Source organism: Ursus arctos, unplaced genomic scaffold, assembly GCF_023065955.2.
Source record: "Ursus arctos isolate Adak ecotype North America unplaced genomic scaffold, UrsArc2.0 scaffold_13, whole genome shotgun sequence".
In the NCBI taxonomy this organism is placed as follows: domain Eukaryota; kingdom Metazoa; phylum Chordata; class Mammalia; order Carnivora; family Ursidae; genus Ursus; species Ursus arctos.
The window spans coordinates 45,132,012-45,204,100 of record NW_026622797.1 but is presented as its reverse complement, the minus strand read 5'-3'; the positions used below and the strand labels follow the sequence as shown (position 1 = coordinate 45,204,100).

The 72,089-nt window shown below is 34.5% G+C and overlaps 1 pseudogene; it reads right to left on the bottom strand.

Moving 5' to 3' along the window:
- Window positions 1–21,493: 21,493 nt before the first annotated feature.
- Window positions 21,494–43,640, bottom strand: LOC113249043 (tyrosine-protein phosphatase non-receptor type 11-like; annotated as a pseudogene).
- Window positions 43,641–72,089: the final 28,449 nt, after the last annotated feature.

The following is a 72,089-nucleotide window of genomic DNA, read 5'->3' as shown; positions in this document are numbered from 1 at the left end:
ACGCCAGCTCATTGCAGTTTTCTTAGTTATTCTTGATGTTGGAATTTCCCATACAGTAAAGCCCACATCTACTCCATTTTCTGCATAGCAGTGATTGAGGAAAAATGTTGTTATTATTAACTGATCACAGGTGGGGGGTGTGCTTCATTTTCCCTGGTCTTGTTTTTCAGATCTTTATCATTTCTTCTTAAGTGTTTTTTGAGTGTTTGTTTTGTTTTGTTTTGTTTTGTTTTGTTTCAGAAAGTAGGTAAAGTGTGGTTTGGTGAGTTTCTTCCTATAAGTCAACATTATTACTAAACTCAGTTGAATTTATTCTAAGCAAGTCTGGTCTGAAAAGCTCAGAGACTCAGGTGGGTGGGCTGCATAAACTTCCGTACACTAGCAAAAACTCCTGTCTCCGTGAGTCTGGATCCAAACTTGTCTAACCTCCATTCTCAGACGTCATCTGGCCTGACCTGTCTCCGATCTGTAAGAAACATTTTTTTTCCCCCCTGGAATTGCTGGACTTTAGGCCTAATACTGCTAGCTTTGTGGACCCCTGGGGCTTTGCTGACCATATAGGTGCTGTTTTGTGCAAAATACTTGCTCTATTGTGAAACTCCTCCAGGGCCTGAAGCTCTGATAAACTCCATGGTTGATGGATCAGGGCGGTGAAATATATCTAAATCTCTCTGTTAGGCCAACTCAGTTGCAATTTGAACATATGTTAAAATTCAGAGTGTTCGTTTATGGATGAGTGAAGAAAAGTTAAAACATAGGTAGTCTTATAGTCAAGAATTTTATATCATAGACTTGGATTTACATTTTAATGATTTTTATTTTTGCCTCCCTTGTGGCTTTGTTCAAATAATGTAGATAATGTATGACTTCAATTCTTTATCAAAGCCTTGATCATTTGAATTTCTTAAGAGCTCTGCAGAGACTTTCAAAGTCCTCTGTGCAAAACTTGCAGTGAATGCCCTTCTATTCTCGTTTGCACATTCCGGGCATAAAGAGAACAAGCATTGCAGTGTTGGCTGTGTAAAGTGCAAACAAACAACTCCCCACCGCTCGATGACATAATTAGTAGAAACAGTGAAAGGGCAATATTCATTTTTCAAGCCTGAGTGGTTATTTCCTCGTGTTAATACAACCTTAATCCACATTTAATATTCTTCAAATGCATGCTAGGTCTTCCCTCCCCTCTTCCTTTCCTTAATAGGTAGTTCATTTCGCCAGCTTGTCATCATCACCACGGTTTTCAAATTCCTGTCTTCCTCCCAGTTTCAGGATAACTTCCCGAGCTTATTACAGACGTTTCTCCATTTTATATACAAAATTATAAGTTTACACAATTTTTTTAAACACTGTTTTTCTTGCAGCCTGCATTTCGTGCCTCTGTTAATCTTCATCTCTAGAATGCTCCACATTATTTCCTAATTGTGATATTGGAATGTGCTGAGCCGACCATACTTGCTTCAGAGCTACATTCTGAAGAAATGCAGGTGCTGCAAAATGGCTAGAAACTGTCACTTTTTATCCAGCTAATCACGGTCACAGTTTGATTAACTGTTTGCCTTTGTCTGCTGCCTACAGCGATGTGACTTCAGCTCTCGCATCTTGATGGCATCTGGAAATTTCTCATAGGAATGAAACTGCAACATAATTACTTTTATACAGAACAGAGAAATGAGACCATCCATTGAAATGCCGTGTAGGTGTAAACAGGGTCCTGTACCTATGTGAAAAAATGACTGAAGAGTCTTTATTCACTAAATAGCTCTCGTTTTCTTTCACACCATAGCAGTATATGAAAACAGAATTGATAAAGTGCCTTTTATCGAAGTTTCTTAGTGTACTTAGAAATTATTCTGTGCGGTATTAAGCGAACACATTACCAGGATGAAGCTTGCCTAATTATGCACATTTAAACAAACAAACAAATAAAAGTAATCATGAGGATATTACATTTCAGAATGAACATCCCTAACAATTAAGAGCTAAAGGCAACTTAGGCCAATTAAGATCATGTGGTAGGTCCAAGAATGACAGTGTCTTATTAAAAAAAAAAAATCTTTGTTTATCCCAAAAGCTCTATCTCTGAAACCACCTTACATAGGGTGTATCCTCCAGAGAAGTATCTGGCTTGTTCCCAAATAATTTATTAATGGATTGTTGATCAGCTGTGAATGTTTTAGCCAAAAATGGTATTTAGTTTGGGATATTTGTATCTGTGATACACTCTGCCAAGTTTGCTTAATTATGTGACCATTCTAAAAAAAAAAAAAAAAAAAAGGATGTGAAGCCATGGAATCCCAGTGGCCACTGGCAAATACGGAATAATTGTTCTATGCCACAAATTGGATTTTTCAGTATAAAATGTGCAGAAGGTGTGTAACATATGTATTCTACAATAAGGTGTATAGGGAAAGAATTTGAAATCTCAATGGGAGAAATATTATTTTTTTAAAGATTTTATTTATTTATTTGACAGAGAGAGCGAGCATAAGCAGGGCAAGGGGAGCGGTGGGCAGAGGGAGAGGAGAAGCAGACTCCCTGCTGAGAAAGGGAGCCCGATGTGGAGCTCGATCTCAGGACCCTGGGATCATGACTTGAGCAAAAGGCAAACACTTAACTGACTGAACGACCCAGGTGACCGGGAGAAATATTACTTTGTTTTCAAAACTTTTTTCTTGAGGAAAGTCATCTTGGGAAAGACGAGCTTCAAAAATAGCAGTCTATATCGCTCATAACTCAGAAGGCCCTGGTTAAAATGAGTTGATGGTCTTTGAAACTAGTTTGCTTTGTATTCCAACTCAGTTCAGAGTATGAGTATCCACTTCACAAGAACAAAAAAGGTATTTGCAACATGTCTGTGAGCCTCAAAGCATTTGATGTAACTAATGTAAACAATTTGATAAACCTATTTTTACTACGTAAGACACACAACAAATTCTCTGCTCGTTCATTTGCAATCATATCTCCCCCCACAGACCAAGACTACTGAAAATGAGTAAGATGATTTCTAGAGCACAGTTGAGTGTAATCTGCAAGTATTATCAGTAACAGTTTATTCAAAAATTTGAATCTGAACAGAGATTTTAGAATAGAAAAGATAAGAGAAAAACACAAAGACAAGACATCGGTGGGCATATGAATGTTTAGATATGGATTTATACTCAGATTTTTTTGTCTTTTAATTTCTGCCTCATCTCTATTTTACAATATCTACAATTCTCTCATTTTCTCTGAAGTGTAAGGATACCAAATGACTCAACAAAGCACTATGATTTATTTTGAGTCCAGTTATCCTGGATTTTAAATTCTAAATCCTGTGATCATATTTCTTCCTCCTCTAAAGCTTTGAATAATCTCAAAGGAAAACACCTCCCAAATAATTGGGTTACCTCTGTAAATCTTGAAAATCCTACAGCCAGGATTGTTTCATCTGGCACAAGGTTTGCGGGTTTGCATAGGTGAGTAACCAACCATGCCCTAATATAGCCAGTCATATAATTTGAAATGGAATTTGATTCCTCCAGTTTGGGAAGGAACAATCTTGTTTGAAAATGAAAATCACTGTCCATTTGTGTGACTGTTTCACCATAACATAAAACTGTCACCGTTTTTTTCCCCAGCAAGGCTAGGAAACATGAGAAAGAGTTGTTGTTCCGTGGAAGAATATCCTTTGCTTACTGTGTATGAAAATAGTAACTAGTTTTGTTAACTAATACTAGCAGGCAAATGGAGCTCAGAAAATTGCTCTCTTGATATAAATAAAATTCAATTGTTATATATTTTAAAGTGATAATCCTATTAAGTAAGGGGTGAATATGCATTTAACATTTCATCTAAAGTTAGAAATATACTCTCTGTATATACTATTATTCTTGCTCCGATTATTTAATCCTTAAAAAGTCATAAAAAGCACTTATTGTGACTTATCCATTATATAAAGTTTCTAGCTATACTGTTTTTGAAAGAAAATAAAGCATTTGCTTTTTATGCTAATTCTATGTATATCAAAGTGATAATAACTGATCGATAATTGGGCCTGTGCAGAAAGTTGTCATCTACAGATTAAGGACACATTGACAAGTTTGTCCACTGACTCTCGCCTGGTCCCCACATTGAGTAGCCAGCATTTCTCAGGACTGTCTTAGACATTGAGTTTGTGATGTGGAACCGACTTAAGTTAACTAGACCACAGACATTTTGGATCTCTAACTTTGCTCTTGTCAACGACAGGCTAAGACTGAAATAACAGACCACACACATCGAAGCAGCAGGACAAGCAGTTGGGGTAGGTTTGACCAAATATGCTATAAGAACTCCAGACAAAACTGCAGTCAATGAATTTTAATTATATTTGTAATAGAAGAAGAAATGCATTGTCCAAAAGTGATATTATAGTGCTTATCACTATTTGAGAGGAAGCTGAGTATTCAACTACTCTTTTGCTTTTACCATCTTTATTAAGGAAAATGATAATCTGCAGACAAGGAGTAGAGAAAGCATGGCTCAGAGGAAATTTACTAGGTGTGGTGATTGTACATAAGTCACTAAACCAGGGTCAGTGTGAGTAGGCGATGATGCTCTTTGACCTTGGGGACTCCCTGGCAGTCCTTTGTGCTCAACGGGCTAGGCCCCACGTTAATTTGGTCAGTCATTCTTTCACTCATCCATTCAACAAATACTTATGGAGCTTACCTTCTGAAGGGTGATGGCAACTGTATTAATGAGCATGTAAGACTGATTTGGAAAGTGACAAATGCTTCAGAAGGATCCAGGGGGAAAGGAATAATGAGTGCAAAGACCTGCAGAGGTCGCTTTCTTCTGTTTGATCGCTTTCCACTGCCAAAGAGCCCTCTCTTTTCTACCCTCATGCCTTCTTCACAGGACATTTTCTCGGGCTCAGATCCCTTTTCTGTCCTCCGCTTAGAAAGCCCATAATTAGGTTTCAAGATCCAACAGAAATAACACATGCCCTGTGAAGCTCTCTCATCACTCAGCTGCTTGAAAAGGAAGAAATTTGAGGATGAGTGTGCTCTTTCTAGTTATTCTTGTCACATTTTGTGAGTTTCCTTTTAACAACATTTTTCATATTACTAGTTTTTTCTCTCACCCTGTTAGCTTTTGGGCTATTTGAAAAAAAGAATCATGTCTATGTGTTTGTTACTACAGATCAAGGGTTGGCAAAACTTGTGATATTCACAAATACTGCCAGATTGTGAGTAGTTTAGGCTTTGTGGGCCTTACAATTTTTGCCACTGCTCAACTCTGTCCTTGAAGCATGAAAACAGCCATAGGTACTATGTAAATGGCTGGGGTGAGTGTATTTCAATAGCAATTTATTTACAAACAGCAAGCAGTGGGCCAGATTTGGCCCGCCGGAAGCAGCTTGTTAATTCATTTATATGTTCTTTGTCTTTTCCTGTCTCTCATTTGGAATAAGTTCCTTTGATTTCCACATTTTGTTACATGAAAACATGTAACATCAAAACATTTTTTTCCTGCTCTTTGGAAGATATATATCATGCATTAAATCCTATTATTGGATAAATTTGAGGGTTCTTTTAAATGTATACTTGAAGATACACTCTATAAATAACGAGTGTATGTATTGAGTGCCCTCAGGTAAAATGAGAAAAATAACACAAAACATTTTCCCCCATCATCTTCCTTTTTCATTTCTAATTTCTACTGTTGAATCATAATTTCTCAACAAGTTCATTATTTTTTAATTAGTTTTGATATTAGGCATATTTTCTTTCATGGTTTATTATGACATTTGAATTGTTTTATAATCATATATCCAAAATTACATGGAGTTAATCATATTTAAAAGCATTCAGTGAACATTATACTAATAGTTTATGCCAGCTTTCTCCCATTATTAGGTTCCTTCTTTTTATTCATTTCCCAGTTGGTTAAATCACATTCTCAAGCAATTGGGGTGAGGGGGGCGAGAAAGCTTATGTGGACGGTATACATTCTGAACCCTTGACTGCTTGTGAACCTTTTTCTAATGCCTTAAACACATGGAAATAATTATCTTAATAATCAAATTTCTCTTCTATGGTGTGTGATTCCCTATTCTGCACTCTCTTGACTTCTGTTTAAAGATAATTATTGAAAAAGGAAAATGAGCATTGCGTTTTATTAAGTTCTTTGAAATACTTGTCTCCTGCTTTTGAAGATTTAAAACATCTCCATCTGCTTCTCCTAGCAATCAATCCCTATAACAAGTACTCATCACTGCCTTCTGAAATATGGTAACTTCTAGGACACTAAACAGCAATTGATATGGTTCTGCGACGAGCAGATTGTAGTGGACTACTAGAGAGAACAGCTAGGCAGAAGTGGGGAAAAGAACTTAGATTTGACACAGCTGTATTACAACAAGACCATTTGATTTGACCTGAGAATTTCACCAAATTTGTAGGAAAGATTGATTTTGAGCACATTTATTTTAAGTGTTATTATTTAACAAATTACTTAAAGATCTAATTTAAGGGAGAAGCTGTTATGATGGCATGAAAAGAATATGGATTTGAGAATAGAGAGATAAGATTGTTTTTTTTGTTTTGTTTTATTTTGTTTTTTACTACATTATATTGCTGCTGCAGACCTTGGGCAAATTTTCCCTTTAGTTTACTAATATATAAAAGAGATATAATACCTATTCTTAATTATCTATGAAACTGAAAATCAGTAGAAAATGTAAATATAAGTGTTTTTATGGCTAAGAATCTGTAGTATTATTATATTGTCTTTTATTAAAACAATTCATGAAATCTGGTAAGTCAAGTAAAAGTATAGCCATTATATTTTAAGAATATCTATATAATTAATTTTTCCGCATGACATAGGGTATGATATATATCAAAAATTATTCTTCCTTAATATTGAATAATATTTTATTTAATAATTTCATGTATTTGAATAGAATACTTCTCTTATCTGCTAGGCAACATGATAGACACTAAGAATGCAGACATAAAATAATACAAAATAATATAGAATTCTCTGTAGTCCCCCCAACTTGCTTGCAAAGATTGATGTGCAAAACTTAGTGTCAAAGTTAATCACTAAACAACTGGGTAGCAACATGGCAAAAGAAGGAAGATGGATTTTTACACCATTTATAAAAATTAACTCAAAACGAATCAAAAACTCAAGTGAAAGAGCTTACACTATAAAAATTATAATAATTAAAACCTTTTGTCTCTCAAAGGACACAGTAAAGAAAGTGAAAAGACAACCCACAAGAGTGGGAGAAAATATTTACAAATCATACATATCTGACAAGGGTCTAGTAACCGGACCATATAAAGTATTCTTTTAAAACTCAAAAGCAAAGAACACAGAACTGACCTAAAAATGGATAAGACATTTTAATAAACATTTTTCAAAAAAAGTTGCCAACAAAAATGTTCAACATCATTAGTCATTAGAGAATTGCAAATCAAAGCCACAACAAGATAACTCTTCACATCTGCTGGAATGGCTAGGATTATATATATATATATATATATATATATATATATATATATATATATTAATTTTCAAGGGAGTGAAGAAATTAGAACCATTGTATGTTGCTGGTGAGGATGTGAGATGATATAGCAGCTATGAAAAACAGTTTCATGATTCCTTGAAAAGTTAAACATAGAATTAACAATGACCCAGAATTCCATTCTTAGATACGTAGCCAAAATAATTGGAAACAGATATTCAGACAAAATTTGTACCAGAATCTTCATAGCAGTAATAATAACAATAGTCAAAATGTCCATCAACAGATGAATGGATAAACAAAATATAGTATATGCATATAATGGAATATTATTCAGCCATTCAAGGGAATTAAGTACTGATTCATGCTATAATATAGATGAACCTTAAAAACATTATGCTATTGAAATAATCCAGAGACAAAAGACCATATATTGTATAATTCCATTTATATGCAATGTCCAGAGAATTAAATTTATAGAGATAGAAAGCAGATGAGTGCTTTTTTTAGGACTAGGGAGAATAAGGGGTTAGGGGGAGGGTAGCTTAAGGATGTGGGATTTCTTTTCTTTCTTTTTTTTTTTTTTTTGGTCATGAAAATGATCTAAAATTGACTATTGTGATGCTTGCCCTTTTCTTTGAATATACTAAAAAACATTGAATTACACACTTTAAATATGTGAATTATATGGTATGTGAACTATATCTCAATAAAGCTGTTTTTAAAAAAGTTAATGACTATTTCTTATAGTTATTTTATCCATATATACTCAAGATTTCCCCATGCTAATGCTGATGTCTTTTTTATCCTTCTTTATACTATGACATGAATATGAGAAGTTTGTACATGTCATTGTGGTAACTTAGTAGGATTGTGAACTTAGTCAAGGTTTCAATGCTATCATTTACCAACTATGTGATCTTAGGTAAGCAATGCAATCTCATCTAATACAACAGGGTTCTTGTGATCAGTTAAGTAATATATGCAAAGGCCATAAATAGCAGAGAACCTAGAACTGTATATCTGTTATCTATTGCAAAGTAACAAAGTAACCAACAACTTAGTGACTTAAAAAAACAACCTTTCATTTAGCTCACTATTCTGATGAGTGGTTCTGGAAGAAACACCAAGATACCTCAGCCATCTCAGAAGACCCCACCAATGAAAGTATATAAGCTTTAGAATAGGGTTGGAGTTAAAATAATGTTTCCTGAAATTTAAAACCATGATTTCCTGAGGACTGGAATTTGTTACTATGAAAAACCTGCTATTTTCTCTTCCTGGGAAAGAAAAAGAAAAGAATGTGTATTCTATTCTAGAAGAGTGTGGAAGTTGTAAGAAATCTCAAAGACATGTATGTACAAAGCATTCAAAATTAATAAATGTGTGGCAGGAATGAAAGTAAAATTGCACCTGATTTTATGAGGGGGAGAGGTCACGACGCTCTGCTGTCTTCACAGCTTTCCCTGTCACACTAGTTTTCCAGTTCAAGGAGCACCACACACTTGAGATTATTAGTACAAATTGGAAGAATGCTTCCCTGCTATAGATGATAAGAATCCTATATTATCCTTAAGATATTTGTATTGTTTCCTAAAGTGTTAGACAACTAATTCTCCAGCTTTATTCACTACCCGTAATTACAAGTTGGTATAACATGGGTACTGTTGCTATATCTGGACCTCTATAAACACATTTTTTTAGTCCTTCCCTTGTAAAATTGATATTCTTTAAAAATGTTTAAAATTGTTACTGAATATCAGGAGTGATTTTTTTTAAAGTTTGTTTTCTGGTTAGTTTGAACCAGAAACAGGAATGCTAGCTGTTTCTCCTTCGTCTTCTTCCCTTCTTCTTCCCCTTCTTCTTCCCCTTCTTCTTCCCCTTCTCCTTCCCTTTCCCCTTCTTCTTCTTCTTCTTCTCCTTCTTCTTCTCCTTCCCCTTCTTCTTCTTCTTCTCCTTCCCCTTCTTCTCCTTCTTCTTCTTCTTCTTCTTCTTCTTCTTCTTCTTCTTCTTCTTCTTCTTCTTCTTCTTTCTCCTCCTCCTCCTCCTCCTTCTCCTTCTCCCTCCTCCTCTCTCTCTCTCTCTCTCTTTCTTCTTCTTCTTCTTCTTCTTCTTCTTCTTCTTCTTCTTCTTCTCCTTCTCCTTCTCCTTCTCCTTCTCCTTCTCCTTCTCCTTCTTCTTCTTCTATCATTTCAAGGAGGAAGCATGCTCTAAAGTATTTAATTGACTAGTTGACAAAGTTGTTACTTGCGGGTAGTTTGATACTTTTGACACAACACTTTCCTAATGTGTGCCAATGCTGTATGAAAAGATACCCTGACTTCTAGTGCCAAAGTTTAACTAAATGTATATACAACTGGAAACTCATACATTTGTGATCATTTTAAAAAATGATGCTTTAAGGTAATTGTCTATTATCTATGCGGTTCCTCCATAATTTTACTCTACTTAGTAGTTGGAAAGCCACGTTTTCTACAGTTTTATACTAGAGTCTAATATACATTCTAACATAACAGAAGCAATGTATTCAAATCTCCATATATGTATTTAACTTATAATATAGTACATGTGATATTTACTAAATTAAAACACCTCACATGATATTTTACAGAGTTTTACCTACAAATTAAAATTTCTCAATTATTTTTCTTAATGCAGAAAGCTGGAGCTCCAGAGTTTTCAAGAGTTAATGGAATTTAAATTTATTTTCTGTATTCTGATTCACTGTTTTAGCAGTCTGACTTTGTCACTTGAAATTTTATAGGAAATTGCTATGAGATTACACAATATTCAGTTAACAGTAAAAAATGGCCTTAGGCACTTTTTCAGATAAGCAAGGTAATAACAAAGAGCAGTAAACATACTGTGAGATTCTAATTACATAAACAACTGGCTGGCTTTTCTTCAGTGTAGATATGGAAGAATTATTAATATTCATTACATTTGCACAAGTGTACTCAGGGAGTGTTTAGACAACCTAAATGCAATACACACTAGATCTCAAAAGAATTCGAATAAACTTGTGCCTCTAAAGGAAGCACTTACAGGGAATGATGTTATTTGCACTTGTCACAGTAATTCTATCTTTGTATTTATACTCCGGAACAACAACAACAAAAAATCCTGTTTGCTTCTTTCATTAACTGTTTAAAATTTATAATAAGATAAAGGAAATTAATAATAAAAATATGATCCTTTTTATATGTTAGCTCTAATACAATTATTTATCTCAGAAAGAAACTTTTTTCCTTATTTTATTCTGGAGTTCATGCTAAAATGTACTCTTTTGGGAGGATATATAAAAATAGAAATAGTAATGCAAAAGGAATTCCAATAGCTCTCAAGATAATATTGTAGAAGGAAAGAAAAATCCTGACACTCTGAGAGCTTATTTATATTCAAGTTTGCAGGCCCTTCAAGTTGCTCAGGTAACAAATCTGTTCCTGTGTTGAGATCTAATATCCTAGAATTTCATAAAGGTCTACACAGAATAAGTTCTAGAGATGAAAGTCGACCACCAAAAGGTTCTTGCTGCTAATTTCCAATCTGACACAAACACATAAAATTAATCTCAAACTTTGCCCAAAATATTTCATAGCCCAATTCAGAGCCAAAAATCTACTGATAGCTATTCAGAAAACTCATATGCATAATGAAGGAAAGAAAGGAGTGGTAGTCATTATGCTTTTGTTAATTTCCCTGGCAGTATTATTTCACTGGTAAATTAAAATTATTTCTGAGATCAGAAAGTGACATTTCATAATAGCATCAAGAAAAAAAATGACATAACTCCAGTCAGAATCTATGAATGATATTTTGCCAAATGCTGGGAATGTTGCCCAAAGGAAGTTGCAAGGTGATCAACAACCCTATCTCACCCCAGCTGGAAGCAGTTTTCTCTAATATTAAGATTGGCATTCAGGGAAAAATAGCTCTATTTTTTTCTTTGATTAAAATGCAGAGCAAAGGTTGGGTGGACCGGGACAAAGTGGGAGTTTCCCTCTAGTGATCCTCTGTGACAATTCAGAACAGCCATGGGATTGAAGTTGAAAAATTACATTGTGCTGTCAAGCCATTTTTTTCCTATAATCTAACCCCTCAGCCAAAGCAAGTTACCAGGAATAAATGTCATAGATGAAGGCCAGGCAGGTAATGAACATGATGAAGAGAAACTTTGAACTAAAGCACTTTGCTGTGAGCCATGCTGACACCCTGACTGCCATAAGCTTTGGAAGAGACTTTCTCCCTGAGCGAAGAAATGATAGATTAGGTAAAATGCACTGAGCCGAAGTCAACAGTGTAAATTAATAGATCTTTACTTCCCTCTCTTCCCCACCCCTGTTTATCTCAAACATATACCTAACAGCAGTCAAAGATGAAAGATAATCTGAAAGAAATCAAGAGAGAAGCTATGCATAGAGGTTGGCTTTTCTTCTGCAAAAAAGAAGAAGAGACAGATGAATAAAGGTACATGAAGTACATACATCATAAGAGGAATTATCTAAGAGTACCATGGAAGAATATAGATAATTATCTTATCACAGAATCAGAGAAGTTGGCAACAATAACATACTTTCAGAAACAGGTCCAAAGAAGAAGTTATAAGTTGTAGGAGATGAACAGCACAATGGCAGAAATTAGGAAAGAGATAAAGAAAAAATATTAAGATCACTGTCAAAATGAAAGGTACATTAAAAGAAAAAAAATATCAGGGCACAGGTGACAAGTGAGATGAAATATAAATGTGTTAATTCCTAATTTTATCAAATAAGTAGTCAATAATATGATATGAAGTGGGTCTATGTGATATAAAATAATCACTCTTAAATTAAAATGTATTTCACAATATTTTCCTACCTTAATAAAACTAATGGATTTCTTACTTCAACTTCTATTTTTATATTGTTAAATTTAAGTAAATTAATATTAATGATTTTGGTTAAAAATAGTATGTGCGTGCTTCAAATTTCTTACGTGTGACGATCTTGGAAATCGTCACTCCTCTCCCTACAATAAAAAACAGCTGGATAAATTAAACCATAACGGCTTTCCTTGGACCCTTTGTGAACCAGTCCTATAGTTTTCTCCTTCTTCCAAAGGACCTCTTGCCAGAGTGCTTTTCAGAAACCTTTTCTAGCGGGGAGAATATAATTCCTTCCCTCCAGCTCCTCCAGTCTTCCGTTCTCATCTAAGAGGGGAGAAATAATCAACAGGGGACAGGGCTTTGAGGAAATTGATTGAGAAGGCTGCAACTAGTGTAGGAAGCAGAGAGAAAAATGTTATACCAAAGACAGAGAGTCTGAAAACACAGACCATCTTACAGATTTAATTGCAAGATCACCAAATACCTTTTGCATCCACCACTACACTAAGAAAGCTCCGGGATAACAACCGTGGACTACAGTTGCAAGACTGTGAGAGCTGTAAGGAGTAGGCCCTCTCTAAGCAGCAGGGCCAGAGGAAGGGAGCCCTAAAGGCAAGATGGCAGAAAAAAATAAGAACACTAGAAGAATTTTAAGCCTCTACCTATAGCTACAATAAACATTAAAATACAGCCCAGCTCAACAACATAAATTGTCATACTAAAGGCCTATTTTCCTCAGTTCTATTCCCCAATATGCCTTTTCACTTCCAACAAATGTTACAAAACTTGCCAAAAGGCAAGAAGAAGCACAATAGGAAGGATAGGCTTAACATACAGCACAAAACAGGAAGGAAATTTTAATAAATGTCTTTAAAAGGAAAGAACATTTTAATAGATGTTGGACTAGCACTATTTCCAACTTACAGGAAAGTCCTTGTTCTCCATGCAAGGGAAAGAAAGGAGGATTTGGTGGTGAAAGGTGGGCATGTGTTCCTTTCCCAGCACTCCAGTGAGAAATTTCCAGACACGTTGTAAGGGATTTCTATGTGGAGTCCAAGGAAGAAACACGTAGAGATGAAGAGAGAATGTGAAACCCATCTTCTTCCCTGTGGTTATCTTCAACTTAAAAATTCTTCTTATCTATTTTAATTGCTGTTCTGTTTTAAAAATCTGGTTTATGGACTGACAGACCCTAGAACAATAAGGTTGTCTTTTTTAAAATTGCATTAGAATTTTTTAAATTGCATAGAATATTACCATCTGGGGGGAGGGGTGGTTGTCTCACCCAAGACATAATAGCTAGAAGGGCAAAATTTTAAGAATATATAAAAGGATTCACTTGAGCACTAGCCATCTCTTTAAATGGCATATACTCTATTCAAATACTGTTTACTAATTTCAAAAATTCTATGCTTTTTTTAATCCATCACATATTTATATTTTTTTAAAAACAAATTTATGTCACAGTCTTATTTCATTAGGACTGAAAAAAACAGGTAGTTATTATTATCTGTGCCTTTCATTTTTATTTTAGTTATACATTTAAGGGTTTCTAAAAATTGAAACAATAATTATAAATAATATCGATGTATATATTTTAAAACTCACACAGAATCCCGTATTCCACATACAAAAACTTTTAACTTTGCAGATGTCTTCTAGCCTTTGTTTATAAGTATAAATAGTTTATGGAATTGAAATTACAGGTTCCATTCTCTTGGTTAACTTCTATTTTAATTAATATATTATTTTCAATATGTACAGTTTTCTTCATTATTTTAATTTTTGAATAGACTTTATTAATTGGAGGAAGAATTTAAACAAGGAACTCAATTGCTCAGAAGGAGGAACAAGGATTAAGTTTAGATGGTACTTATAAATGGAATTAACACAGTGAATTCAGAACAAACTATTCCAGATCAGTCAAACATAGAGAGAGAGAAAGAGAACAAGACCAGAATACACACAGAAGTGTGAAATGGTTGTCATGCTTTCAACTTCAAAAGTGAAGGAAGCCAAGAACACTCAGACCCAACAGATTAGAAAATCAGAATTAAGGCAGAAGTAGGCCCACTTCATCCTGAATTATCTTGCTAAAAAGAATGCCATCTTCTAGTTATGGTATTTTTATGATGAAGAGAAAAAAACACGGTCAAATGAAGTAAGTAATAATTAGAGGGGGAGTTTAATAAAAAAGGACTGGGAAGTAATCTGGGGGGAGGGGTGGTTGTCTCACCCAAGATATAATAGCTAGAAGGGCAAAATTTTAAGAATATATAAAAGGATTCACTTGAGCACTAGCCATCTCTAGGGCATCTCTTGGTCCTTCTGACTTGTATTTCCTTCTCATTCTGGAAAAATCAGCGTAGGCAGTAATACATGTCATTTTATTTCACAATTTTCCCCCTCTGCCCATCATCATCACTACTAAAAAGAAGAGGAAAAGTCTGGAATGTCTATATCAAGCATTACACTGTTCTTAGAAGGCTCTCTCTGGTGGGGAGTGGGGGTGGTCCATGAAAAAAACAGGTAATCATTATCTGTGGATATTACATCATGTTGGTATGTAATAATAAACTATCTTGAATGACACTTAGGCTTTTTTCCATTTGTGTTGCTGTTATCATCATAGGCACAGAAGTAAGTCAGAAATATTACCATGAGTTTTAATTTTTATTTCTGTTAATTTTTTTCCAATATTAATTCCGCAAAGTGGGATGTAATGAAATGGAATCACCGTTATGTTAACTATACTGGAATTAAAATTAAAAAAACATTTTTTTATTTAAATCAAATAAATGAATAATAGATGTGGAAATGTTTTGGCTATTACAAAGTGCTTTACACATACGATATTTTATTTATCGTACAGAGAAATCCTTTTTATTTTCATCCTCTCTCCCTCTTAGTTATCTTTCTCATGTGGGGAGCAACAGTAGCTCACCAAAGTGAAAATATAGAATCAACATAATCATTGAGTCCTTGAGTTTTCCCAACACATAAATCATCTATTACCTAAAATGATTACAAATGAATCAGCAAGTATCCAAGATCAATAATATAAAAAGTTGTGATAGGTGTATGAGGATAAATGCTCATATAATCTTCATTTACATTATAAATTTCATCAGTTATAAGCATACCACACAGGGATGTATAGTAGGTCCCCTATATAGCTACTTGATTTAACTGACACTCTTGCCATTTTAAGAGATAGTAAAATAAAGGAAATAAGTAATAAAAGTGATCAGAAAAATATAAAAAGATGCATGTACAAGCTATTCATTGTAGCAGCACCGTTATAATAACTAAAGACAGAAATCACCCACATTCCTGTCCACAAATGACTAGTTTAAGGATAAACAACAGGATACTATGCTGTCAAGCAGCTGTAAAAAGGATGAAAGACTCTGTCCATAAATTAAAATAGAATGTTCTCCAGGGTGAATTTTTAAGTGAAAAAGCAAGGTGGAAAAAATTGTATAGTATTACTTATAAAGAATTAATGCAAATAAGTCTCTGTATTTATATGTCTCTCCAAAGATACACACACACATGTGCGCACACACATGCACACACACACACACACGCCTCCACATGTATTTACTTATAGCAATTGAAACCATAAATCATAAAATTTTTTAAAGGTTGTTGTTAGGAATTGAGGAAACTAGTTGGAAGAAACAAGGATAGAAGATAGATTTCTCAGAATGCAACTTGCTTCAAAGATTTAACATTGGAATTATGAAAATTTTATACAAAATTTTAAAATAGAATTATGTCAAATTTAAAATAAAGTTTTTTTAAAATCAAAAGCAAATCAAATCTGGTATACAGTTGGAAGCAAATATCACACAAGAAAATTATTTCCAATTTAATCAAATTGGAAATGGGGAGTGCATATACCTTCAAAAGTTGTCCCCCCAACTCTATTACCTCCTAAGACTCCAATTACGCATATATTAGTTCACTTGATATAGTTTCAAAATTCACTGATGCTCTGTGTTTTTTTCTTTTCTTTTTTTTCAGTCTTTTTCTTGTTTTATTTTGGGTCATTTCTATTGCGTGTATTTAGTTTACTAATCTTTTATGCATTGTCTATTCTGCTGTTAATCCTAGCTAGACTATTTTTACCCTCAGACATTTTAGGTTTTACCTCTGGAAGTTCCACTGAGTGTTTTTTATATATTCCAACTCTCTTTATCATGATCCTACTCTCCTCTACTTTCTGAAACACAGAGTATATTTATAATAGCTGTATAAATATTCTTTTCTAGTAATGTGATTATTTGTGCCAATTCTGGCACGAATTGATTGATTTTTTTTTCTCTTTGTTCTGGATCATACATTCCTATATGCTGGTAATTTTTTATTGGATTCCAGACATTGTGAACTTTAGATTATTAGATCTGCTACTTACTATTATTGTTACTATTCTTTTCTTTTCTTTTTGGCTTATTCCTGAGAGGTAATAAAGTTATTTGGAAAAAATATATAATCCTCCTGATTCTTGCTTTTCAGCTATTTTATCAAATCAAAACCAGCTTTTATTGTAGAATAAACTCCCCCTCTCCTAAGGCAATATCATTTGAAGACTCTGCTCATGGCTTAGGAGTTCTTTGCACTCTGGCTAATGAGAGCCTGTTGCTTACTGGTCATTTTTTTCTTTGGCTTTGATAGGTTCTTTAAACACATACGTGGATCAACACTAGACTTGAGAATAACCCTCTTCAGTTCTTTGGTATTACTCTTCTCTCTGGCGTCCTGCCGTTCTAGCCATCTTTGTTCATCAAATTCTGCATGCTACTTCCTCTTCTCAGCAACACTGCCAGGCTTTTTAGGTTCCCTCTCTCTGCTCTGCAGTCCATGGGGTAAACTAGGAAAATCATTTGACTTACTTAGTTTTTGTGTGTTCCTTCTCCTAAGGATTACTGCCCTGTACCACCTGATAGTTACATATTTTATCTGATTTTTTAAAAATTGTTTCAGATATATTACCTTATTTTTTTTAAGTTGTTTAAGGGAGGAGGATAAAACAAGTCCCAGTTATCTCCTCATGGTAATCGTATTTTATTGGTTATATATTTTGTATATACTTATATAGACATATACATGTGGTAGTGTATGTTTACAACAGACCATAATGGAATTAAGATCCAAGATTTTCCGTGCTAGAGGGAAAAGATATGACTAGAAAATTTAAAAAGCTAAGCAAAACTGTATACTTCTAACATATTGGCCTTTCCTCTTAAAAATAAGCCTATTTCCCAGCTCTATAAATGTAAACACCTGAAAACAATGACTGACTCAGTAGCAACATATAATCATGCAGCCCAAAGTATAGCCTCTGAACATCATTTTCCATAAAGAGAATTAAGATAACTTGGAAAGGTGACTGATTCTTGATCTGCAGGAGGTGGTACAGATGAACCTAGTCTCTGCTATCAAGCCAGAAAGCAAAAACAAACAAACAAACAAACGAAAGCATGAAGTAATGTCAAAAGGAATCAGGGACCAAACTGAAAAGATTGCCACTAACAAAATAGGACAATTTGAGCATTAACATGAATAATAATCACAATGAATCAAAACACATTAAAGATATTAATATCCAGGTCTCCCCAATAATCTGCAAGAAGAAAAAGAAACACCTTCAAAGATTGCTAGGCAACAAACACATCACTTTCAAATTGTTAAATAAAGAGAAATAGTTCATCTATTTCCCATACTAACATTAGGATAAACATATCTCTGTGTTTCTTTTCATAGAATAATTTTAGCTAATAAATGGAGAAAGAGTGGTAGAATTAAAATATTGACATTCTGTACATCCCTAATGGAATGGATCTAGGCAATAACTAACATTGTAAGACAGCAGTTATCACACACACACACACACACACACACACACAAACAAAAAGAAGACGCATTTTACTTTGCTTGATAAAAGTACACAGAGCAAACTGTGATGTATTTTTCTGCTGAAAAGTCAAGCCTGAACCAAATCCAGCCTCTAGATGTTCCCCCCATTTAAAAGAAATACAAGATGAGAGAGAAACACATTTAAACAAGACCCTACAGATACAAGCAGGAAAATCCAGACTATGGGACAACCAGATCTCCCAAGAAAAAAGAAGGGGAAGAAGAAAAAAAAAAAAATATATATATATATAGTAAAGGAAGAATTCTAAAACATATCAATAAAACTCTAAATAAAATGGACTAAGTTTGGATATTGCACAAGCAATATGGTTCAAACAAACCAACTTTAAAAGTACAATTTTGAAGTAACTGAGGGAATTCTGATTTCATCTTGATAACTGGTTGTATTAAAACTACTAAAGTCATTTTATGCCTTAATGTTTAAAGATGACTTTTGTGTTTAGATGTGGAAAAAATAATCCTTTTACTGATAGACAGTACATACTGAAATCTTTAAGGATATGGAATCAAGGATTGACTTCAGAATTGTATAGTGGAGGGAGGGGAAATGCACTGAGTTGTAGATGTCATAAGTCTGCCAACTGCTGAAGCTGGGTCACAGGCACACGCGAGTTCATTATACTTTTTTCCCTAATGTTTTAATTATTTAACATTTCTTAACTCCCTCTCTATTTTTTTTTTAAATGTGTCAAATAAATTAGAAGCTCTTCACAAGTAAGATGGCTTTTCAAGGACTTTGATTTTCATTTAAGGGACAGGTGGTACCCAAGCCTAGAACCAGCATAAGTGGTCATTTTCTTACATGTATTCCTTTGTAGAATAAATATGACAATGCATAAATATGACAGTTGGGAAGAGAAAGAGGAGCATAAAACAGATAAGAGGTTTCAAAAGACTTTTTCCCAGTAGGTGGCCCAAGATTCTAGGTACCTGGCTTTAGTTTGAGACTGTTCCATGTCTGTAGAGTCCCAGGGAGAAGCCCCTGGAACACAGTTCTTGGTCAAGAAACTCCTTTATTTGAGTAAGAACTGCTTCCTTTTTCCATGCTTCAGGAGGCTAGCTGGATTTTAAGGACATCCCATGCCTACCAGAAGGATCTAGCCCAGATACGATTAGAGGATACACCAACCTCATGTCGCTTCCCAACTAGAGAAACCAGATGCTTACTGGATTTGGGCTAGTGATCAAATCTCAACATCTGGGTTCCCAGAGCCTAGGTATACATGGTTGCTTCTCTCCTCAGTAGGCCTTGAACGAATGAGTTCACAAATTTCAACTAGGCTTTGGTGATGATGGTCTTACCATTTCTACTTTTCCAAGAGATTATCTCCTTGCTCACAGTCTTCATAATTCTGAAGTCCACAAGGAAGCACTGAGGCTTGATCTATAGAACTGTTATCAGGCATAGTTTTCAGTTCAGAGCAATGTTTTAAGGACTGTAAATATGAAGATGAACAATATACAGTTCTGCCCTAAAATTAAGTTTTTCATCTAATTGGGGAGATGGATACAGAGATAAGAATTTTCTCCTAGTGCTAAATTCAATGATATTTATATACGATGTATTACATAGGAACATTTTAAAGGTGGGGGGCCACTTAGCCCAACCTGGGAAATTTCAGGAAAAATTTCCAGGAAAGTTTGTTCCTGACCTGGGTCTTTATGCAGCGTAAGGGTTGCCAGATGAAAATGAGAAGAAAAAAAAAAAATCCATAAAAAGAAAATGTAAGCAACATGGCTTTAAATAGCCTCCATATTCTGATAAATTCCAAATTTATATTTCCAGTCCAGACCCTTCTTGCAAACTTCAGATATGTTTATCTTACTGTGGATATACTCAGTATATCTACTTTGATGTCTAATAAATGTCCCAAATTCAACATGTCCAAAATGAAACTCCTGAACTGACCCCTTACCATCAAATCTTTACTGAACATTTCTCTGCTAGGTTTATGGCAACTCCATCTTCCAGTTGCTCAGACCAAAATCCTGTAGCAGTGCTTGACTCCTTTCTTTTATACTCCATGCAGCAACTCTGCGGGGCCATATAATTGAAAAGAGTCACAAAACAAGAAAACACGGACAGGGTGTTGCAGTGGTGATGGTGCAGTTTGTTGAGTTTCTGACTTGACTTTGCCTCAGGTAGTGATCTCAAGGTTGTGAGACTGAGCCCTGAATTGGACTCCACACTCAGCACGGAGTCTACTTCAGACTCTCTTTCCCTTTTCCTCCGCCCATTCTCCCCCGCCCCCAAATAAAGAAATAAGTCTTTAAAAAAAGAAAAGACAAGACAAGGAAAGAAAAAGAAAACACAGACAAATATCAGAAAGTTCTAAGACTTCCAGGCATGGTTCCTAAGGAACATTATTAATCACACAGGACATGCTTTGTCCTAGGATTGTAAAACATTAAGATACCTCTTAGAGGTTTATTGGCTACATCTCACTTCTACACTATAAAGTCCATGAAGGCAAGAATCTTAGTTGGTAATAATTGCTGGTATATTTCAAGCACTGAGATATGCCTAACATTTAGTAAATGCACAGTAAATATTTATTGAATAAAAGGAGTAAAATATGAAGAAATTCTGCAATTGTTTATGTAGTGAGTAGTACAGGAACTAAATATTGTGTGAACAAATATGGGAACAGAAATGGAGGTAAAGAAATGTAGGAAAGGGCTGCGTCATGGTGTATAAGAGCTGCCATGCTCTAGAGTGTGGTTTTTACCTTACATGTAATGGAAGGTTGGCTAGAATATTTTTAAAAGGGAAGTACACTGTCTGATTTTCACTTCATATGAATCATTCTGCTGTCTGCTTGGAGGAAGATTTGAGAAAGTCAAGAATGGTCTCAAGGTCATTACAAAGGCTATTTAAGAGATGATGAGGGCCTGACTTAGGGAAATGGGAGTGGAGAGATGAGGCAAATTTAAAACACTATACACCACTAGCCATTACAGTAAGACATGTTGTTTGATTAGATAGAAAGAATATGGGAGAGAAAGCAGTCTAAAAGGACATTCAGGTTTTTTTTTTTTTTTTTTTAATTTGGTATCTGGGAGGACAGCAACTCTGTTAATGAGGTAACGTGTACAATCAGGAACAGACCTTGAGTGGACGTGTTCTTTTTGGACATTTTTAAGGAAGCCCACATAATAATATAATACAGACTGCATTATTTGTAAAATTATACAGACCAGATATGCCGGCTACTAACTTCATGAATAAGAGCATTTAGTTCCTTTTCTGCTTCTGTTTTCTCTTCTAAAAAAAAAAAGGACAATAATAGATAGCTCACAGAATTATTGTAAATATATAAATAAAGCATGTGCTTATTACAGAGATAAATAAATTACAACTATATACGTCTTTGTGGTTTTAATGAAAAACCCCAAATGTCTAGAAGAAATCAAGGTATTCTTACTAAAAATGTAGGAGAAATGAATATATATATTTGAGTCATTAGAATATAGACACTAGATAAAACTTTGAGGACAGATGAGATTACAGAAGGACAAAAGGCACAAATAGAAGAACAGCAAGAAGTGGATAGTCAAGGGGATGAGAAATTTAAATAGTTTTAGAGTAACAGCAACTCACAAAGACAACCAATATAATACAGAGAGACAATGAGAAGCTTAAGAATGGTAGGGGTTTTCATTGTTTTTTGTTATTAACTTCTGGCACTTGAATAGAGCTCACCAAGACTACTAGTTGTGTTTAAATATGCAATCTTCTACCTGGCTCATCTTTCATACAACTCCACAAAACCCTGCATATTAGTAATGGGACAAACAGCAGTAATGCTTCTTTATCCCTTTCCCAGGGCACCTTCATTCACCATGACATTTGTCCTGTGAGAGCCCACTTTCCCATAGTCCTAGACAAGGATATGTTAATGGAAATCAATATATTTTGCATTAAACTTTCAGTTACTTATAACATCATAAGAACTATAATTAGTGTAAGAACAAGGCTCTACCTCCATTCCAATAACATTCCCTGGGTAGAAAAAAATCACCATGGGAAACAGCTGTCAGAATCTGAAGTTAGCATTTCAAAAAGGACAGATTCTTTATGAAAGCCTAACGGGGATTAAATTGAAGCAGTTTAAAGTTTACAGGGGAAAGCCAACCGAAGTAAAGGACCAGAAAATGATATGATGGTGATAAAAAAGTGTGTGTCTATTCCCAGGGACAAGATTAAACTAAAGATCTGAAAATTGAATGGGGTAGTTCAATGTGAAATATCTCAATTTGTCTACAATCCTGAGAAGCCTACACACTATCAATCACACCTGCTGTAAACTAGATGAAGTCCAGAGAATCAAGTTAAAATTAGGAAAGAAGATATTTTATCTTTCTGTCACACTCTATTTGAAGCTAGTATTCAAAAATGAGTCTTTCACATGCTTAAGATTGTATTAGATAGAGCTAATGGTTAAGCTAGGGAGGTCCAATAAAAGTACTCTAGTTGCCCCATGCGCCTGTAATGTGGCATAGGGGAAACATTTCAGTCCTATTGCCCGGGCCCGCCACCACTCAACGTCACCAGTTAACAACATCTTTTTTCCTTTCCACACCTGCACAAGTGTAATTTAGGTTTGGCTTCTGCCCCCAGAAAAAGGAAAGAAACTTAGGCCATCTATAATATTCTGTACGATAGATCTTGTGACATTTAAGAAAGTGACAAAAGATCTTGACATTTATGGGAAAAGACATGTCACGACGAGGTGGCTGCCTAGGAAGCAGTTGGCTATGTAATGATTTCCATGATGATGGAGTTTCATAAACATAGCGCCATTTTCATCATTAAATACCTGCGGATTTCAAGACTTGACAATTATGTTGACAATTATGACGTATGCTTTTGTTACTTCTTTGTATCTCAATAAGTACTTTGCTTTCAGTGAGTATTTTTCTCTTAGAAATTTTTCCTTCCAGTTGAGTCTATTAAAATAGCCAACATATTGCTAGTATCAAAATTTTTTTCTGAGGCATAACACAGTAAAGTGCAAAACTCTTAGGTGTACAAATTGATAACTTGTATGTGCATGTATATACAAATAGAAATGTATATGTAACACACATATATTCGTGTAAACAGGATTCAGATCAAGATATAGGGTATTCATACAGATTTCCTCGATGCTTCTTTCAAGTCAATATTGCTCTCCCCAGAAGTAACCAGTGTTCTTACTTCTACCACCACAGATTAGTTTTGCTTGTTATTGAACTTCATGGAAATGAACTCAGATAGTACGTACTTTTCCATGTCTAGCTTCTCTTGGATGTCACTATGGATGTGAGATTTGTACATGTTATGTCAATGTGTAATTTATTATCATTCTTCACCCACAATTTTTCATTATACTACTGACATACATTTGGGATTTCCAGTTTTTTTCTACTGTGAATAAAATTGGTTAAACATTGTTCCACAGTATCTTTGTTGGTTATAAGCACTCCTTTCTCTTGGGTATGTATCTATGAATAGTATTTCTGGACCTTATAAAAAGCATACATTTAGCTTTATCAAATATTCCCACATGGTTTTTCCCCAGCTTATACCCCAATCAGCAATATACGAAAGTTATGTTTTCTATATATTTTTGTCCCCTTGGTTTTGTCAGGCTCCTAAACTCTAACCATTCCAGTAGGTATAAAAATGGTATTATGCTGTGCTTTTAATTTACATTTCCCTTATGAGTAGTGATGTTAAGCATCATTTCATATACTTATGGGCCATTTGGCCATTCTGTTTTATGAAATGACCTTTCTAGTTATTTGATTTTTCCCTTTTCAATTTGTAAAAATTATTTTATATCCATATGAGTCCTTCATTGGGCATTTTTATTTGAGTATCATCCCCTGTGTTGTGGGTTGCCTTTCTACTCTTTTAGTGTTTTGTTTTGTTTTTCTAATAAATAGAAGTCCTTGATTTTAATTTGGTCCATTTTCTCAATTTTCCTTTTATGGTTAAATATTTCATATGTTTAAAAAAATCTTTGCCTATTCCAAGGATACTAAAATGTCCTTCTAAAACCTTTATTAATTTTTTTTTTCATATTTTGATCTGCAATCTATCTGAAATTTGTGTGTGTGTGTGTGTGTGTGTTTATCATGTGAGTTAAGGATTGGGAAACACTTTCCATTTGAATAGGCAATCAACATAGCATCATATTTTGAAAAGATCATTCTTTTGAAAAGATGAGTGTAGTGGGGACTACACCATGGTGTCTCCTTTGCCTTTGTGATGTTAATTTTATGTGTCAAATTGGAAGGTGCCTTTGGATGACTTTAACATTTAAATCAGTAAACTCTGAGTGAGCAGATTGTCCTCCATATGGTGAGTGGGCCTCATCGAATCAGTTGAAAGCCTGAATAAAACAAAAAGAGAAGCTTCCTGAGCAAAAGGGAGTTCTCCAGTACACTGCCTTTAGACTTTGTCTGCATCATTGGCTCTCCAGGATCTTGAGTCTTTTGGCTCACATTGCAGATTTGGGCTTGTCAGGCTTCATAGTTGCATGAAACAATTCCTTATAGTAAATCTTTCTCTATATATATACATATCCTATTGGTTCTACTTCTCTGGAAAGCTCTGATTAATACAGTCATACATAAGTTAAACAGGCGTATGTGATTTTTTTAAGGTTTCTATTCCATTTCATTTGTCTATTTCTTCATGACAATATCTGTTTTTATAGCTATTCTCTATAAGACAGTTAATTTAAATCAAACAACTTCATCAAAACCAAAATCAGAAGCCTCTGACCAAATATTTTGATGTAACAATATTGAGAGGAATGAAGGGGGTAAACAGGGAAAAAAAAATTTGTTTAATTTTACCAAATCCTTGTCATTCATAATAGGAATTAAATAAATAAGATTTGAGACTAATATATCAAGGGACACCCTGGTAAGTTGATTATTTAGAAATTTGGAGTAATATGTCAGAAACTTTTTTTTTTAAAAAAGGAACAAATGTGGAAAATTCTACTTTTGGCATGACAGCAAGAGGAACTCCATGGACCCAATCCTCTGAAACCGGTACAAAGTATCAAAGGACAACCACTTAAACTCTTTGTATGTGGTTGGGTCATAGAAACCCACACATTACTCAACAAATGAACTCAGTAAGAGCAGGGGGAGTCTGTGTTGAATCAGGCCCCATTCCCTCCTTCCCCTCTCCCAACTCAACAAGATGGAAACTCCACTGCAGACTGTCACAGCTAAGAACACAGGGTTCCCTTGCCCCTACTCCCAGTTGGAAGGCTATCTTCTTAGGAAAAACAGGATATCAGCATTTCTTATCCTGCCCCCAGTTATTTGCCACTGAAAGTAAGTTCTGGGTGAGTATGGCTAAGAGGTGAGGCTTCCTTCTTTTACACAGAAATCTTTGGTGGGGTGGAGGTTCTAACTATGGCACGACACTGTTGAGAATACTGAGACAGTATCACCGTGTCCTAGCGTGGAAGGTGATGATTTTACACTGGAAAGGCAAGGTGAGAAGACATGAAGCTACTACACCCCATCCCCTTCACCATCTGCACTGAGGGCTTAGTTCCTTATGTAGAAATATTATTCAAAGGGTTCATGGGTGGCTCAGGCAGTTAAGTGGCTGCCTTTGGCTCAGATCATGATCCCAGGGTCTGAGATCAAGCCCCACATCAGGCTCCCTGCTCAGCGGGGAGCACTCATTGTTGCCATCCTCAACTCCAGAGGCCTGGTTTGGAGTTTTTAATCCTGAGGGGAAAGCAGGCCATAAAGCATAAAACTCCTAATTTCTTCCCAGGGTAACTGACTTATTTGTAACAGTGATGGAAAAGTTTAAGCCTATAGGTGCTCTCAAAAACAAAGGAGATTTTGGTGAAAGACAATTGGGAGAAAACTGGTGGAATCACTGGGCATATCAGCTAAACTGTAGGCTAGTTGGTTCAACTTTGAGACCTGGGGAGGGAGGCAGTTGGAAGAAGTCTTCTTGGAGGCAGAACAAATCTCAAAACACCGACCTAGGCATTTTTGCTTCAGAACTCCAACTTGATTGATTATTCTGCAAAGCAATGTATGACCTGATGCATTGGTGAAAACAATAAATTGATCAGGCGATAATTAGTGGAGCTTACCTAACAGCTCTATGGTCAAAGAAACAGTCAAAGGGAGCCCTGCCAAAATGACAGTCTCCCCATGTCATTTACTTACTCAAAGCTGTGTCCTACTGAGGAACAACATCAGAAATGAAATGTTGCAGGTGTCAGAGGATCTAGGGGATAATAGTCTGAAATGTGCAATCAAATAAAAATAACAGGCCCTAAGAAAGATAGTACCCAGATTTGCTTCAAGATATTATCTAAAGTGTCCTGTTTCCAACAAAAAATTATGAAACGTGCAAAACGAAACGAAACAAATCAAACCAAAAACAAAGAACAAGCCCTGGAAAGTATGACCCATATACCAGAGACAAAGCAGACAACAGAAACTGCCCCTGAGAGTGGCCAGAAGTCATCGATAACAGGAAAACTTCAAAGTATCCATTGTAAATTCGTTCCATGAAATTTCAACCATGATTAACAAAGCAAAAGAAGATATAATGACAAAACTGAATGAAATAGACAATATAATAAAGAAATAGAAATAATTTTTTAAAGCGCCAAATGGAAATGCTGAAGTTGGATAGAACAATAATTGAACGTAAAATTCACTAGAGGAATTCCAAAGTAGATTTGAGACTGGTAGAACACAGAATTAATAAACTTGAAGAGAGATTACCAGATATGCAACCCACAGAATACAAGGACAGACGAATGACGAAAAATGAACAGAGATTCTTAGAGAAATGTGGGACACCATGAAATGCACCAACATGCAGGTAATAGGAGAACCAGAATGAAAGGGGAAAAAGCAAAAGAAATTTAGAAGAAATAAAGCTGAAAACTCAAAATTTATTTAAAAAGATTAAGTTACACATTCAGAAAACTCAACAAACTTGAAGTAGGATAAGTAAAAAGCTACCAATACCCAGAATTATCATAGGAAAAGGCTGAAATCTGAAGACAAGTAGAAAATCTTCAAAGTATCAAGAGAGTAATACCTAGTCACTTACAAGGGAACCTTTGTGGGATCTGAAACTGACTTTTATCAAAAACAATGGCGGCCAGAGGCAGTGCAATAATATATCCAAAGTATCAAATAAAAAGCTGTCAACCATCAACCCTAAATTCAGCAAAACTACTTTCAAAAATGAAAATGAAATAGAGACTTTCCCAGTTAAATAAAAAACTGAAGGAATTTGTTTTTAGCACAGCCATAATAATAATAAAATTCTTTAAGCTGAAAGCAAATGACCACATATGTTAATTTGAATCCACATTGGGAAAAAAAAAAAAGAGCACAGGAAAGGTAATTATGTAATTATATAATATGAGCCAAAGATCTGATAGACAATTTTCCAAGGAAGATATACAAAATGGCCAATAAACACATGAAAAGATGCCCCAAATTACCAATCATTAGGGAAATGAAAATCACAACTACATTAAGATATCACTTCATTTCCATTAACATAGCTACTATCAATAAAACAAAGGAAACAACAACAAAAAACAACACACACGTATTGGTGGAATGTGGGGAAATTGAAACCCTTGAGCACTGTTGGTGGGAACGCAAATAGTACAACTGCTGTGGAAAACACTAGATTAGGTTTGGTTATGACTGGAGGGTGATGGGGTTTGTTGTCTGATGTTACAAAAATGTTTTAGAATTGATGGTGATGATGGTTGCACATAGCTGTGAATATAATAAACTCTATCGAATTGTGTATTTTAAATGGGCTTATTGAAAGGTATGTGAATTATAGCTCAAAAATGTTTTTAAAAAAGAGAAAAATATAACAAAAATGGTTGCCTCTAAAGAGCAGATGTCAGAACTGGGAATGTAGGGAACTGCTACTTGTTTTGTTTATAATCCTTTAGTACTGTTTGATCTTACTCATTACGAACCCGCGTTTTGCTAAAAAAGAAAATACATTAAAATAGCATGTAATAAAAACTCTTGGCTTAGTAATGATTAAGTTGAAATAAGTAAAGACAAAAAATATATGCAGGAAGAATTGTCACATTTATGCAATCTTTTATCTACTTCTGTAGCCAGATATATTTTGGAATGCAAAAGACTTTTTTTTTGTATTTTAAAGAGGCAATATGGCACATATATGATTCATTATGTAATAATCCCAGCACGACTAAAGATAACGCTACATAATCAAATACATTAATATTTCTGCAGCCAAATACATGAATATTTACACTAAATGCCATAGAGTCTAAAAAGTAGCTTTATGATAATTTAGGTTCAACTTTTGCCACCAAATGAATGAAGGCCAGATTTTCTGTCAAATTATTTAGGGGGGAAAAAAACAATATTTTTCACTTACTTTTTTTTTTTTTTTGGATTCAAAATCACAGATGAGGTTTGCAGTTCTATAAGCCAACATGATTAAACTATATTCCATACCACCTCATTTTAACTTGTGACAAATGTAGATTTTTTTCATCAATTAGTGATTCTAGAATGTTTTAACTACTTTTATTGCTTTTAACTACTTTTATTTAGCTACTTTTATTTATGGACTTTGTTAGAACTGAAGAAGACGTCCTGATAATTTTCAGACAAAATGGGTCAAGAAATTCATTTAATTTGGCGTTACATAAATTAAGATTACTGTCTTATGTGGGCTTCTTATATTAACGTGCAGCTGGCAGGAATAGATGTCATATTCAAATTGTAGTTTGTCAATATTCAAATACATTGCCTCTTTTATATGGTTCTGAGGTAGTTTTTTAAAATTTCCTCTTAAAACTCTCTATCTTCTCTCCTCCTTGAATTAAAGTGCCCCCACCCTAAACCCTTTGGATTTGCTTTTGACCTTTTTTTTCCCCCCAATTCTCTACTACCCCCGTTCCATGTCCATTTGTCTCCAGTTAGCTGCCAAAATGCTTCTTCCAGACTCTTCTTAAGTCATCTCTTTAAACTCTCCAAACTGAGGAAGATTTCCTTTCTCATGCCTTTTTTTATTGAGCTTATCCAAGCTTCCTCACTGAGGAACTAAAATTTGTTTGGGCCTATGGAAGATTTTGAACAACATCTGAGGAGCTGAAGTAAGACCAAAAAACATTTCAAAAATGAGATTGGCACCACGTAGAAAGTCAAGGATTATTCAATTTACAGATGCTAGTCATGTGAATAAAGCTGTATGAACAAGGAACCTCAAATTCTTAGCCAAGATCCCCATGCTACTTGGCTGCTTTTTGCCTTTAGATTCCTGAACCATCTAGAAAGGAGACTTCCTAAAGTATCCTCCAAGGCAAAGCCACTCACCCGAGGATGTGAACTCTGACATGAAATGCTAACAAATTAGTATTAGTTTTCCCACGATTGTAAAACTTCAGTTACATTTGGAAAAAAGGAAACATTCTTTGTGAGTGGTGTTAGTCCCTGACTTTGTCCAGGAGTCTCTAGACTCCAGTGACTGGCTCTGTCCCAAATGTAGGAAAGAGATGCAATTGATCTGAATTCCCAAACATATTTGGAGATCCAAACAGAAAATGAAGCAATATCATAAGATTTCCTTTGTAATGTTCTATCTACAAAAAGGAGTATTTATTTATTTTTTTAAAAAAGGTCAATTTTGTGCACAGCAAAGCCTAAGGAACTCCAAGATTCTGAAAGAGGTGCTTCCCATTTTGTTCATGACATTGTGATTGAAGGAACAGGGGCTTAGAAGGGCTTTTCCTAGAGCCTGCTTATTTTCAGTCAAACTGTGGCTTGAATTAGCCTCCGTAGTTTCTTTGTGTTAAGAATACACAATTAATTAAAAGGTGCTCATTCAAGGAAACAGAGCATAAATGCCAGTGATTATGAGTTATAATATAGCAATCTCATCAGGTAATTAAATAGGATTAGTTGTTTTCCATGTCCCATAAACTGTTTGTCTCTTGTAATTTACCTTCTCCCTTTCAGAAAGTTTACTGTATTTTTTTATGCTTTCAATTTTTTCTTACTATCACCTATCTTCAGATTCTTTCCAAATTTTTAGAAGCTCTTACTAATTATATGTTAGAGAATCACTACTTAAATGCTGCTTTTCATAAATCTGAAATAAAAGATGACCCCTAGGAGTTGTTCTGCCAGGTATCATGACTTTAAGTAACTATGAAGTGTGCGATAGTCACAGGTATAGGAATAGACAAACTGACCAATAAAACAAGACAGAGCTCTTAGCAGATCCATATATATGCACGGACTTTTTAATAATTGATGTGGCATGGCAGAACTAGAACAGAGAGACTTTTTGGCTATTTATACTAAAAAAATAGCTTTGTTTCTTATGAGATACCATACACAATAAACAATGCAGATTGATAAAAGAAAAACATTTAAAAATTAGACTAAAATATAAAAATATATATTTAAAATGATTCATAAACAAATGTTTAAAGAAACCATTAAAAATCGTTATCATTAAATAACATTACAGATATACTTGTCTGCAGGAAAATTAAAAATCTTTATTAAAAAGAGAACCAAGAAATAAGTTACAGACTGGAAAAGTTATTAACAAAACATGTTACTGATAAAAAGTTAGTATCTCATATGAATAAATAATTTCTAAAAATCAGTAAGAAAAATACACACCAAAAAAATCAGGCAAAAATATGAGCAGATTTTTCTTAGAAAGAGAAATAAGAATGAGCAATACACATATGAACAGGCGCTCGACCTTATTGGTAATTAGGAAAATGCAACATAAGACCAAATGAGATACCATTTTATACCCATCAGATGCACAAATATTAATGTCAGGATAAATCAAGTTCCTTGAACAGTTCCTAGAACATAGTGAAATTCAATTAGTAATCATAGGGAGAATGAGTAAATAAGTAGAACTCATATAATTTCTGTGAGAGTAAAATAGCTATGACATTTAGGGAAACAATTTGGTATTATCTAGTAAAGTTGACTGTCATATGCCTATGACCGTAAGCCCTGGGAATTCCCTGTGTGTGTTTGTGGGACCCTGAATAAGTGCGTCAGATACCTGTGTAAAAATACTATTGACATTGTTCGTGATACCATTACAAATAAACAAACTGGACAAAATTCAAATGCTCATTAATAGGGCATTGTATAAATAATAATATGATTGTGAATTGATTAGAATATAATCACCACAATAAATGTTATGCAACAATCAAAATAAATGTACTGTAACTACACAAATATGAATGTATCTTTGGAAATAACACTGAATGAATAATGCAATTTGTGGAAGTCTACATATTGACTGATTTTATTATGATAAAACTCAAAATCATGCAAAACAGGCTAAGTGTCATATAGTATATTGTAGCAGTCTACAGTAATATAAACATACTTAGAAAGAAAACCTATTTGGGGAAGGCACCGAATGATAAACCAGAAGAAAATGCTGGTTTCTAGAGTAGGGAAGGGCTGTGACGAGATGCGAGGGAACATATAAATAGATAATTTCTCAGTAATAGGTAAGTTCTTAGGTTAGATATCCAAACATGGGTATTCACTATATCATTATGTCTCATAGTTGCATTTGATGCATATATTCTTTAATATGAATAACTTATAATGAAATTATTTAACACATGGAAAGCTTATAGAACCGATGTGTTATTCTCATATGCTAAAAGAATTTAATTACTTACATTTTGTCCACTTTTTTCCTAAAGTAATGAATCTACAATGAAAGTGTATTGGTATTTATATGTAATTATGTATGTATACACATTCAGAATGTATAAATATGTTTAATTTATACAATTTCATGTGTTTGGCTTTGTTTAATCACCAATGTTTATTGGCAATGATTAATATTCATATGATTGGAAAATGCTTCAGAATACATCTACATTGATCTGTGACAGCTGGACATAGGAAAATAAAATAGTAATTGACATTTTTAAAAATAAGTCCTAAGTTAATCAGCTTAAGTACTTTTTTAAGAAAGTAGAATCAAATGAGCTAAAAATTTTTATTGAAATTTTATAGTTTTGTTTATTTATTTATTTGGCAGAGGGAGAGATAGCACAAGTAGACATAGCGGCAGACAGAGGGGGAGGGAAAAGCAGGCTCCCAGTGAGCCCCATGCGGGGCCCAGTCCCAGGACTTTGAGATCATGACCTGAGCTGAAGGCAGACACTTAGCCAACTGAGTCACCCAGGAACCCCAGAAATTTTATAGGTTTTATAAAATACATTCCAATATCATTTATTTTTTCAACAAATGTGAAAAAACGGAAAGGGAAAAATGACACTAGAAAAACAGTGGTGTGCATAAAACATTGAATGTAGGTTCATTTCATATAACCAAACTTAGCCCACATGTGTAGTAATTTTATTTTGACATTTTGCCCAATTAACTTCAATAATATTTGAAGAAATACGGCTTCAAGAGATTTACAGATGTGATGCTTGGCAGTTAGTAAAGATTGTTAATTTTCAGATGAACACATTTTATGTTTCCTGAAGGACCCAAAATGTGTTCTTTCCATTTGAGCCATGAATACTTTTTAATTGCAGAAGACATACAAAATATAACCGAATGTCTCAGCACTTGCATCAGTAACATTTTCTTTTAATGCTGCATTTAGATATTGCTGTATCAGGAAATTTCTCTCTAATATTAATTCACAATAATATTAAATTATTATTTTCCGTGTTGTCACCTTGAGAAACTAAAACATGCAAAAAGCAGGATAACCCCTGATCATTTTTCATGTTGATGCTATTTCTTATTTTTAACAGTTTCCACAATTTCAACATTCATGATAATGAATGTTCTAGTAGGTAAACGTAGAAAAAATTAGATTGAATAACATGATTATAATAACTAGAACAATAAGTATAAATCATATCCACTTAGAACATTATTTTTTTAAAGGGATAATGATATTGCTTTGCTAGGGTGTTTTGGAAATTTATGAAGGAGAAAATTGGGAGAGGCTGTTTAGTGAGGTAGAGAGTCAAAAAACACCCCCCCAATGGAAGACCTTGACATATTGTTCCTTGTTCTGTATGACTTCTAAATGTGCCATTGGACAACTCTTGTATGCATAAAAACATGTTTGTAGAACTTTTAGTCACCAATTAAGCCTAGTTTGCCTATAAACAAAACATATTTAAAAACACATTTTAAAGGGAGAAGTACAACTACCATGCAAATCAAAGATTGTACTTGGTGTAACACAGCACATTATCAAGAATTCTCCACTTTTCATGCCCTAACAGCAATGCTGCTGATGGTATTTACACTACCAAAACAACTTGTACCGATATGCAATTGCAGTCATTGTATTCATACATATAAATGCAAACACCCAACTACTTAAATATATTTTCTACTGCAGTAAATACCTGAGCATTTACATATTGATATGTGTCTTCTTTATATCACAGTCAACATTACATTGATTATTGGGGGGAGACAATATTGATGTGGTTGGCTGTATTATCTACACATTTTGTTTCATGATGCAAAGGAGAACACTGGGAATAATAAGGTTGAGAACCATTGCCTTAAAGGCTATATTAGATGATGATGATCAATGGGAATATTACTTGATTTCTTCAATGCCTACTGTGTTCTAGTCTCCGAAGAGATTTTAGGAAACTGAAGAGCCTGTCTGAAGAGTCTGCAAACTTCTACAGACCCAATCCTATGTTGAGTCAATTTTATAAATTCAGTATCTTAAGAAACACTTGTAGAGTACAGTTTATATGACATTGCCGTTTTAAATCCATTCTATAGTTATATACTAAACAGAGATTACGAATAAAGAATACAATTGTATTCTTTAGAATATTGTTTTTAGAAATTTAGAATTTTTAGAATTTTCTAGAATTTAGAATTGTTTTTAGAAATTTAGAATCTTTAGAATATTCTAAAGAAAACAATTGTTGTATTCTTTATTCAGTCAAAAACTGGAGCCTAAGGCAGACTTGTTTGTTACTAAAAAGAAAATGTCAGATTCTGATGAAAGCTACCTACCTTGGCATGGATAAAGTGCTGAGGAGCACGGAGATGACTGCATTTAGTTTATAACAGAGGTGGCCCTAGTTCTGGCTCTTGCTGCATTAATAGAAACACAGAGAGTTGATATGGGGATGCACCATCAAGGTGGCAGGAATAATTGAGCCTCAATGAAAGTATGTTTATTAAAGTGCCAGCAGCCTGGGGGCCCCTGGGTGGCTCAGTCAGTTAAGCCTCTGACTCTTGTTTCAGCTCAGTTCATGATCACAGGTCTCATGATCTTGGGTTGTGAGGTTGAGTCCCGTGTGGATCTCGATGCTGAGCTAGGAGTCTGCTCAAGTTTCTCTCTCTCCCTCTGCTTCTTCCCCTCCACCCTCTCTCTCTTTCTCAAAAAAAAAAAAAAAAAAAAAGGAAAAATAAATAAGGAAGCAGTCTGGTGTTGATTAAGCTTATAGTGATTAAGCTCCATCAAGTGGAGAGGATGGCAGTAGTATAATGAAAAATAAGCTGAGAAGAAATAAGCTGAGAAGTCAGAGCTAAAAAGCAAGGCATCAACTCTTTAGAGGTGATTCCTAATCTTGTTGTGAAGAACAAGCCATAACACAGAAACATTAGTTTTGCTCTGTCTCGTTGAAAATTAATATCACTACTATATGTAACAAACCCAAGTAATCACTGGCTTTCTTCTTTTCTAGGCCCCCAAATCTCTGTGGCCATACTTTAATCACTGCTGTTATAAAATTTGCTGTAATTTATTTACATAAATTATTTTAAATGTGTACTTCTTGAAGATAAGTTATAGTATGAATTATTTCACAAAATCTAACACATATCAGGCTGATACTTAGTATATACTTGAATAAATAAATAGTGAAATAAATGTATTATTATTATTATTGGGAATATTAAACATTAACTATAACATCCAGAATTTGGGATTTTTTTTCGTTTTTCTCAGCCAGTGTATTAAATTTGAACCATCATATCATTTGTCTCTATTGTTTAAGGAGTATGTATTGTTGTTATCCGTTTCCACAAACTCAACAGTGTTTGGTAGATGTTTTTAAATTACAGTTTGTTTTTATATACTAGCTGAGTCAATTAAGTCATGAAGCTTCGAACATTTAGAACTTTATTCTTTACCAATAATTATATTGGTAATATATATACGTATATATATATATATATATACGTATATATATATATATACGTATATATATATATATATACGTATATATATATATATATACGTATATATATATATCTGAGAGAGAGCGAGAACAGAGAGAGGCACTTGAGTATACATATGACAAACTTTCAATAGTGCTAATATACTGTAATTCTGGCGAGGTGAATTGCTACAAATAAAAATTAATTTACTTGAACATTCACTTTTGCGTTCACTTTCTATGTAGTTACTCCTTCCAGCTCTTATTTTCATTATTATGTCTCATTAAAACAACTGTAGCAAACATTTTGTAATATTTGCAAAGTAAATTTAGCTATTTAAAGAACAACCTGGGGCACCTGGGTGGCTCAGTTGATTAGGCATCCCACTCTTGATTTTGGCTCATGTCAGGATCTCAGGGTCCTGAGATCCAGCCCTGCATCAGGCTCTGCACTGGGTGTGGAGCCTGCTTAGGATTCTCTCTCTCCCTCTCCTTCTGCCCCTCCTCTCTCTTTTTCTCTCTCCCCCTCTACAGAAATAAAGAAATAGAAAGAAGGAAAGAAGGAAGGAAGGAAAGTAGGAAGGAAGGAAGGAAAGACTTGACAATATCTATGCAAATTTTAGATATTCATAACTTTTGACTCAGTATTTTCACTTCTAGGAATTCATTCAACAGATACACTCACACATTGTTGATAGATGGATGGACGGATAAATAAATACATAGATAGATAAAGGTAGGTAGAGACATTAATGTGGTATGGTTCATAAGTATGAAAAAAACTGTGACCTAAATATCCTTTTATTTTAGATTGGTTGAATGAATTTTTGTATATGTAAGTAATACAATAATATCTGTCTATTTAATTGATCTCTATAACTCAATGTGGAAAAATATCCCTATTATTTAGTTAAAAAATTACTTAAGTTGAAAACAGAATGCAGAATATCACCTATTTAAAAAAGGAAAAAAGAAAGAAAAGGGAAAAAAGAATCTGGAAGATATATGTCAATATATGTTTGCTATAATTTCTTCTAGGGAATAAAATTTGGTGATTCGGGAGAATAGGAATAGGGAAAAACATGAATATCCCTTATTATGGTTTGGTTCCTTATTATAAACATATATTAGTTTTATCATTAAAAAGACAGAGGTTAAGACAGTAAACAGGTAAGAATTTGCCAAGCCTTTCCTAAATTATTGCGTACTTCGCACAAAACATAAAAATATATCTTTAAGAATCTACATTCTGTTACTCAAGTTGTCAAAAGTGAAGAATACTTGTAATTTCAAGTGACACAACATGGATAAGAGACAGATGAAGTTAATGTAATATTTGAGTTTAGACAATGATTTCAAACTATCCTCCACTGGTCTGTTAAAAATAAAATAAAAGTACTAGGAATGAACAATGAAACTGACTGATTTGAAAGCATCCTCATTTCTTTTTCTCTGGCTAGTCCGTGATGGAGATGCCTAATGACTGGTGAAATACCCAGAAGGCAGGCTGCAGAGAATGGACCAAAGAGTAAAGACTATGAGCCATTAGCACACTGGACAGTTGAGAGTTGATGATTCTTTGAATACGGGAAATGCAAGATAAATGCTAAAAATTCATATGTCACTGTTTGTCCCCGCTGATCAGTTTTCCTGCAGCCGAGTCACAGTGGCCTATTAGATTTATATCATTCTAAGCTATGGGATTCAGAAACTTGACCAAATTTTACATCTATATCCTACGTCATTAAAATTAATCTGTCCTAGAAGCTTGTAATGGAAGTTTTCTTCTCTCTCTCTCTCTCTATGTAATCTTTTAAGAAATGCTGCAGAGTTTTTTCAGAGCTCTTAAGTAAACAGTATTGGGAAGAAAATGCTATTTGTAAACAGCTTAACAATTTTTTCATGCTAAGAAAAATCTGCTCCTTTTGTGAAAGAGATGCTCATGGCTTTGCCGAAACCTGCGTAAGCAACCTTTGTAGTATAAAAGACACCATGAAAACTTCTCCCAAACCATTTACCTGCAGGAACCTAGCTGTTCTCTAGAGGTGCGGAGGGATCATAACACCCAAAGCTCCTTAGAGCCGCTTGCCCATTACTCAATTATTCCTTGGAGGGATGGTAACTGCATCATAGATTACAGCTTAACTCTATTTTCCACAACATGATAGTTTATAAAATTACAGTCTATGCTAGAGCATTTCTGTTTGATTTATGCCCAGCCCGAGGCATGAAATCTGCTTCCTTCCAGGAGGAAATTATGTTTCTTGAAAGGGGAGAGTAGATGACAACCATAAAATAACTCGGATCCCCTCCCCCTCTTCTCCTTACCTACATTCTTTATTTCTCACAAAGAAAGAGAATTAGGAGATTACTAATGTTTCTGGTTTGGGTAAATGGGAAAGGTTTAGTCTTTGATTTGTTGGATGCATATGTTTCTAAACTTTTTACTGTAACCAGTGTTTGTCCAGAAATTGGTTAAATTTAAGGCTAGAGGGGAAAATTAATAAATTCCAACTTTGTTATTTAGCCCATGTTATGCCATTGCCTTTCTGATGAAATACTTAATCATTTTTTGATGTGTGCAACTTAGTGAATAACGATGTTTAAAACTGACCTTGGTGGGTCACAGGTTAATTCAATTTCCATTTACTCATGTGTAAGAAATATTCCCATTGAAACGAAATGAGAAAAGGGATGAGGAAGAGCCATTTTAAAAACTACACCAATACAGGTTATGGGAACACAAGTGAAACATTTCCTTCAGCCATTCAAAGAAAAATTCTATATTTTGATACTAGAGCATTAGAAAAGTAACAATGAAAAATGGCATAAATTAGATAAGACCTGAGAGTACAGGTTACCTTATTTTTAACAGTCAATTCAGTTTTGGCGTGATGATTTAATGAAATAGTGAGATGTTTTAAATATGCTGTTTGTTGTTAAAAGTCTAAATGTGGTGCAGTAAAACGCAGTGGATGGGAGAGAATGAGATCTTTTCCTATTTCAAGCCAGCCAAAAGCACATACTTCTTTTCCTCCAGATCCTGTTCTAAATAAGCACTGGTAGTTGTTTTAAAGAGGAGTATAAGGTTTTTATGTGAGTTACATCAATACAGTGGTAGTTAACCCTCGCGTTTCTAAGAATCTATTATTCTTATTTTTGCATCTTATAGTTTGGGCTATGAAGACTAGAGGGGTGGCAACAGATACAAGTAATAAGGCAAGAGGCTTGCATTTGAATAAATGGTTTGAGAACTTGATGGTGGTCATGATGGTTCTTTCAATGAACACTATCCTGTCGGAGAGCCCAGGCTATGTAGCCATGCCAGTAACACGGGAACTCCTGATTGGATATTATTGCCAGAAAGGCAAAACAAATCTAACCAGTACAGTCCAAAAAGTCAGTAAGGCTTCTGAAAGTTTTTCCTACCCATTGCAACAAACAAAATCTAATCAAACTTTCAAGTGAATTGGACGGACATTTTTGTATCTTGTAAGCTAAGCTTCTAGTAAATACGGGGCAAACATCCTGATTGGAAAGGAATTTGCTAAATTAAATGGGAATTGCATTGAAACACACCACTGAGAATTGGACCTTGTGTGGTCCCAAGGAAGGATTCTGGGCTTGTATTGTAAGAAGCAGGAAATATATTGTAGATTTGGAATTATTATAAAATACATGAAATCTGCAATGAATATTGTGAAGACATTATTTCAATGCACCTTTAATTTTTGAAGTAAGTCAGATTCTAATCTTTCTTCTTCTCCTTCTCCTACTCCTTCTCTTTTTTCTTCTTCTTCTAAAAAAAAAAAAAAAAAAATCACATTAAGCCAGGAGAAACTTGGAAGACCTGTATTGTTTCCTCAAGAAAATGTATCTCAGGTTTATTATTTTATAGTTTTATATTAGAAATCATACCATCCATTCCATCCTAGAAAGCTCGATGGGTGAATTTGAAGTGCCATTAGAATCTTATCTTCAGTACTAGGATTTATTCTAAGTTGGAATTTAACATTTCGTATTTCCTTCTAAAGAAAATGACTCACATCTATGAGAAAAGGAGAAATTGCAGAAGTTTAAAAAAAATACATGGTGTTACTTTTTAAAAAAAAATAACATTTATAAGACCAATATTGATAACATAATTACAAATAATTGCTATCACTCCTCCATGGTTTCCTCATTTTCGGCGGAAAAGAAAATATAAACATTTTATTTCTCATTTTGCATACTTTTAAAATTAGCCTCTAGCAAGGCACATAAAGGATCGCTATTTCCATTTGGCGTATCTTATATATTAATGCACATTGAGAGATGACTTTGTTAACCTATGCTGGGATTATATTTTGGCACAGGGCAGTGACATGTTTCAGTCAGTTTTATTTCAATCATTCTAGGGTAAATAGAACAAAAATATGAGCAAGCAAAGTAGTTTTATGACAATAACCAATAGCCAAACTAACCTGATCTAAAAATCCAATTTAAAATTCTGGAAGCATACTTACAAAATATGCAAACAGCCAGAGGAATTATTGAAATAATCTTTCACTTGGAGACATGCCATATTCCAAGCAGATGGGCGATACAACTAGAAGTAGAGATATTGAATAAAGTTGTCAAAGAGGCTAAATATTTTCATCAATATGGCACTTTATTAGTCATTCAGCCTTTACAAAACAAATATCGGATCATCACTAGGGCCCAGGTTTACCTGTTGTGATGCTGCATCAATCCTTTCCTTTCAATCATTCCAGTCAAACCATACATTTAAATGAACCTGGTAGAAACAGTGGGACTCCTACACCTGGTTTCACAAATTTATTCCTCCTCAACGGGACTTGTGAATTATGTGGAAATGTTTTACTATTATAAAACCAGGTGGTTCAATTAAATGTATAAATTGATGCAAACCAGAGGGGTTTTTTGCTGATGCTATGCTTTTTAAAGCAAAGTTGGAGTTATAATCTTATAAACCAATAAAATCTGGGCACAGAGCTGCTAATGTATTTCAATGTGACTTCAGTAAAGACAGAAGGTTTTTTTTTGAAAATATACCATGGCTGGTAGTATTTTTCCCCAAGAAAAGAAAAGAGACACACTAGAGAAAGTTATCTCAGCAATTTAAAAACAATCACATATTTAGGTTTGGCTAATTTTTCATAAAATAGTCGAAGTTACTGAAGTTGAGGAAAAAAGATTTTGTTTTGTGTCTGCTATAGTTGTTGAAAAGATCAATGCTGGATGGGCTAATGGGCACTACTTGATGTTTCAAGTAGTGAAATGATGTTTCATACAATTGGTACTTTCTAAAAACAAATATCTTAATAGCGATCATTTTTTAAATTTTTACATATTGTAATTTTAAATACGGCTCTTTTTAGTGAAAAAGCTAACACAAAATAAATTTTATTTAAGAATGACAAAGTATCTTTAAATATTTTTAAGCTGGAGGAAATGTTCTAATAAAATATTTACAAACCAAGTTAATTTCTGCACTAAACATAGAATATTGCACATGCTTAGAAACTAGTGATTGACAGAGATATGGGAAGAGAGACAACTCCCTCTTCTATAAAAATGTACAAGAATGTACTTTCAAAAAGTTTTTAAAAACAGATATTTTGATGGCCTCAGGTGGCCATTACCTAATAGACCCCATGAAGAGAATGAAATCCACAGAAATGCCATCATTGTACTTGTAATTGACAAGAGTTCTGCAAGAAGGAAAAGCCAGAAAGGGACTTTTCCTCTAACAGGACTGGAATATACTCCTGACAGCAACTTCTTGCATAAAGAATAAGAGATATGCCTGAATATGAATATGAATGTTGATTTAAGGGGCAGCACCTGTCTTTTTTACTACCACCATCCCTCCCCCGAGATATTCTAATCTGGAGCTAGATGCCCGCAAGTGTGTGCACGATCTCTGCAAGATTGTGATAAAGGAAAAAGAATGGACTGAGGAAAGTAAAAAGGGACCTCAAGCAGAATTATATACATATAAGAAATTATAAAATCATAAAAACAAAATTATCTAACGAAGTCAGGTTACTATAGCAATGTATTCAACACTAGGCTGCTTATAAACTGTTATCTCATGAGCAAGTATCTACTGCGATAAACCTGTGACCTATAAACTGTGGAAGAAGGCGCAGCTTAAATGTTCTGTACATTTGATAAGCAAACTCTGGTAAACAACTTATATGTAGGTAATATGCCTTTATATCACTGAATATACGCAACAGTAAAACTGCTTCTTCAACTGAAAACAAAATTCTGAACAACGTAACACTGTGTTAGTTATAGAGATTATTTCTCATCTGAAAAACAAGACCACACTATCTGAAAGCTCTTTAGACATCAATACCATAACATCTTCTTTGATGATGTCATTAAGGATGTTAATCACAATGAATATTCTTGTCTGGCCAATCCCAGCCGTCAGTGAACCATCATGGCCCCATGTCCATCATACTATCTTAGTTATGGTGGACAGCTTCCAAAGAGTCCAGCACACCACCGGGTCACTGGGCACTCTATCCAGCCAGGTCCAAAAGTGATATTGCCAGAAACTTTATTTCCCTAGAGTAGAGTTTATTCAAACTTGAAGTTAAAGTTCACTTTATATATAATGATAAGCAGCACTGTCTTTGGCATTCTTAATGTGTGATGACATATTTTTTTGAGCATACCTGTCAGGACAATAACTGACACATCTACTCTTTCCCTCTTCACTTTCATTGTCATGACTCACCCACTTGCTTTCTTGCAATACCATCCCCCAGAAGTCCTTTGCCATATTTTTCAGGCAGCCTTGTGTGGCAGTATAATACTTTCTTGGGTTTGAATCATTGCACTTGGTTTAAAATTCAGGCATTGTAATATTTCTGTTTTTTATCTGATTGGAAATATTTCTTATCATCGTGTAGGATAATCCTGGCATGAGCAAAGGACAAGATATTTTCATTTCTATTTTTATTTTTATTTTCTTGCCTCAGACTTTCTTTTCAGCTGAAGAGAAATTTGGACTTACTGTACTTTAGCATCACCATTTTTTCCCTCAATTTCTTGTTTAACTCTCTCTGCTGTTCAGCTAATTGTCTTAGTTTTCTAAGCTGGCATTCTATTCAGCATCATTGACACAGTTGTGTTAAGTCTCCTTGACTTGTAGTTTTTTTTTTTATTTTAAGATTTTATTTATTTATGCGACAGAGAGAGACAGCCAGCGAGAGAGGGAACACAGCAGGGGAGTGGGAGAGGAAGAAGCAGGCTCCCAGGGGAGGAGCCTGATGTGGGACTCGATCCCGGATCGCCGGGATCACGCCCTAAGCCGAAGGCAGATGCTTAACGACTGCGCTACCCAGGCGCCCCTTGACTTGTAGTTCTGAATCCAATATTTCTATTATAGGATCCTCCTGGTAATGCTCCTCAAAACCTGTCAAATAATTAAACCATTCATCTCCTTCAACAACATACTTCAGTTCCAACAGTGAATCATGACATGGGGCACTTGAACTTGTCATTATTGTTCTGCTCTTTCTTATCAGCAGTAAAGATGGAGAGAACAAACTCTAGGCCTGCTCTTCTCTCTCACTCTTTTGCACATGGAAGCTGCCAAGTTTTGCTTTTTCTGCCCTCTTTTCAGAGCATTGCCCATGTAACTACCTCTCAGAGGTAGGATCTGCAAAATTAAACTGAGATTACAATTTAATAGCATCTCCATTATTTTCTGTTAATTGCTCATAATGTTCCATGTAATACTGTAATACAGCCAATGTCACAGATTTCTCTCCTCCATATAGGTCATTACAGTAAATCTTAATATGTATAACAGGTAAATTTCTTCCGATGGAAAGAGTTAACTTTTACTAGGCATTATCTATAAATTGCCATCAACCTCTCTTGCCAACAGTAGATTTTCTGTTTCTATAGCAGTGGTATTTGGGTGACACTATCTCTGTGATATCAGGTTCCTCCTACTCTCCTGTTCTGTGACAGTTCTGCTCTTTGCCCATGGACTACTGGTCCTATTCACAGCAGGCTGACCTAAGCGAGGGCCCCTCAGAGCCAGGCAAGAATGAGGCAGAGCCAAAGCCACACACATCCCACTCCAGGCCTGAGAATTCTGGAGCTGCTGTAGCCATATCCGCAAGCCAGGTGTATTCTCACATTAGCTATTACTTTTAATTACATTAGTCTTGAAAATTAACCTATCATAGCAGCAATCTCATCTTTTTAATCACTTTTTTTCTGCAATATTTATCAGAGGCGCCTGGGTGACAGTCAGTTGGGCTTCCGACTGGGTTTCTGCTCAGGTCTTGATCTCAAGGTCATGGGATCCGGCCAGGGTCGGTCTCCCTGCTCTATGCTCGGCTTGCGGCTACTTAGGACTGTCTTTCCCTCCACCCTGCCCCTCCTTCACACTCTCTTTCTCTCTGTCTCTAAAATAAATAAATAAATATTTTTTAAAAAATAAAAAATAAGTAAAATATTTATCGATTCTGATAGAAGCCTCCATTAACATATGAATTAATTGCACAAAATAGTTCACGACTAATAGTGCCGAGTATTTCAGAGTCCATGTTCCATACATCTCCTCTTAGTATACAACTTTAAAAAATCTATTCTGACTGAATTAATTCATTAAGAATCTATCATGCCTGCTATGTACCAGACATGTGTTAGCCACATGAGATAAAGCAGTGAACAAAATATCCAAAGTTACCATCCTCTTTGAACTTCCAATCCACACGGTGTGGGGAGATAGAAAATAAGAAATCAGTAAGTAAAATTTAAACTTTATCAGTGTCAACAACTGTGAAGCATATGAGATTTTACTCTACTTGGAAGCTAATAAATTAGCCTGCCACAGTTTTATGGTTATAAACTGCTCAGAGGCCAAAGGACTTTATTACTCAAAACACTAGTAATATCTAAATATAACCATTTTCTTTGGCTAATTCTCTGAGCCCCATTTCCATGGGAAGAAGCAAAGGTAGGCGACACCTACGCACACAAAGCATTGCGTTACCAGAAAGGAACCCTTAGCTTAGGAAATCTTAATCTTTTATAACGAGCAGCAAGCATGCCTGACTTCGCTCTAGAGAGAGATGTGACCGCTATCTTCCAAGATTGCTATGTGAGCATTTGTGAAAAGGTAGTAGAACAAAAACAGGAAGTTGTTCTGCTTACAAGATGTTCACACAATGGACAGATTTATGGAGAATTGTCATATAACTACCAGACGTCATATAACTACCAGAGGCAGAGGGAGAGAGAGAATCTCAAGCGGGCTCAGAGCCCGATGCAGGGCTCCATCCCAGAACCCTGAGATCAGGACCTGAGTCGAAGGCAGACGCTTAACCAACTGAGCCCCCCAGGCACCAGTACTTACACTTTTTCATTTTTAACTGAAGTGTAGTTGATGATTACATGAAAGTCTCTAATCCATTTTGAGCTGATTTTTGTTAAATTGCATTTTGTAGCTAGAAAACTTACTTTTTTATGGTTGTAATTTGTAAAGAGAAATGGAGGTCACTTTTATTATTTCCCACACTAATTTTGGGACCAATGTAACCATTGCTATGGTTTTTCAAAAGCAAGCACTGATATTAAAACTCTGAGGTTTAGGGGCTCCTGGGTGGCTCAGTTGGTTGAGCATCTGCCTTCAGCTCTGGTCATGATCCCAGGGTCCGGGGATCAAGTCCCACATCCGGCTACTTGCTAAGCAGGGAGCCTGCTTCTCCCTCTGCCTGCCGCTCCCCCTGCTTGTGCTCTCTCTCTCTCTCTCTGTCAAATAAATAAAATCTTTAAAAACAAAAAAACAAAACCAAAAAACAACAAAGTTTTAATGTGCTAACAAGGTTTAATATACTAACATTGGCATTGTACTTACCCAAGTTGGACTTAAATATGGGAATATCTCTAATGAGAAAAATGTAATTTAGAAATAGAGAATCAATGACAGAAACTAATAAAAATCATTTTAATCAAAAATTTTTCCAAGAACTTTAACCAGTACAATTTAAAACAAAAAATTCACTGAAAATAAATAGACTTTTTAATAAGTACATGTAAATAAATTTTGGGGATAAGAACAAATCTATAGTCAGTGAAAGATTCATAACTTAAAAGACTTTTTAAAACAGTAATAGAATAATTTAGAAATTTTATAATAATAGAAATAGAAATAATAATGGAATAATTTAAATAATAGAAATAATAGAAAATTTAAAAGTGACAAAAGATTTAACTTAGGAAACTATAATTAGAAAAATAATGTTAAATAGAGCAAATTAAGGCATAAAATAATTACCGATCATAAAAAACAGAACTGTTTCTTTGACGTTGTATTAAATTGCACACACACACACACACACACACACACACACCCCAAATATCAATTTTGGTAATTAGACTAAAAAATCCCAAATAAAACATTAGCAATTGAAGTTTATAAATATTTTCAAAAACTAATGGCCATACTTGAGTAATGCTCATTCTACAGATACAAAAGTACCTCAGCATAAAAAAATCCAAATCCATATTTACCTACATTAATCATCAAAAAGGGGAACATCTATAAGATTAATTTAATAGTTGCTAAAACATAATTTGATCAAATTTAACAGTGCATTAAAAAAACAGTAATAAACCTGAATTTACTTATTTGGTGGAAAATGTTGGCCTCAATTGCTGTGAATTTACGCATTATCTTTGTGTTTCTCTCTTGGTTTGAATATTCATACTTTTGGTGCACAGATCTTAATGTGTTGATAATCGGATGCTACCCTGGGCCCCCACTGACATTTTATATGTACTGTATTAACTTTCTAAAATATGAATATTCTAAATCCGAATACACATCTTAACTAGGGGAGTTTTGGTTAGGAGGTGTTGTCTTATATTAATGGTGAATGTGTGTGTGTGTGTGTGTGTGTGTGTGTGTGTGTTGCATCGTAATATACATTAAAAAGAACAAAGAAAAGCATTGAATTTTCAATCAACTAATATACATTTGTAAACATTATACAAGTCAGGGTATAGATCAAGCCTAGTACTCAAGGATACCCTCTCATGGCTCTGCCCATTCACTACCACTGCCCAATGCTAACATAGGCTAGCATTGCCACTTGGGTAATTTATAACTGAGTAAATTCTGAAAGCATGCAATTACAAATCATGTAATATTTGGTAGTTGGCATACTTTGTTCAACATTATGTTTGTCAATTTTGTCATTGTTATTGTATGTAGCTATATTTCATTCATTCTCTTTGATGAACAGTATAGCATTATATGAATACAACATGTTTATTCATTCATTGTACTGCAAATGGACTTTTGCTTCAATTCTAGTTTGAGACTGGTGGATATAATTTTTATTTTTTCTTTTGTATCTATTTCTTGATTTTTCAAAATAAGCTAACAAGTTATTCTTCAGTAATAAATAAAAAAATGTCAGGTTATAATATTGACCTCATGGCAGATACTTTTGCGTAAAAAGAACATGATGTTGACCTTCCCCAAATATGTTTGATGCTCAATACCAGACCAAGGTCTTATCTATGATAAATGAAAATAAAAAACAAAACTCTATGGGACGCCTGGGTGGTTCAGTTGGTTAAGCATCTGCCTTCAGCTCAGGTCATGATCCCTGGATCCTGAGATCAGTCCCGGCATCAGGCTTCCAGCTCAGTGGGGACCTTGGTTCTCCCTCTGCCTGCTGCTCCCCCTGCTTGTGCTCTCTCTTTCTCTAATAAATAAAATCTTAAAAAAAAAATGACTCCAAACACAAAAAGAAGTGGATAAACATTTACTAGCCAAGGTTTCTAGGCTTCTTGTTTGGTTATACCTAAAGAAACTGGAATAAGGAAGGGGAATTAAATTCACCTAACTATTCCACAATTGTGATCAAAATAATACATAATATTAATATTTTACTTTTTGTATGTCAAGGTCAGTGCCACATGTATTTTATCTTATTTCATCCTATGACTTCCCCCTTTTTATCATTATAGATATAATCCTTTCCTGTGACAGTATTCATGACCTGTTGCCGTCACCCACGGCCCTTAGTTCCCTATAACATGACAGTGGTCTTTGCTTCTAATACCTCTGAAAGAAACTGGGCATCTAAAATCCAGCTCCAATAGAGAAGGCAGAGAGATGAAGACACCAAATTGGACAAAGGAAAGGAGGATTTGCACCTTATTCCGTATTCCACATATGAACATGATCTTCTGTCAATAACTAGATAGACAGGTGATAGATGATAGATAGATAGATAGATAGATAGATAGATAGATAGATAGATAATAGATAGATGATAGATAGATAGATAGATAGATAGGTGATAGATATAGATAATTAGATGATAGGTAGATGATGATAGATAGATAGATGATAGATAGATAGATGATAGATAGATAGATAGATAGATAGATAGATAGATAATGGACTGAATTTTTTGTTCCTTCCAAAGTTTATGAATGTAAATTAGAATATTTGCGGTGGGAGCTCTTATCTGTGTATTTACAGCTGAACTAAAGACAAAGTTTAATCTCTCTTGGAAAATTTCTGATAGATAATTAAGAACAACAAAATAATAACTGTAAGGACAAGAGAAGGTCATAGAATAAAATATTCAATGGAATATGAATTTTTGTTCCATTTTTCCTAAAATGATTAAGAAATAGTCCCTTTTTCCAGCTTAATAAGCAGTGCTTTCCTTTAGTAGATATACATTCCAGCCATTTTATGCAACTGTTCTATTGATCAAGTAATTTGACTATATATGTATAAATGTACTGTTCTTGTGCTAGTTTCATGCCAAAACTGATAGAGCACATATAATTAATTCATTATTCTTGATCTCAGAGAAGCTACCATTTCAGGTAGTATAATGTTCTTGTAAACTTTAGAAGCATGTATTGCTAAGGACGGCAAAATCTTGAAAAATAGTTAAAACATAATTATTAAACTAAATAAAGGTGCTATTTATTCAGGCCATAATTCAATTATAACTAAAATATCCCAGAAAAAAAAAGAAAAAGAAAACCTTCTGCCCTACAGATTTATACTTAATTAACTATGTATGTAAGGTTTAGCTTGAGACAAATAATAGTTAGTGAGCATGATCAAAGCAAATTATTGATAAAAATAGCCAATGCTGCAGTTTTTACTAATTCCATCATATGCCCAGGAGATCCATGTTTTTAAAGCTCATGGAAAGGACACTTTTCTCATAGGAAAATTTTAGTGTTCCTTTGTTTTCTTGTGAGTTAAACACATTTATTAATTTTAAACATTATTTTTTCCTTTGATAGATATTAGTAGGTATCGATGAAGTATAGATATGCAAATATTAGCAGGACATTTAAACTCACAGAGAAGATATTTCAAATCTAAAATATGGAGAATATTGGAATAAGATTTTCACAGAACAAAAACAAGAATTTTACATCAACAGATATTCTTGCTGGGTTTTGTTTTGTTTTTCATTAAAAAATAGTCAACACCAGTTTAATAGTCTTGGCTTCTAGTACAGAAATAATATGACCCAAAGGATAATTTTGGTGGGTCAGAAGTCATAAGATTCTTGTAATGTTTGTCCTTTAAGACCCCCAAATTACATACTTATCTCAATTTCAGTTAGAATCTTTGTTAAGACAGGAATCTTCAAGGGGCGCCTGGGTGGCACAGCGGTTAAGCGTCTGCCTTCGGCTCAGGGCGTGATCCCGGCGTTATGGGATCGAGCCCCACATCAGGCTCCTCCGCTATGAGCCTGCTTCTTCCTCTCCCACTCCCCCTGCTTGTGTTCCCTCTCTCGCTGGCTGTCTCTATCTCTGTCAAATAAATAAATAAAATCTTAAAAAACAAAATTAAAAAAGACAGGAGTCTTCAAATAAGAGAAGTTTAATTGAGGACATTTGGTTATACAATTGTCCACTAGAGGCATTCTAGTTACAATTGAGACAGTTTTTTAAATGGATGGACTCATTAAGTAATCCACTTGAAGAGAAATGTATAGGAAATATTTCACAAGTACATTCTGTGCATGTAGTGGAGGAAATAACAAAGCAAATGTCAAGTTGGTTTTTCAATGGTAGATGTTGTGATTTAAAAAGAAATGCAAAAGCAATAACCTTAGAGTGGTCAGCAAGTGCTGGCCCAATCCCAGAAATGTTGTAATACCTGCAATCATTAAAATTTGTTTCATCAAGCAAAATAAACCAGTTCAATGAATAATTGTTATACCCCACTTATATGATCTGGCCTCAGGAGTTTGTGAGACAACAGAAAGCAAATCTGTTTTTATCATTTTGAGGGTGAAAAATTCAAAACAGAAAACTCTGCATCTGATGATATCTAGGGATGCAATAGAGAGTGGGTTATGATTCTTCCAGGACACAGGGAGTTTCTGTGGCTATGTATGCCCTTCATATTTGGATGATAAGCTAAGATTTTAATCACTTTTCTGCTAACATTTTGGAAAGAAAGAAAGAAAGAAAGAAAGAAAGAAAGAAAGAAAGAAGACTAAAGTAGAAACAGCTGGCTCTAGGGAGGATCACTCGTTACCATTCGCTACGGTCCATATCCTTAAAGAGAACACCCTTATCCTGAGACTGTTTTACCCTGGAACCAAGGGTGAGAGATTGTTTTGTCAGTTTTTTCCCCTTTGAACTCAGTGAACAGCACACAGAACTCTCTCTCCCTCTCTCTCCCTCTCTCTCCCTCTCCCTCTCTCTCCCCCTCTCTCCCCCCCATGTGTGTGAAGAACCCAGTGTTAATAAAGAAACAGGGAATGATGATTAGAACATAAACCCTGTGAGTTCCGAAGGACACTCCACTAATTAGTACATGTGTTGACACCATTTTTAATTGGAATGACAGAAATGGGACTGTTGTAAAAATGAAAAGATTTAGTATATTTAAGATGAAACAGTCCTTAGCATACAGTAACCACAGTTTTAATCAAATGTAGGGTAGGAAATATTATTTTCCCCTGTTTTTATTATTTTGGTTAAATCAGTAACAACTCAAACAAGAATAATCCTAAATAAGAACCCAGCAACTTTTGTATTCTATAGATTGACTATTTCCATCTCATTCACTTTGCATTGAGATAAGTTTATACATAGATATTATAATATTATATATATTATTCACAAATAAATCTTTGCTACAAAATCAGTCTTTCTTGAGTTTTCTGGGGAATGTCATCACTATGCACACTTTATTCAAATATATCTTTTACAAACACATTACCACAGACTTTGAAGCTGGCCCCTGCTGGATGAAGAGCGAGCCTTCCAATATTTTTGAGTAATAAAGTTTGAGAAATAATATACAAATGCAAATACATATACATATGTGGGAAAAGCATACTTTATTGTGTACAAAAGAAATTCTTCTAAAACACACACACAACCGAACTACTTTAGTACATGCTGCTAGATTAGAGGGACTTGACAGCATTTGCAATAAACATTTGAGGAATCAGAGATTTGGTGGAGAAAATTTCAAGGAAGATGCCTCAGTTGCCACTGTCACCCAGACCACACCCACCTAGGAGATAAACTCTGCTTTCAACTCTCGTGGGTTTCTGAAGACTCGTCTGAAAATCAACTATACAAGAGTGGTTAGATTGTTTTTAATGATATATACTGAACATATTTAAAACGTCTAATCATTATAAATTCCCATTTGTCACAACGTATGCATGATTATTAAAATACTGTTTCTCAAGCTACCTGCAGAAAAAGTCCTCTTTTTAAATTCTCAATTAGTCACACCTTGGCGTCTTTATAAAAGTGAATAAATCTTTTTAAAGATTTTATTTATTTGTTTGAGAGAGAGAGCAGAGTGAGAGTGAGAGAGCATGAGCTGGAGGGAGGGGCAGAGGGAGAGGGAGAAGCAGACGCCCCTTGAAGCAGGGAGCCAGGTGCAGGGCTCCATCCCCAGGACCCTGAGGTCATGACCTGAGCTTACTGGCTGAGCCCCCCAGGCACCCCCAAAGTGAATAAATATTAATGACTAGAAAAATGAATTAAAAAAACAAATCAGTCACAAAAGATCACACATTATATTATTTCATTTATATGAAATGTCCGGAATAAGTATATAGAGACAGAAAGTAGATTAATGGCTTGCCTGTGACTGGAGGGAGCATAGGCACAGGTAATGGAAACTAAGTTTCCTTTCAGAGTGATGCAAATGCTCCAAAATTAGATAATAGTGATAGCTGTAGAATTCAAATGGTTAAACTGTATGTAATAATTACAGCTAAATAAAGCTTTTTTTAAAGCACAGACACACAAATTACAAGGCAATATTTTTATTATCAAACTCAAAAGACAGAAATTACATTGCAAGATATATAATTGGAACTAGCCTGACAAGTGGAAAAAGGAAGAATGATGGTAACTATGCAGGACACTGAGCTAGGCATCTTGCAGGTTATTGAGCAAGAAATTAAGCATGGATTATAATACTGACTTTCATTTTTTTATTCATTCAACAAATTATTGAGAGTTATCTATGTGAAAAATCCTGTGAACACAACAGTGAATACAATTTAAACATTCTCCAAAGTGGAAGAAGAGATTACACTACATTTTCACATATAAATACTGTGTACACTTGCATAGCATGGCATTTACTATGAAAGAAAGTCACAGGTAGTTAGAAAAGCATAAGTAAGAGGAAATAATTTAGATTGGAGGGGTTGCACTGGTGGGGGAGAGGGCAATTGGAAGCATTTATCTATCAGTAAAAATTAAGAGACGAGAATAGAGTTTCCTCCAGAAGCGCTGGGCTGGGGTAGATACTCTGAGGCAGGAAAAAGCACGGCCAATGCTAACAACTGAGCAATTCCCATCATGCTGATGTGTAGTGCATGAGAGACAGTGATTGTGGGGAAGGCCAGAGTGGCTAGCAAGAAACAAGTTATGTGCCTTATATATCACAATAAAAGTTTTGAATTTTATCCCAAATACAATTGTAGTATTTGAAGAGTTCATTTTGATCCATTTTGTGGTTTAAAAGATCACTGGTTGATATTTCAAGAATGGACCGGCAAAGTCCGATTGCCTAAAATGTTTGCACCCCACCTTGCCAAAAAAAAAGAAAAAAAAAAAATTTCGGGAGTATCCGTCTCCTTAAAATGAATCTATAGCCAAGCTCTATCTTTACAAATATCTCATGGATCTTATCCTATCACATCTTCTATTAAACACCATATTGTATTTTTTATATATATGCACACATGTACATACACAAGTATATATACATATATACATACATATATATACACAAACCTATGTGCATATATATGTATATGTATATGTGGACATATATACACACAGGGGTGTGTGTATTTAGATTATGTGCATATATGCATGCATATAAGTGTATACAATGTGTGTTTGTCCATATATATATATCATTGCATGTTGAACACATTCTTTTTACCTTTTTTCTTCACACTTGCACTAAGCTTAAACCTACTGAATGTCTTATTGAGGCCATCCACTGATTTTTTTTTTTTTTTACAAATGTTGCAAAAGCAAACCGAGTTTATTTGAACAATCAAAAGGGTAAGTGAATATATCCAGTACAGAGAAGAAATATTCTATGTCAAATTTTAAAAGAGAATGGCAGAATAAGCTAAAAAAAGTTTATTTCTAAAGGAGTTGTGTGAAAGGAAAATAATGTTTACTATGACATGACATTAACTTGACTCCTTACAATGGTAGATCTAGTACTTGAAGGTTTGTCTAATCCAGTCTTTTTAATATTGACACCAAATGTAAACTATGTCTACATATGTAAATAAGGCTTAATGCAACACAATTCGTTCTCTGATTTTATCTAATAAAATACTGAAAAAGAAAGAAATTAAAATCACATAGTCTTCAAAGATATGCTAATCACAAGTTTTAAGAAAAAAGAGACAGGAGAAAGAGTGTGAAATGGCTTCAACAACATGTAATTTAAACATTAGATCAACTTTGACTTGTACACCGAGCAGTGACAAATGCTAACTTAAGGCTATCATTGATTTTAACATGAAAAATGATTTGTACCTTTGTCCCAATTGTATTTCCACTAACCGACTTCTAAAGTTTGTTTCCATTAATTTTAATAAAATCATAAGAGTAAAATGTACAGTAACTTTAAAATAATTGGATAACCTAAATTACATTACAAACAGATATGGCAACCTGCCAAAGATGTCAATACCACCATGACTCTTGAAGTTTTTGTTAAGTGAACTGTAAAATATTAATATAGAATATGTAGAATATTAATATTTAGATTATATACACACATATCTGTAAGTAGTTTATTTAAAGTCATCAATATTTATAATACATGTTGAATAACAGTACAGCTAGGACAGATTAAGAATATCTTGTTATCTCTCTACATTCTATTTATTTACCTTATACCCCCATCATCACCCTGCGCAAGGTTATCTATATCTTATATTGAGCTCTTTATACATGCTTGCACTATTTATCTGTATACTCATTATTCTTAATTTCAAATTGTATCACATCAGTTAATTTAAAAAGAGTTGACATGCTTTATACCAGAATATTGGCCATGAATATAATCATTGTAAATTGTTCTAATTCATTCTTTTTCTTTTAGTTTACATACTGAAGATAAAAGTTTTAAAGCATGATATGCAAATATATGCAAACATGCAAATTAGCTATTTCATTTTCATCTAACACTCAAGAAAAAACAACAACAAAGCTTAGTAATGTAACACAGTAAATAATACCACCAAAGAATGTTAAATCATTCAGGATATCTGGAAAGGTAGTTATTTTGAACTAACTTGGATTTACATTAGAGATATGTTACTTATTTAACTTTTTAAAGAAATCAGCAATATATGATTCCACTTAATTTAAGCAAAAAGACCTTTAGAGATGTTTTGCTCATTATCAGTCACTGCTCAGTGATTGAATTATTATTAGGATAACCTCAATTTGATAGATACTCTCAAATAAGTATTTTGATTAATCTTGTCACTGTACTCAATTGAGGATTTCCGAAGGATAGTAGTTATCAATTTTTTTGTTTTTAGGACTTTTGTAGGTGCTTAAAATATATGAGAACTTCAAAGAGCTTTGGTTATATAGATTTATATATTGATATACACACAGTAGAGATTAAAAATAAAAAAATAAAATAAAATATTTTATTAGTTCATTTTAAATTTAAAATGAGCCTATTACATGTAAAATAAACATGTTATTTTATTTTTGAAAAAACTTACATTTTCCAAAAGCAATAGTGGAAGCAGGCATGATTTACATTTTTCAAATACTCCTTAATGTCTGAATAGAAGACAAGCAGAGTCTCATTTCTGCTTTTGTAGTCATATTGTGTTACTTGTTGTATACAAAAGCAATGCAGTCTCACACAGATATGTAGTTAGGAAAGCGAGGAGTATTTTGATAGATTTTTCAGATAATTATGGATATTTTTCTTTGTTACGACACCAAAATTTGACAAGTGATATGGAAACTGAAACCACGCCAGTAAGCTTTTTGTATCCTTTACAGTGAAATCCACTGATCCCTCTTGCACTCTGAAATGATCTGTTACCCATTCATGATTGTGCAACAACATCCATTGGTCATTTGGAAAATATTAGTTCACTTACTTATACAAATCTTCTGAGTTTTGACACATCTCGTTATGCAGTATCAATTATGTGTGTTAGCTAATATCACCACCCATCCCTATCTCATCAGAAAAGGCTTCAAAGATTGAGAAGTTGTCAAGATGATACCAGTGAGTACAATTTCCAAAATTCTAATTTTCACTTGACATCTCAAATTTTGTCATTGCAACAAATATTGTCAGTTATTTTCCTTGAAGTTTCAGTCTACTTTGTTTACTTTGAAGAAAATGTCTGCCAAATACCTACATCTGAATAATCATAGCTTGTCAATTTTTCTTTCAAATAAAAATAGTGATCCAAGAGAAAAGCAACCAGTTCGCAATTCAAACAATCACACAAGTTCTTTTCCTGGAGGCAAACATTGGATTTCGGCATGCCACAGAAGTACTGCTTGTGTACTCTCATTTTGTCAGACCCTAGGCTGTGAGGTTTAGTAAAACTAAAGGTAGACATTTAATAAAATTAATAATTTTTACCACTTTACTAAGGACTTTTTTTAAGTGTGACTGCCTTCTATTTTTCTTGTGAGTGTACGGTAGGGAAGAATACACGGACTACTTACGTAGCTGGGCGCGCCATGACAGTATGGTGTTGGCATTTTTACCAACCATTGCTTTTACTCCATCAGTCCAAATGTGAACATGGTGAAAAGGTAAATGTTGCTTTAGGATTATTATTAAACTAGTTCTGAGCTCTTAGTTTCATAAAAGGGTCTCAAAGACCCTCAGATATTTGCAAGCCACACTTAAAGAACAGCAGATACAAAAGAAAAAGTGATGTCAGTATTTAACAAGAAAAAGAAAACATCTCAGAAACACTTTGCCTACTGAGAACTAAGATGAGGAGTATAGCTAAAAGAGGAAAATACATAGTTTAAGTGTAGAAAAATGAGACACACTAAGGGAGAGGGCCACAGTCATTCTCTCCAACGAGCTCTTCCGACCATCCTCACGGTGCTTTCCTCTGTAACTCCACGTGAAGACTGCATCACTCTAAAAAAATCATCCAGAAATGGAGCAGAAGGTATGCATTCTATGGTAAATTCCTCCTGCAATTAACTTTTTTTTTCAATTCAGTTTTTTTTCTTATTCTTTTCCACAAAGAAGGGATTCTCATACGTGCCATAAAGACATGTTGCAAAGAATAAATAACAAAATACATAAAATACTTTGCGTTTCTTAGAAAAAGGATCATTTTGGAATCATTCCATGACTCTTTGATTTGTGAAACTCAAATTCAGAAAACAAGTCAGTTCAGCTTTGAACTGGCATCAAGGTCACTAAGGGGAGAGTCTTCTAACAGGCAAATGATGTCGTGTTCTGATTTCAAATAGTAGAGGACCCAAAACATACAAGCAGGAGGGCAGTCATTTGAACTTAAACATTATTCCTTCCCAAAGTGTTGCCTGAGTCTAAACATTTGTGATTTGTATTAACATTTGTCCTCCTGAAGGAGAAGGAAAAACATTTACCTCTTATCCAGCTGACATGGCACTAAGCATTATCTAGTTCCTATGCCCACATACATAGAAATGTGCCCAGAATGTTCTGGTTAACATTCAATTATATCCCTGTCTATTAATTTTAAATTGATAATATAGTAGCTTCTTCACAAAATAAAAGAGCAAGTATGAAAACAAGTAACAACTGAACTAAAGAGAGAGGATACTCTCACTTTTCTGAAATTTTAATTTGACTTTTTCAATCGATACTATATTCACATAATTTAAACTTCAAAAGATATGTAAGCATATTCAGTCAAGATCTCCTAACCAATCTTGTCTCCAACCACCTACTTCATCCAGGAAGCAAACAGTATTGGAATGGATTAGAAAAATGACATTTTTGGCATTTCCCCCTGTTGGGGTTTTTCATATGCCATGTATGGAAGAAGAGAGATTTTGCTAATCTTCAAAAACGCAGATACCATAAGTTTTCCAGATTGAGCAAAATATCATAATCCAACCTAGTAGATGTTTAAGAATATTGCTTCTTGATGATACTTGTTTGTAAAAGAAAAGTTGAGTTAGGGGCTTTCTATAAACGTATTTGGCAATTGCAAATTCAAAGTAATAGAACAGTGCCAATCAGTGTCAATAAGATTAGAAAAGTCTTGTTCTGACTTATGATTTATTAAAATAACTAAAGCGTTCTTATGACATTTTTAGATTTTGTTTTAGAACATTGTGGAAACGGCTAAATCAATTTTGGTAGCTTTGTGATATAGTTCATTGAGGCTACAATTTTTTTTATTTCCCTGTCAGACACTATTGCAAATTCTACAGAACCAAGAAAGTCCTTCAAACGCTGTAGGCTGAAGAAATACATCTTTCTATTTCTATTCACTAGAAATGATGTATTTCAACCCATTTACTATAGAAGTTAATGCATTAAAAAACATTAACAGCGGGGCGCCTGGGTGGCTCAGTCGTTAAGCGTCTGCCTTCGGCTCAGGGTGTGATCCCGGAGTCCTGGGATCGAGCCTCACATCAGGCTCCTCCGCTGGGAGCCTGCTTCTTCCTCTCCTGCTCCCCCTGCCTGTGTTCCCTCTCTCGCTGGCTGTCTCTATCTCTGTCAAATAAATAAATAAAATCTTTAAAAAAAAAAAAATTAACAGCGTTTTTTTAAATTCCATGGACAAATTACTTTGTAGCACACTACAAAAGAAATTAGTGTACTCAGATCTTCCTAACTTTGATTTACTTCTATGAGAGAGAAAAGGCACACATAAACAGATTTTGAACATTGTTTCAGGTTGAATGACCATTTAACAACCAATAACGTACTAGTTGCAGTTCATTTGTTTATTTTGGAAAACAGGACATTTCCACTGTTCTTCTCTTACAGATGCAGCAAATAAATTGAACATGAAAGCAAGGGACACATCTGAGTCACAACTCTCACCAGACAAGACTAGATCTGATAGCTGTGAATGTTCTTGGAACTGTTCTAAAGGGACTTGGAATCAGATTCCTTTAAGAACTTTTCCTTCAGTATAACTTTCCTATATAATACCAAAGCAGCAAAAGTGATACTATATATTGGGCACTGACCATGGTTTCATCTTTTTCTGAATCGTTTGGTCTTCAATTCAATTTTTTTAAGGTGGGGATATTTAAAATTATTTCTGATGAAACAGAAGAAAAAAGGAGAATATTCACCAAAATTACATCCACCTGTTTACTTGACTGGCATTTGCATTTCAGATGGATATTAAAAACTCAATTTAAGGCATATCCACAAAATTATGTAAATTTTATTTTAAATTTCTATGCTTCTTGCCTTTATGGAAAAAGAAAAGCATATCACTCCCCCAAGTTATGGATGCCTTTACACATGACAATCAAGTTTTTAGTCTTGTTCCTCTCATCTTGTCATTATCTACTTACGATGCCTTTCCAGACGAGGAAAAGAACAAACAAACAAAACAAAACTAAGCTCTCTTTTGGAAACACAAAAACAAGCAAACAAAAGAAAAAGTAGCCATATGATGAGAGAATGTAAATATACTCAATGAATACTATTGCTGAAGATATGTGACTTTTATATGAACTAATATGGCAGTTTTTCCCTCTTTTCATTGCAAAAGCATTGAAAATTTAGTATATTATTATGGAAAAATTCTTTCTAATGTGACCACAAATGATTGTTTACATAAGAGAGTGAATTTTCCTAAAATATACTCTGCTTTTCCTCCATCAGTGGAAGGAAGAGTTTTGAACCTAATTTTAGAGTCTACTTTTTCCAAGTAGCTTTTTCTATAAAACTAAACCACCATCTTTGTACATTAAGACACTGGATTGAAATGATAATCAACTCTATTTCAAAATGCCAATGTACTTATCTAAACATCATATTTCATTTGTTTTCCTTTTATTCCATTTACCTATTGCCTTAATGTTATATATGTAATTGTGTTTCTTTCAAATGTATCAATTCTCATGAGTACACCATTCCTATGTAAGTCATTCTAATTCAAGCTTTTGAGAAACTTGATGTTAAAAGATTATTTTCTATTCATAAAAATATTTTCAAATTTTAGTTTATTGGTTTGGTAACATATACCAATTTGAAAATCAAACTGTTATGTTAATAGTTGTCTTCCTCAACAATTTCTCTGACTACTTGAGTCCATGGACCCAAGAGTTTTCTAACTGTTGTGAATTATACAGCATCATTTTAATAGTGATTCTGATGGATATATGTCAATGTCCTAATTCAAATGATGTAAACTGAAGTGTTTGGGCAGCACAGAAGGAAATATCACCATGATACAACTTCTTGTCATGTGGGCTGCCCTAGCTTCAGGGTAGAAATCTTGAATTGAAGAGTAGTCATCTCAGTCCTCTGGGCTGAGGATCTGTGCTGTAATGATGGCCAAGTGACACTCAAAGCCCAAGCATCAATCTCAGTTTCTGGAAATAGAATCTACACAATGCCCCAGTTTTAGGATATAAGACACATTTGTATCGAGTTTCAGAAGGCAAAAGAAATTGGGGCTGTGGTTAGCCACAAGAAACCTAAACACAATCATTAAACTCATAAATGTACTTTTGGGGCATCACGGATGTACAATTGTAGCTTGTCCTTGTTAGGAGTAAAGATGTGTTTGTTTGTTTCTACCACAGAAAGTGTTATTATAAAAAGAGTTATAAAAGAGGCTGGGTTTCTTTCCTTTAGAAAACTTATCTAGCTCTTCTGTGTTCTGCGCTTGAGAAATGCATGCGATTACCACAAAGACTGAAAAAATCAGTGGCTAGATAATAACTAACAACCATCACTAGTTACTAGTCTCGCAAACTCTGTCACCACCAAGATATTCTAATATATGCCAGGCATTGTTAGGTAATTTCAATATGTAATACCATGTTAACATCCCAACAAACCAAAAGGTAGATATTGCCTCCAGTTTACAGATAAAGAAATTGATGTTTCAATGCATGTACCTGTCAGTCCCTATGGAAGAGACTATTTACAGGCTAGTTGGCAGGGTTAGGGGAACTAATTAGGCAGGCAAAATAGCAGGAAGCCATCAGACCCTATACCTAAAAGGGCAAGGGGAGGGAATGGTGTTCTTGAATCCTGTGAACACTAGAACCTAAGAAGAAGACATACCCATACCAGTAGAGTTTAGGACTGAGAGGAACACAGCCACTGTCAGAACTGCTGTGAGGGGAAACAAATACCCAACATTTCGCTTCTTTCATTCTCCAGGCTCCATCTTATGCCTCACACCGGCTCAACCTACCCAGCATCCAGAGCAAGGCAGCCTAGTGTTGCAGCCCTCAGAGCTCAGGCTCCAGGAGCACAGAGAAGGGTGGGAAGGGGACAAAGAGAGTAACCACCAGAGCTGACTCCCCAGCATGGAAGTAAGTGGCATGGCTGGAATTCAAGTGAAGTTTTTTCTTTCTCCAAAAGCCACACTTTCGACCTTCACATACCTTTCAAGCCTCCTTAGATTAGACACTTAGATTGGACGGTGGTCTAATAAAAAGGTAACAAGTGGTCTAATTAGAGGTAACAAGAGAAGAGAAAACCAAAACTTAGTGTTTCTTCTTGCTTTCTCCTTCTAAGAAGTGGGGACATTTTACCATGTTCAAAACTTTTTTCCTCCGAAAAAGCTGCAGTGACAACAATGATAATGATAATTAGAATGATAGATGGCTCCTGGCATTTAGAATTTTGTAAACAGAACAGCTATATTTTACCTCACGCAGATTAAATTTAGATTTCTTAAATTAAAAAAGAAAACATCTCAGCTGCACGTGCCTTACAGGAAAGAGCTGTTGATTCACACTTGCTGAGTAAAACAGCTGATATGTAGGGCCCCCTGTGGTTCACGAGGGAAGGGTGTGATGCATGGGGAAAACTGTGTGAACTGCCCATGATGTTTGACAACGAAATGCTTCGTTTTTACATGTAAATTGGTCTCAAAGTGCTGCTATATCAATGAAGATTTTGTTTTTATTTATAAATCTCTACAGATTCATATTCCATATTTTACTAGCTCTACAAACACACAAACCATACACTTTTATTCTGACTTCTTCATATATAATATTAAAGACATATTTATGGTTTTATTATTCCTGACAGAAGATGTTCTTTATAACTTAAGCAAATTTATCCACTCAATTAGTATTTATTGGCCACCTACCTTGGGCCAGGCATTGTTGTAGGCACTAGGGATCTAACAGTAAATACATCAATCAGAGATCCCCATTCTCATTCTGATGCGGAGACAGACAATAATAAGATGCATACATAAAATATGTAATACAGTTTATTGTAATTACATGATAAGGGACAAGATCAAACCGACCAAAAGAGGGGAAGAGGGATTACAAGTGTCAAGGGTAAGGTAATTTCATTACTCCCTAGTACTTGGAAAACAAAACAAAAACAAAAAACAAACAAAACAGTAATTGTGTAATGACTGTGATCGAGATCAAGACCCTATAGCTTGCACCTTTTTGGCATTACCTAAAGAGAAGTTACCTTTCTTAATCCAGCCTTTATCAGAAATTTGGGCCTGGGGGCGCCTGGGTGGCACAGCGGTTAAGCGTCTGCCTTCGGCTCAGGGCGTGATCCCGGCGTTATGGGATCGAGCCCCACATCAGGCTCCTCCGCTAGGAGCCTGCTTCTGCCTCTCCCACTCCCCCTGCTTGTGTTCCCTCTCTCGCTGGCTGTCTCTCTCTCTGTCGAATAAATAAATAAAATCTTAAAAAAAAAAAAAAAAAGAAATTTGGGCCTGAAGACATTGTGAATATAATGCCATATGCTTACCCCCCCCCCAGCAAATTTGTCCTCCACTTCCTCCTTTTTCTTCTTTAGCTTAATCGCTTTGGAAGTATATTTCATGCCACTGTGGTATTTGAAATGTGCGTATTGTAGAAACAATTCTACAGCAGTTATGTAAGTTAGCACAGTTAGGCTAACTTATTTTTTTAACTAATATAATGTTATAAATAACAACCACATTTCATTTTATAGCATCTTGGTTTTTTTAGGAATAGAATTTAAACATCATATTTTAGAAACCGATGCTTTTATTTCTCCTTTTTTTGGGGTACAGTTGCTATTACTCCCAACTATAGCAGAGATAAATGAATAAATAAGCCATTAATTAAGTGAAATTCTAAAACAACAACTCCTTTCAGGATTTATGTGAATAACTTTAGATAATTGAGAAAAAAAAGATTAAGAACATTCTGGTCCCTAAACTTACTGGCAAACCCACATCATGTGGGTAAAAAATATTCATTTTATTGCTTTTTAATAAATTTCCTTTAGACCAGTACAACCAATGGCTATATTGGATCTTGAACTGGAACGATATTAAACGATGACCCCTCCAACTAATAAATTATATGTTTAAGGAAAACATTAGAATAGAAAGCACAAGAGCAATATTAGACAACTCTAGTGTAATGTCTAAGAGTAAATAATTCATTTGTGGAAAGATCTGTGTTTGGGTCTAACTTTTGATACTTACCAAACTGAGTTTCCTTGAATAAGCAAAGTTAAGTTTTTCAGGTCTATTTTATCATCATAAAATGGGAGTAAGGCTACCTGATCAAAGTATTGTTAATATTAAATAAGATAATTCTTATAAATTGCCAAACACAAGTTTTGGCTTATATTGTGTCTAATGAGTGTTAGCTCTCATCACGATGATCCAAATTGGTGAGGGACCTAGCATTTTGCTAATATTCACCTCAGTATTCCCAGGAAAGAAAGTGAAGTTGGAGATCAGCCTTTTCAGTGCAAATATAAATTCTGTGTCAATGTATTTGGAATTATAGGCAGAAAGCAAATCTGTGAGAAATGTAATTCTCAAAGGATTTATGCAAAATTGCAGAAAATCTATATTATAAATAATTTCAGCACCTCTTCTCTTGGAGAAGAAATGTAAACCTTATAGGAAGGCAAACTCTTCTTTCTTAGCCAATGCTCCAAAAAGAATCATATCCAGATTAAAATGCCAAGTACAGTAGTTATATGCAATTAAGTTTCAAGAATACTAGAATTAAATGATTCATCTGGGTATAATATAATCTCTATGCCTCGCATGGTACATTTAAATAAATTCAATGACAGCTGGCTAAATGGTGCATAATAGCAAAGGAGAATCGATACCTAACAGAGACCAGGGAGAGAAGACACTGTGTCAGTAGCACACAGCACAGGGACAGGACCCAAGAAGGCAGCAAGTAGATAGCATATCAGGACTATGGCATCTGAATGTGAGTGTGTCCACAGGAGAGCTGAACAGAAAAAAAGATGCATCAGATATTGAAGAAAGGGGGGCACTGGCTCTGTATGGTCATCAGGCGAGCCTCTCCAGGTTGCCTGCTGATTGATAGTTCATTTGCTGGTGGACACTAGATTTGAAGATGACACTGGATAACACCGTTTTAATGACAATAATATTTAGAAGGCAGCGGATTTCACAGAAATCACTTTTTCTGCATAAATGTTTATATAGGATGATTCCTTCAGAAAAATTTTACTCTTCCATTTGTCTTTTATCAAAACCTTATCTGAACAATTCCAGGCACATGGAAATGGATTCCTGTAGGAGAGCAACCTAATATAAATCATTTTGTGTCCTGATGTAAAACTGCATTTTGTATGTTAAAGTACTTAACTGGTGAGAAATTTGATCATGTTAACTTTATATATTTAAGGATTAAAAGATTTATTACTAAATAGATATACACCTGATGTCCTCAGTTTGAGGCGGTCATGCAGTAAAAGTCATGATCACTATTTTCAAGGAAATTTCAATCTTGGGGCACAGTGATTATGACAGGAGTTCCGTCAAAGCCTCAGTCGCTGGGCAGCCTTGATTTTCAACATCATCTCACAATTTTTTTTTTTACCTCTTTGAATAGTGAGATTTCCTTCACTAAATGTTCTATTGTACTTAAAATATTCACCAGCTGTCTAACATAATAAGTAAACAGTATTATTTTCACTTATTGTTAATATCTGAAAAACATAAAAAAATAGAAGCAAGAATAAAATTGTGTCAAATATTGTGGTGTACATTGGTATTCAAGAAAATGTAGTAAACAGGCAACATGCCTGTGGAGCTTACCCTCAGGCCTGTAATGTTCAGTTACCTGGTCTACTGTGTTGAAAAAAGCCTAAGGAATATGGACAATTTCACCCCAGCTAATGCCCATATAATTTTCTCTCCTTCTGATCCCTAGGTTTCTAATGGGTTGAGAAGCATGAGAATCAAGCTTAGATTCTCTCATTTTCCTAAGAAAGGACTGAAATATTCAGTCACAGCCCACTCTCCTCTATCTTTTCCAAGTTTTTACTCTTGGTGAGGATGGTGTCTGCCGTGTAACTACCCCCGTCCATGAATCGAATGGATCCTCAAGAGAAGGCTCTCATAGATTACCCAGGCATCCGCTGGGCTACTCTTCACTGCTCACTCTCTCCATTTCTGGTATTTCCATTGTCTTTGGGCTCCCCCGCTCTCACTTGTCCTTTTGCATATTTGTCTTAGGTTTCTATCTAGACTTCATTTCATCTTGGCATCCCTTTCAGGATTGGAGTTGTAGGTGCTTTGGATCCTTACCTAGAAATTGCTTGACTATGGCTGCCTTCCCAACCCCAGCTCTCTGAAGCGGAAGAACCAGACAGGGAGGATGTAAGAAATGCAATCAGATGTATTGTCGTGCAAGGAGTTGGATTTGTTTTTGGCTACGACTGAAATCTTGAGAAAGCCTCTCACACCAAGATTCTATTGTAAATTTCTAGTTGTTGCTATAATAATAATAAGTAACATACTACAGATCTTTTAATTAAGAAGTTTCAATAATTCTGGTATCCTATATAAAGGACTTTCGTGGCACAGGGTTGCTACTAATGTGGAAAAAAGGTTCTATAATGATTAATTTGAGGTAGTGAAGAAATATTTAACTAACAGTTAAGAGTTGTGCTGTAGTGTTAGAGAGAGAATGGCCTGGGGGAAACCAGCGGACAAGCCAAATGTGTATGTTTCTTCACAAATTACTCTATTTCTCAGAGTACCAAGGTCTCTTGTTTGAAGAACAGTCTATAAATGCATGGATAATAAATTCTCTCAGACGGTTCGCAGATCAAAAAAATAATAATAAAAACTTTGCTACAGAAGAGCAAATCAGGGGCAGATTTAAGGTGTGGAAAATTAGCCAGAATTTTCACTTTAAGCTAAAGGTGAAACACATTAAATACACCATGAAGAGTACATTTTAAAATTTAAAATTTAGCTCCTAGTAATCATTGAGTAGTATTTATTATAGCCTCTTTTTACTTCAGGTATTAAGGGACAGAGGTAAAGACCTTTCCAGTAAGTGTGAACCTCCTGGTGCCTAGGGAAGCACAGTGGAGGAATTATTTGTTGTGTGATATACCTGAATTGTTGGTGTATAGAAGCAATTTGTACTATTTTGCTAGGCTGCTAAATATTTACCAAGCTTCTCCACTAAATAACTATTATAACAATTCCAGAGCTGAATCTTCAAGAATTTCACAACCTCAGTTTTTGTTTGTTTGTTTGTTTGTTTGTTTGTTTGTTTGTTTTTCCTCCTGGCTTTCTCTATCTCCTGCCTATTAAGATGCTTCATCAAAACAAACAAATCAATAATCAGAGAGAAGGACTAAAGCAACAGGGATCAATCAATCATCAAACGCTTACTGTTGGGAATCAAAGTTTGAGAAAAAACAGAAACATGTATTTTCTCATTCCCATCATCCAAAAGACAATGTAACATGACGATTATCAGTTCAGGCTTGAGCCAAATTGCTAGGGTTGGAGTTCCAGTTCTGCCATATACTAGCTCTGCGACCTACGGGAACTTACTTCACTCCTCTGTGTCTCAGTTTTCTCATCTGTAAAATAAGTTAAACTATTGAACATATCTCAGGAATTTGATATGGGGATTAAGTTTAAATTTTTAGAATACTTGTGATACCTTCAATTGTGACTTGTTGTTTAAATGGTATTTAATAATCCAGAAAAATATTCTACAATTATAAATTCATACTGTTCATTGAGAAAAGAATAAACACAAAAAGAAGGTGTCCTGCAAAAGTTGCAGGGTCTGAGTTGGTTTAGGATTACCTGTCATCAATCTTTTGTGACTGAGTAATTATGCTTTATGTTTGTTAAATGTTTCTCTATATTTCCCTGCATATTACCCATAACCAAATTATTAAAATTACCTATGCAACAGCTAAAGTAAATTTAGAAATTACAAGTGCTTACATTATATCAATATAGTTTTAACTATATAATAAGAAAATAATGATCGACATATGCTAGCTACTGTTGTTAGCACTTTGCATGAATCACCTGAAATAGTCCTCAAGCAACACTATGAAATAGGTAGATTCCCATCCTTATGTTACGAATGCAGGAACAAATGCAGACACTAACTTGCTCTAAGAATTACACTTCTAGGGGTGTAGTTAGGATTTAGAATTAGACAGAGTTTAGGTGTGCAACGAGTATAGTTCTCATTATATGACCGCAACTCGATTTATTTTACATTTGTCCTCATGTACTCATTTGATATTAGGGATATTTCCCTAAATAAAGCAAATTAATTCCCATAAGTAAGCCAATTCCATGAGTTGGTGTTTTCAGTTCACAGCAGATAACTAAACAGAATATGTCCATTACACAGGGCAATTCATAAAGTAACCCAGTTTTGTTTGAGTCGACTTAGTGGAAAACCAACTTCAGGTTATTGGAAAATCAGATAGAACATGTTCAATACTGTTTCTTTGAGTTTAAAAACTGCGAAAATCTAGTTGGGCTGGTAAGTAACATTGCCAGTCAATCTTATCCTGTAAATTACAGGTCTTAGAGATGGGATGTTCTTTTTTCTCGAAGGAAAACCAGGGAAGGGAATACTATTCTTCTACTCAAAATCTTTAATGACTTTGCTAGTTTCTAGAGTAGTAGGAATTAATTTTTTTTGTTTTAAACCTATTGTCTTTTAATTTATACGTAAAATTTTGCTTTATAAATTTAAATATAATTAATTCAAGTAATACTACTACTACCTGCTAAAGCTTAAATAGTATTTACCATTGCCAGTAACCCCTATACAGTTAGTGTTTTTATCATAACCTATTTTAATGGGAGAATATTGATACTCCAAGAGGTTAAATAACGAATTCAAGTTAGTAAGTGGTGGATCCTTGTCACATAACACATATATAAAATTTCTAAGTAGAGTATATTTTGTTGTATAGTTTTTTAGTTGATTAAGATGATTAAGTTGATTAAGATACACAGTTACAAAGCTTGAATGTCACTGTCTTTGAGAGTATACTGGCTTGGAATTTGGAGACCATAGGTTGTAGCAGGAGGGAGGGATGGAGGAAAGATAAGAATCAAGAATCACTAGTGAACATTTATGATTATGACCTGACATAAATCTACCTTTCGAATGTTATTTTCCTTTGCATGTGTTCTGGTTGCTCCCACTCACACAAGACCGTGCACTCATTATTTTTTAGAAAACACTCTGTTTGCACCCTTTTAGCCTTATTTCCCTCATGCCCTGTAACTGGAATGTTTTTTGCTTAAATGTTTTCTAAATTCTGCCTATTCTCTTCAAGGTCTTGATAGTGTGATACGCTACACAGAGGACTTCCCCTGACCTCAGGTAGAAGCCCTGTGGGGCTATCCCTCCCTTCTTGGGGCTCCTATGGCATTCTATCTCAGAGACAGCTCTTCTCACTGCCCGCTACTATTGATAGGTGTTTGCAAAAATATGCTCCTCATTAATGTTAACATTTGGAAGAAGGGGAATACGATTCATTGTCTTTTTCTCTCCCAAAACAGACTTTAGTAAAGCCAAAGAAACATTTTCTAGCACTTAGAGCTGACCAGCAGTGAAAAGGCTGAATTCTTTTTCACCCAAATTATTTCAGAAAGAATGAGACTGCTGCCCACCAGTGACATTTTAAAAGAGAGTAACTCCAGCTGATGTCTGAAATCCCTCACATCTTCAATATCATGTGGCCATTTGACCTTTGAAGAGTCAAGTTGAAGAAAGCAACTTTAATAAACTAGTTTAAATACTTCTTTTAAAATATGTGCATTATTTATTTACAGAAAACTGGAGCAAGGGTTAAAAGTAAGAGAGTTTGGGAAACTAATTCATAGAAGGTCAATAAAAGTAGATAAAAAGCTGAAAGATTATGAAAATGAAAAATGACAAATTTTATACTTAAAAATTATTGTTGACTGCAAGCATGTTATATATACATAATTTTTAATTTTACCATAATGTTTTCTACCACTAAGCAGATGTAGTCCAAAATATCATTATAGGAATTCAGAAACTGAGTACAAATATATGCAAAGAGAAACACCTCATTTTGATTATACCATTTTGGACCTTGTATCGTTTTCTTCTTCAATTTTAATTTTCATAATTTGAAAATGAAAATTTGTTAATTTGTGACATCTAATATAGATACAGAGAAGAGACTGGTGGTCGCCAGAGGTAGAGGATGGGGGAGAGCAAACTAGCTGAAGGTGGTCAAAACATACAAACTTTCACTTATAAAATAAATAAGTCCTGAGGATATAATGTACATCATTGTAGTTATAGTTAATAATACTGCATTATATATTTGAAAGTTGCAAAGACAGTAGAATTTAAAAGATCTCATCACAAGGAAAATATTTAATATTTTGTGGTTATGAATATTAACGAGACTTATGGTTATTGTTATACAATATATACAAACATTGAAACATTACGTCATACGCCTTGGTTTCAGGTGTTAGTTTCATATAATCTTAGATGTTACTTATATCTCCATTAAAAAAAGCCCCACAAATCAGTAAAGACTGATCATTGAAGATATTATTAGGAGAGAACTATGAATATATTTTATAACATTCAAAATGGATTAAACATGTATGTATTAAATTTATATAAATACTAAATATAGTATTTAATCATGTTATTGTTTTTTTAACTTTGAAAAATAAAGTGGATAAATTAAAGAATGTAAAATCTGAAACATGTTTTAGAGACATTCAGTATCACCTTTTACTCCACATCTAATGAAACAAGACTCAAAGCAGTTGGTGCCCCAATTTTCACATGGTGAGTTCATTTCTCACACTATACTTTGACATCATCAAGTGAAGGGAAGGTGAACATTTATACTTGCATCCCCTTACCTAGAAAATAGTAAGTGTGAAGTAAATAATTAATTGAATAAAGTATCGACTCAGTCAATATTGAATAAATGAATGCATGAAAGAACGAGAAATTATGTAACTTGACTGGCATTTTACATTTTCTGTCCAGTGTTCTTTCTGGAATACTATTTTGTATCTTTAAGCAGTTGCCGTTGTCTGTTTTCAGGAATAAAGAAAATGAAATTACATCCAAAAAGCTTCTGCATGGCAAAGAAAAGCATCAACAAAACAAAAAGACGGCCTACTAAATGGGAGGAGATATTCATAAATGATATATTTGATAAGAGGTTGATATCTGAAATATATAAAGACCTTATACAATTCAACACCAAAAAAAAAAAAAAAACAAAAAAACGAAAAACCCAATTAAAAATAGGCAGGGGACCTGAGTAGACATTTTTCCAAAAAAGACATCCAAATGGCCAATGGACACATGAAAAGACGCTCAACGTCATTGATCATCAGGGAAATGCAAATTAAAACTACTATGAGGTATCGCCTCATACCTGTCAGAACGGCTGAAATAAAGACAAGAAATCACAATTGTTCGCAAAGATGTGGAGAAAAAGGGACCCTCATGCGCTGCTGATGGAAATGCAAACTGGTGCAGCCACTGGGAAAAACAATATGGAGCCTCTTCAAAAAAATTAAAAATAAAATTACCATATGATCCAGTAATTCCACTACTGGGTATTTATCCAAAGAAAACAAAAACACTAACTCACAAAGATATATGCACCCCAATGTTTATTGCAGCATTATTTACAATGGTCAAAATAGAGAAGTAATCCATGTATTCATAGATGAATGGATAAAGATGTGAGATATATAGATATAGATATAGATATAGATATATTACTCAGCCACAAAAAAAGAATGAAATCTTGCTATTTGCAACAACATGGATGGACCTAAAGGATATATTGCTAAGTGAAATAGGTCAGAGAAAGACAAATATCGTATGATTTTATTCATATGTGGAATTTAAGAAAAAAAACAAATTTAAAAAAAGAAAAAGACAAAAAACAGACTTCTAAATACAGAGAGCAAACTGGTGGTTGCCGGAGGGGAGGTGGGTGGGGGGATGGGTGAAATAGATGAAGGACATGAAGAGTACACCTATCTTGATGAGCACTAAGTAATGTATAGAATTGTTGAATCATTATACCGTACATCTGAAACTTATATAACACTGAATCGTACTTCAATAAAAAAGAAAAGTAAGTCTGATTTAATTTTGAAATATGTTAATGAATAAAATATTGTAAATTGTTAAAATAAAAAGACATAAATCTTTTTCTTATGACATGTATGTAAGAGGACAAGCTAAAAATATTATTTTATTAAAAAAAGCAACTGCTTCACATTAAACACTTCGATATTAGGCAAAGTACAAAAACACTGATATTCATGAATATGCTAAAGTTTTTATATATACTTACTCTTTTATATTTACATTATTATATTTACATACATTTACTGTACTAAAACAAGGAAATGAATTTCACCTAGATAATTTTAAGGGATTGAAACAACCATATATCTAACAATTGAAATATAAGTAAGTTTGGGGCGCTTGGGTGGCACAGCGGTTAAGCGTCTGCCTTCGGCTCAGGGCGTGATCCCGGCGTTATGGGATCGAGCCCCACATCAGGCTCCTCCGCTATGAGCCTGCTTCTTCCTCTCCCACTCCCCCTGCTTGTGTTCCCTCTCTCGCTGGCTGTCTTTATCTCTGTTAAATAAATAAATAAATTCTTTAAAAAAAAAAAAAAGAAATATAAGTAAGTTGGAAATTGTGTTCAATGCATTAGAAGAACAAATTTCTCATACTGTATCTACAAGACCTTTAGCGTTTATTAGTCTAAATTGAAGTGTAGTTAATAATTTTGACTTACAGTTATTAGGAAAACCCTTAAAAATGTGGAATTTTGCTTTGTATGTTTTTATGGAAGTCAAAATTTCTTGTCTCATAGAATAGAAATATTTCTAATGTTTGCCACCGCAGAACAATGATGAAATAAAATATAAAGGTCCAAAGTATTAGAGGCAAACTATGAAATCCATTCAGAAAGCAAAAGACAAGACACAATTACAGTGAATTATTAGTACAGCAACTGTAAATGTGAACTGCTTGGTTTGCATTTCGTGAAGAATTTCGTTCTATCACTTACGGAGACCCTCATGTTCTTTGTAACAGACTGCTGTGGAAGATTACCAGATAATCGCATCAGCCTTCAATTTGAAAGGATGTGTTCCTGTTAAGAGTAAAGCAAAGCCCACTGGTTATTCATACTTTGTAAGAACTTTGTAGTCTGAGAATAAGGAGCATACCATTTTTTGCATCTCCTGGATTCCCAAAAGAATACTGGGTAGCAATGTCCTTGTGGGCAATTATTTTCCAGTGGTCTTTCTATGTGCCTGTGTATTTAAGCTTCTTCCTGACAGGATTTCGTTACTTCCTTAGAATGGCATTGCCTTTCCTGAACAGTACTTCTAGAGATGTGAGCGATCTGCTCCTGTGTGCTTTCTTGTGGAAGGCTTGTGTTTCTTTTGTGCCCTACAAACCCTCATCCCTCTCACCCCCTTATATCATTGTTATTAGCGGATCTAAAAGC